The sequence below is a fragment of the Oncorhynchus mykiss genome, chromosome 22, assembly GCF_057628025.1.
Source record: "Oncorhynchus mykiss isolate SJ-2025 chromosome 22, ASM5762802v1, whole genome shotgun sequence".
In the NCBI taxonomy this organism is placed as follows: Eukaryota; Metazoa; Chordata; class Actinopteri; order Salmoniformes; family Salmonidae; genus Oncorhynchus; species Oncorhynchus mykiss.
The window spans coordinates 52,135,153-52,207,241 of record NC_143043.1 but is presented as its reverse complement, the minus strand read 5'-3'; the positions used below and the strand labels follow the sequence as shown (position 1 = coordinate 52,207,241).

General features: G+C 45.0%; 3 protein-coding genes across 7 annotated transcripts in view; 1 reads left to right on the top strand and 2 right to left on the bottom strand.

Annotated features, from left to right (window-relative positions):
• Positions 1-12,339: 12,339 nt before the first annotated feature.
• LOC110501947 (nucleoporin NUP35) lies at positions 12,340-24,547 on the bottom strand. Of its 5 annotated transcripts, none has more exons than XM_090216450.1 (9): positions 24,438-24,547; positions 20,506-20,661; positions 20,092-20,219; positions 19,378-19,435; positions 19,124-19,265; positions 18,768-18,837; positions 18,491-18,619; positions 18,177-18,332; positions 12,340-13,290 (listed from the first exon to the last, which is right to left on the bottom strand). In XM_090216450.1, the coding sequence occupies exons 2-9, from the start codon at positions 20,648-20,650 to the stop codon at positions 13,213-13,215; spliced, it is 906 nt and encodes a 301-aa protein (XP_090072576.1). In that variant the 5' UTR covers positions 20,651-20,661; positions 24,438-24,547; the 3' UTR covers positions 12,340-13,212. The 5 variants fall into 5 exon arrangements, with proteins under 5 accessions (XP_090072576.1, XP_036815327.1, XP_036815326.1 ...); XM_036959432.2 differs by having other exon boundaries at positions 24,423-24,531; XM_036959431.2 differs by having other exon boundaries at positions 23,334-24,514.
• Positions 24,548-24,635: 88 nt separating this feature from the next.
• ints6 (integrator complex subunit 6) lies at positions 24,636-63,719 on the top strand. Its single transcript, XM_036959427.2, has 18 exons — positions 24,636-25,139; positions 25,284-25,361; positions 26,161-26,310; positions 31,056-31,145; positions 40,161-40,344; positions 44,275-44,400; positions 45,550-45,692; positions 45,795-45,947; positions 46,887-47,019; positions 49,238-49,332; positions 53,989-54,099; positions 54,218-54,433; positions 57,739-57,862; positions 57,999-58,141; positions 58,390-58,591; positions 58,751-59,116; positions 62,167-62,260; positions 63,465-63,719. The coding sequence occupies exons 1-18, from the start codon at positions 25,029-25,031 to the stop codon at positions 63,556-63,558; spliced, it is 2,613 nt and encodes an 870-aa protein (XP_036815322.2). The 5' UTR covers positions 24,636-25,028; the 3' UTR covers positions 63,559-63,719.
• A 4,939-nt stretch (positions 63,720-68,658) lies between these two features.
• serpine3 (serpin peptidase inhibitor, clade E (nexin, plasminogen activator inhibitor type 1), member 3) overlaps positions 68,659-72,089 on the bottom strand; it is a 12,620-nt gene continuing 9,189 nt past the window's right edge. The window contains exons 3-7 of the mRNA XM_036959426.2: positions 71,927-72,089; positions 71,392-71,590; positions 70,197-70,297; positions 69,772-69,942; positions 68,659-69,220 (exon numbers count right to left, since the gene is read on the bottom strand). The exon at positions 71,927-72,089 is cut by the window's right edge and continues 305 nt beyond it. Coding sequence (XP_036815321.2) covers positions 69,168-69,220; positions 69,772-69,942; positions 70,197-70,297; positions 71,392-71,590; positions 71,927-72,089 — 687 coding nt within the window. The 3' untranslated portion in view covers positions 68,659-69,167. The remainder of the gene's footprint in view (positions 69,221-69,771; positions 69,943-70,196; positions 70,298-71,391; positions 71,591-71,926) is intronic.

The following is a 72,089-nucleotide window of genomic DNA, read 5'->3' as shown; positions in this document are numbered from 1 at the left end:
CTCTACCTCTTAACCTTCAGCTAGTATACTAGCTCTACCTCCTAATCTTCATCTAGTATACTAGCTCTACTGCTCTACCTCCTCACCTTCAGCTAGTATATTAACTCTACCTCCTAACCTTCAGCTAGTATACTAGCTATACCTCCTAATCTTCAGCTAGTATACTAGCTCTACCGCCTAACCTTCAGCTAGTATACTAATACTATCTCCTAACCTTCAGCTAGTACACTAATACTATCTCCTAACCTTCAGCTAGTACACTAGCTCTACCTCCTAACCTTCAGCTAGTATACAAGCTCTACCTCTTAACCTTCAGCTAGTATACTAGCTCTACCTCCTAATCTTCATCTAGTATACTAGCTCTACTGCTCTACCTCCTCACCTTCAGCTAGTATATTAACTCTACCTCCTAACCTTCAGCTAGTATACTAGCTATACCTCCTAATCTTCAGCTAGTATACTAGCTCTACCGCCTAACCTTCAGCTAGTATACTAATACTATCTCCTAACCTTCAGCTAGTACACTAATACTATCTCCTAACCTTCAGCTAGTACACTAGCTCTACCTCCTAACCTTCAGCTAGTATACTAGCTCTACCTCTTAACCTTCAGCTAGTATACTAGCTCTACCTCCTAATCTTCATCTAGTATACTAGCTCTACTGCTCTACCTCCTCACCTTCAGCTAGTATATTAACTCTACCTCCTAACCTTCAGCTAGTATACTAACTCTACCTCCTAACCTTCAGCTAGTATACTAACTCTACATCCTAACCTTCAGCTAGTATACTAACTCTACCTCCTAACCTTCAGCTAGTATACTAACTCTACATCCTAACCTTCAGCTAGTATACTAACTCTACCACAAACACTTCAGCTAGTGTACTAACTCTACTGCTCTACCTCCTAATCTTCAGCTAGTATACTAGCTATACCTCCTAATCTTCAGCTAGTATACTAGCTCTACCTCCTAACCTTCAGCTAGTATACTAGCTCTAGCTCTTAACCTTCAGCTAGTATACTAGCTCTACCTCCTAACCTTCAGCTAGTATACTAACTCTACCTCCTAACCTTCAGCTAGTACACTAGCTCTACCTCCTAACCTTCAGCTAGTATACTAGCTCTAGCTCTTAACCTTCAGCTAGTATACTAGCTCTACCTCCTAACCTTCAGCTAGTATACTAGCTCTACTGCTCTACCTCCTCACCTTCAGCTAGTATACTAGCTCTACCTCCTAACCTTCATCTAGTATACTAACTCTACCTCCTAACTTTCAGCTAGTATACTAGCTCTACCTCCTAACCTTCAGCTAGTATACTAGCTCTACTGCTCTACCTCCTCACCTTCAGCTAGTATACTAGCTCTACCTCCTAACCTTCATCTAGTATACTAACTCTACCTCCTAACTTTCAGCTATTATACTAGCTCTACCTCCTAACCTTCAGCTAGTATACTAGCTCTACCTCCTAACCTTCAGCTAGTAAACTAACTCTACCTCCTAACCTTCAGCTAGTATACTAGCTCTACCTCCTAACCTTCAGCTAGTATACTAGCTCTACTGCTCTACCTCCTCACCTTCAGCTAGTATACTAGCTCTACTGCTCTACCTCCTAACCTTCAGCTAGTATACTAGCTCTACTGCTCTACCTCCTCACCTTCAGCTAGTATACTAACTCTACCTCCTAACCTTCAGCTAGAATACTAACTCTGCCCTTACTACTGCTCTACTCCGTTAATTTATTCATGAGAAATGACGGTTCTCTCCAATAGTATACGATCCTCACGACACGGCAGGCCAACACACAATATGAGTGCAGAATGAATTAAGCTAGGAAACCACAGCCCCATAGTTGTATTGATCTTTCACACAGGCCTGTGGTCTTTTTAGGGAATTGATGAGAATCATTTCAAGAGAGAAGTTTGACGATTATGATCGGGAGGTATTAGTATTGATCGTCTCTCTCCGGAACCTTCCATTGTGTGCTAAATAAAGGATCATTTCATTTAATAGTAGGAACGGTACAGTGGCCCTCTCTCTCTGTCTCTCTCTCTCTCTCTCTCTCTCTGAGACAGAGAGAGACTGTCGTTCTCTATCTCTCTCTCCCTATCTCTCATTCTCTATTACAATGTCGTTCTCTATCTCTCTCCCTCTCTCACGTTCTCTATCTCTCTCTCACATGTTCTCTCTAACACTGTCGTTCTCTATCTCTCTCTCTTTCTCTCTCTTGTTCACTGCAACACTCTGTTGTTCTCTATCTCTCTCTCCCTCCCTCGTGTTCTCTCTAACACTATGGTTCTCTATCTCTCTCTCTCTCTCTCTCTCTCTCTCTCTCTCTCTCATTCTCCCTAACAATCTGTAATTCGTTCTTTGTCTCTCTCCCTCTCTCGTTCTCTCTCTTTCTCTCTCGCAGACTTTAATTCACTTTTACTCATTACAGGGTTCATGCTGCTAAGGCATTTCCTCAGAGAGCTATGTTGTTGACGACAGTGTGTGTCTGTGTATGCGTCCTTGTGTGCGTCTGCGTGTGTGATTCTGTATGTCTGTGTGTGTGTGTCTGTTTGTGTGTGTGTGTGTGTGTGTGTGTGTGTGTGTATGTGTGTATGTGTGTATGTGTGTATGTGTGTGTGTGTGTATGTGTGTATGTGTGTATGTGTGTGTGTGTGTGTGTGTGTGTGTGTGTGTGTGTGTGTATGTGTGTATGTCTGTGTGTGTGTCTGTTTGTGTGTGTGTGTGTGTATGTGTGTGTATATGTGTGTGTGTGTGTGTGTGTGTGTGTGTGTGTGTGTGTATATGTGTGTGTGTGTGTGTGTATATGTGTGTGTGTGTGTGTGTATATGTGTGTGTGTGTGTGTGTGTGCATTTGTATTTATATTTATTATGGGTTCCAGGTAAATGAAGGCAGTTTATACCATTTTAAGAACATTACAATTCATTCATAATAGATTTCACAACACACTGTGTGCCCTCAGACCCCTACTCCACCTCTACCACATATCTACAGTACTAAATCCATGTGTACGTGTGTGTATAGTGCGTATGTTATCGTGTGTGTGTGTGTGATGGCGCCAGAGGGTAGGGCCGTCTTAGCGGGTGTTAACCAACCATGATATCTTGTTTGTCTTTTCGAGTTGCTCGTACCTTGTTTTGTACATAATGTTGCTGCTACCGTCTCTTATGCCCGAAAAGAGCTTCAGACGTCAGAACTGCGATTACTCACCTCAGATTAGACGGACGGGAGGGATATACTACTACTGACACCTGACCAGGCCCAGATCCCCATCATTCGCTGGAGAAGGAAACTGAGATTTCGCGGAGAAAGATCAGGGTGTCTTGTGAGGATCAGGCGACAAATGGTTAATCTGCCTTTGTCTTCCCTCCTGCTTGCTAACATTCAATCGCTGGAAAGTAAATGGGACGAACTGAAAGCACGTATATCCTACCAACGGGACATTAAGGACTGTAATATCTTATGTTTCACAGAGTCGTGGCTGAACGACGACATTAAGAACATACAGCTGGCAGGTTATACACTCCATCGGCAGCACAGAACAGCAGACTCTGGTAAGACACGGGGCGGGGGCCTATGCATTTATGTAAACAACAGCTGGTGCACGATATCTAAGGAAGTCTCGAGGTTTTGCTCGCCTGAGGTAAAGTATCTCATGATAATCTATAGACCACAATATCTACCTAGAGAGTTTTTATCTGTATTTTTCGTAGCTGTCTACATACCACTACAGACCGATGCTGGCACTAAAACCACACTCAATAAGCTGTCTACCGCAAACAGGAAAACACTCATCCAGAGGAGGCGCCCCTAGTGGCCGGGAACTTTAATGCAGGGAAACTTAAATCAGTTTTACCTCATTTCTACCAGCATGTTAAATGTGCAACCAGAGGGAGAAAAAAAAATTCTAGACCACCTTTACTACACACACAAAGATCAAATCAAATCAAATGTATTTATGTAGCCCTTCTTACATCAGCTGATATCTCAAAGTGCTGTACAGAAACCCAGCCTAAAACCCCAAACAGCAAGCAATGCAGGTGTAGAAGCACGGTGGCTAGGAAAAACTCCCTAGAAACGCCAGAACCTAAGAAGAAACCTAGAGAGGAACCAGTCTATGTGGGGTGGCCAGTCCTCTTCTGGCTGTGCCGGGTGGAGACTATAACAGAACATAGCCAAGATGTTCAAATGTTCATAGATGACCAGCATGGTCAAATAATAATAATCACAGTAGCTGTCGAGGGTGTAAGATGCGTACAACGCTCTCCCTAGCCCTCCATTTGGCAAACCTGACCAAAATTCTATCCTCCTGATTCCTGCTAACAGCCAAAAATTAAAGCAGGAAGCACCAGTGACTCAGTCAATAAAAAAAAAAAGTGGTCAGATGAAGCAGATGCTAAACTACAGGACTGTTGTGCTATCACAGACTGGAATATGTTCCGGGCTAAAGGCTGCCGCTTTCAAGGAGTGGGACTCTAACTGTGTGCCAGTCGTTTAGACGGACAGCTCTGTGCATTCAAAATCTCTCATAAATACAAGCAGTGATGAAGTCAATCTCTCCTTCACTTTGAGCCAGGAGAGATTGACATACATATGACTAATATTAGCTCTCTGTGTACATCCAAGGCCCTGTCGTGCTGCCCTGTTCTGAGACAATTGCAATTTTCCTCAGTCCCTCTTAGTGTCACCTGACTACACGACTGAACAGTAGTCCAGGTGGGACAAAACTAGGGCCTGTAGGACCTGCCTTGTTGATAGTGTTGTTAAGAAGATAGAAACTAGGGCCTGTTGGACCTGCCTTGTTGATAGTGCTGTTAAGAAGGTAGAAACTAGGACCTGTAGGACCTGCCTTGTTGATAGTGCTGTTAAGAAGGTAGAAACTAGGGCCTGAAGGACCTGCCTTGTTGATAGTGCTGTTAAGAAGGTAGAAACTAGGGCCTGTAAGACCTGCCTTGTTGATAGTGTTGTTAAGAAGGTAGAAACTAGGGCCTGTTGGACCTGCCTTGTTGATAGTGCTGTTAAGAAGGTAGAAACTAGGGCCTGTTGGACGTGCCTTGTTGATAGTGCTGTTAAGAAGGTAGAAATTAGGACATGTAGGACCTGCCTTGTTGATAGTGCTGTTAAGAAGGTAGAAACTAGGGCCTGTTGGACCTGCCTTGTTGATAGTGCTGTTAAGAAGGTAGAAACTAGGGCCTGTAGGACCTGTCTTGTTGATAGTGTTGTTAAGGTAGAAACTAGGGCCTGTAGGACCTGCCTTGTTGATAGTGCTGTTAAGAAGGTAGAAACTAGGGCCTGTTGGACCTGCCTTGTTGATAGTGCTGTTAAGAAGGTAGAAACTAGGGCCTGTTGGACCTGCCTTGTTGTTAGTGCTGTTAAGAAGGTAGAAACTAGGGCCTGAAGGACCTGCCTTGTTGATAGTGCTGTTAAGAAGGTAGAAACTAGGGCCTGTAAGACCTGCCTTGTTGATAGTGTTGTTAAGAAGGTAGAAACTAGGGCCTGTAGGACCTGCCTTGTTGATAGTGCTGTTAAGAAGATAGAAACTAGGGCCTGTAGGACCTGCCTTGTTGATAGTGCTGTTAAGAAGGTAGAAACTAGGGCCTGTAGGACCTGCCTTGTTGATAGTGTTGTTAAGATGGTAGAAACTAGGGCCTGTAGGACCTGCCTTGTTGATAGTGCTGTTAAGAAGGTAGAATCTAGGGCCTGTAAGACCTGCCTTGTTGATAGTGTTGTTAAGAAGGTAGAAACTAGGGCCTGTTGGACCTGCCTTGTTGATAGTGCTGTTAAGAAGGTAGAAACTAGGGCCTGTTGGACCTGCCTTGTTGTTAGTGCTGTTAAGAAGGTAGAAACTAGGGCCTGAAGGACCTGCCTTGTTGATAGTGCTGTTAAGAAGGTAGAAACTAGGGCCTGTAAGACCTGCCTTGTTGATAGTGTTGTTAAGAAGGTAGAAACTAGGACCTGTAGGACCTGCCTTGTTGATAGTGTTGTTAAGAAGATAGAAACTAGGGCCTGTAGGACCTGCCTTGTTGATAGTGCTGTTAAGAAGGTAGAAACTAGGGCCTGTAGGACCTGCCTTGTTGATACTGTTGTTAAGAAGATAGAAACTAGGACCTGTAGGACCTGCCTTGTTGATAGTGTTGTTAAGAAGGTAGAAACTAGGACCTGTAGGACCTGCCTTGTTGATAGTGTTGTTAAGAAGGTAGAAACTAGGGCCTGTAGGACCTGCCTTGTTGATAGTGTTGTTAAGATGACAGAGCAGTGCTTTATTATGGACAGACTTCTCCCCATCTTAGCAACTGTTGTATCAATATGTTTTGACCATGACATTTTACAATCCAGGGTTACTCCAAGCAGTTTGGTCACCTCAATTTGCTCAATTTCCACATGATTTATTATACGATTTAGTTGAGATTTAGGGTTTAGTGAATTATTTGTGCCAAATACAATGCTTTTAGTTTTAGAAATATTTAGGGCTAACTTATTCCTTGCCACCCATTCTGAAGCTAACTGCAGCTCTTTGTTAAGTTTTGCAGTCATTTCAGTCACTGTAGTAGCTGGTATGTATAGTGTTGAGTCATTCGCATACATAGACACTCTGGCTTTACTCAAAGCCAGTGGCATGTCGTTAGTAAAATTGAAAAAAAAGTGAGGCACATAGACAGCTGCCCTGGGGAATTCCTGATTCTACCTTGATGGTGTTGGAGAGGCTTCCACTAAAGAACACCCTCTGTGTTCTGTTAGACAGATAACGCTTTAACCACAATGTAGCAGGGGGTGTAAAGCCGTAACACATGCGTTTTGCCAGCAGCAGACTATGATCGATAATGTCAAAAGCCACTCTGAAGTCTAACAAAACAGCCCCCACAACCGTTTTATCATGAATGTCCTACCCTATAAGCGTGCTGAATGTCTGTTGTAAATTTGTTTACTCTAAAATAGTATTGTTCCTGGTCAAACACATTTTTTTTCTAAAAGTTTACTAAGGGTTGGTAACGGGATGATTGGTCGGCTATTTGAGTCAGTAAAGGGGCCTTTACTATTCTTAGGTAGAGGAATGACTTTTTCTTCCCTCCAGGCCTGGGGACACACACTTTCTATTAGGCTTACATTGAAAATCTGGCAAATAGGAGTGGTAATATCGTCCGCTATTATCCTCAGTAATTTTCCATCCACGTTGTCAGACCCCGCTGGCTTGTCATTGTTGATAGACAACAACAATTTGTTCACCTCTTCCACACTCACTTTACGGAATTAAAAATTACAACGCTTGTCTTTCATAATTTGGTCAGATATACTTGGATGTGTAGTGCCAACGTTTGTTGCTGGCATGTCATGCCTAAGTTTGCCAATGAAAAAAATATTTTTAAGTATTTGGCAATATCAATTAGTTTTGTGATGAATGAACCATCCGATTCAATGAATGTTGGAGCTGAGTTTGCCTTTTTTTCCCCAAAATGTCATTTAAGGTGCTCCTAAGCTTTATACTATCATTATTTATGTCATTTATCTTTGTTTCATTGTGTAGTTTCTTCTTCTTTTAATTCAGTTTAGTCACATGATTTCTCAACTTGCAGTACGTTTTGCCAATCTGTTGTGTAGCCAGACTTATTTGCCATTCCTTTTGCCTAATCCCTCTCAACCACACAATTTTTCAATTCCTCATCAATCCTCAGGGGATTTAACAGTTTTTACAGTCATTTTGTTAATAGGTGCATGCTTATTAGTAACTGGGATAAGCAATTTCAAAAATGTGTCAAGGGCAGCGTCTGGTTGCTCCTCATTACACACCACGGACTAACAAATATTATTTACGTCAACAACATAGGAATCACAACAAAACTTCTGCAATGACCTCTTCTACACTATATTAGGCCCAGCCTTTGCAACTTTGGATTTCCTAGATATGGCTACTATATTGTGATCACTACATCCAATGGATCTGGATACTGCTTTCAAGCAAATTTCTGCAGCAACAGTAAAGATGTGATCAATACATGTTGATGATTTTCATTCCTGTGCTGTTTCTATCTACCCAGGTGGGTTGACTGATAACCTGAACCAGGTTGCAGCTACTGGTTACAGTTTGAAGCTATTTCTTTAGTGGGCAGCTTGATGAAAGCCAGTCAATATTTAAATCACCCAGAAAATATACCTCTCTGTAGGCATCATATACATTATCAAGCATTTCACATGTATTATCCAGATACTGACTGTTAGCACCTGGTGGTCTAAAGCAGCTTCCCACCAGAATGGGTCTTAGGAGAGGCAGATGAACCTGTAGCCATATTACTTCAACAGTATTTAACATTAGATCGTCTCTAATCTTTACAGAAATGTGGTTCTGAATATAAACAGCAACACCTCCACCTTTGGCATTTCTGTATTTTCTGTAACATTTATAACCCTACATTGCTACCACTGTATCATCAAATGTATTGTCTAAGTGAGTTTCAGAGATAGTCAGAATATGAATGTAATTTATATTGCTTCCACTGTATCCTCAAATCTATTGTCTAAGTGAGTTTCAGAGATAGTCAGAATATCAATGTCATCTGTTACTAGTAAATTATTGATTTCATGAACCTTGTTTCTTAAGCGTCGTATGTTAACGTGGGCTATTTTGAGCACTTTTCTTCTGGGATGCTTACATGTTCTCATTGCTTTACTGGGAAGCTTAGCAGCAGCAGATATGCTCATGTTATTTATGTTAGTGCAGGGTGAGCTGCACACAGTGGTCTTCCTCCTAGGGCGCAACGCCTCAGTGCTAACAGTGTAAATCTAATTCATGATTAGAGCGTATAATAGCTGTAGGATCAGCAGAGCCATTCAGGGCAGTTAGAGGGGACATACATTAGGTTTCTTACATTGTGTCTTCCAACTCCCCTGGTGTGATGTACATTTGCTGAAGCATTATGACAACTCTGCGTCACAGCGGTAAGGATTAGCTTAGCTGTGTTTGGGTCATTGATACGATATTGTCTCAACGTAGCCTTATAGTGCTGTGAAAGGATCCAGGATCCCACATGATTTGGGTGGATCCCATCCTCCTTTTTAAACCTGTTTTTGTTTCCAAAAGGTATCGAAATTGTCAATAAATGTTACACTCACAGAGCTAGAATAACAAAAGTTACAACCATTGAGCTGCAATAATCACGTAGCCAGTTGTGAAGAGAAGGAATCCTGCTAAAGCAAAGAGATTCAGAGAGGTCACAGGGTCAGATATGATGGGTCTTTAGTTAGTGTCCGGCAGAGTCAATCAGCTCTTTAAAAATCCAGTTTCAACTGTTCAGAGTTGCCCTTCATAATGTCATTTAAAAACCTCACATGGACTACGATGGAAATCGATTCTATGTCCTGACGTAGTCCATTCGGGAGCAGCTTAGTAATGTCATTTACTCAAGCTACGGGATAGGACATCGTTTTTTGCTCCAAGAACGGTCACTTTTCTTACCACGAAAAGCTGGCCAAAATCACAGCTGGCGAGAATGATGAGGAAATCTGCTACCACGCTTCACAGGATTTGGTTTGATTTCCCTTTATGGATGGGCGAGAGAGCAGGTTAACTTGAGCCCGTTGCGTCTGTGTGTGTGTGACTTCATCCTCTTCTGATTTCTACCATCCTGAGATAATCAAATCTATATTTCTTATCATCCTTTCTGAATTGATGCATTTCCAGATGCCATTATGTCCGTAAAGTAATACCCAGCGTAATAACCTCCTGCCCCAATACTAGAATAAACTTCCTTTAATTTCATTGCGATCACTCTCATATAAGATTAGTCCAGGCCTAACATTGTCTTGCATCCCGACTGTTTTGTATTAGTTCTCATATATTTCCTCTACAGTGGCCCCAAAGCACACTTACTGTCAATTAGGTCCCGTAGGAAGGAGATGGATGGCAGACACTGTTGTCTTGGTGTCCCTGCCGGGTCACAACACTAAAATGACATCCTCGTTTGCCATCTTTTGGTACATGGTCATGTGTTTTCAACCACCATTCTGAGATGTTGTCAGATTTTAATTTTTCTTGTTTGTTTGTTGTTGTTGTAAAGGAACACTTTTGGTGACACACGGTAGGTTACGTCAGTGTAGAAAACAAATATCTTGCCTGCCTCGTCTTTGTATAAAGTCGTACATTTTCTCTCTTGGTTCCCTGGTGCTCGTCTGATTTGTTTGGTTTTCCCCCCTTTTCTTGTTTGTGTAAAAGAAATGTGTTTTCAAGAACATCTCGCAAACAAAGCCAGTAGTCTGGTACCGTAGTCTTGTTGATGGGGCTAAGTAATACATTTTCCCTTGGAAATGTGTTAAGACATCGGGGAGTTTAAAATAACTCACATTGGGCAGTGGGTTGCCTATTCCGTAAGATATATTATTAATAATTTAAGACTGAGTTGTGTGAAAGTTAAACATTCTAGACTTGAGCACTTAAAAAAATAAAAACACATCGGGAAAACCTTATCTGTGGTCACCCATAGGACAGCATGTCCAAGCAAACCAAGACTGAAAATAAATCTGGTATGCAATATGGATGGAGATGAACGTATTAATTCTAAAATCACAGAAGGCTTGGAGCCTAGCTTCTACTTCTTCAATCCAATATATCCTTACATTGAGGGTGAACTGAAATGTAAATGAGTAGGCTAATGACAGTGTAGGCTAAATTTAAATGAGTAGGCTAATGACAGTGTAGGCTAAATTTAAAGAGTAGGCTAAATAGTGTAGGCTGAATTTAAATGAGTAGGCGAATGACAGTGTAGGCTAAATTTAAAGAGTAGGCTAAATATAGGCCATATCCACATCAGGTAGAAATTGGCCTGTTGATATTAAAGCTGTAGGTGCAGAGGTAATTGTTTCGCTCCAGCCACAGACCCCATGCTCCGTAATGGAAATATCTCCATCTAGTGAGCACTTGTAGATGACATCACAGTAATCTACGGTCCGACAGCACCATCTAGTCGCGGCCTAGAAGCATTTTACTCGGGGTTTTGTTGGTTGACCTTGACATTTGCATACAGGAAGAATGTCAGAGATCCTGTGTGTCAGCCAGTAGAATACATTCAGTCCCAGTTGAAGTCAAGCAGAGACGACCAGATCACAGCGACAGTAACCATGACATCTTACACACTTATTATATTCTTTGTAGATCCTGCGACATAACTTGAATTCTTTGAACTTTCACCTATTTTACACTGTGCTTTTTATTCTATTGTACCTCGAGTCATCACGCGTGATGAAAAACACACAAAAAGGTCACCCAATACAATACATGCTTGTTACAAAGTCTGCACGCTTCATGGAAAATATTAGTGGCTAGTTTCCCTTGAATCATGAGTCAGGTGGTATGACATCTAGCCTACCATTAGCCCCAGGAGCGAAGGGTAGAATACAAGGCAGCTGATCAGGATGAATTCTCTCTACGACATCCATCCCTTTGAGGTACTGTACCTTGCACGCCTAAAACAACTCACCAGGACAGGGACCTGACACTCTGAATCAGTCTCCAGAGAGGGGGGGGTGAAGGGAGGGAGGAGAGGAGAGAGAGTGGAGAGGAGAGAGAGAGGTGGAGGGCAAAAAAAAAAAGAAAGTAGGATGAATCAGTCTCAGAGGTAGAAATGCAGGGATGTAGGGTGAGCCAGTGCCTCCAGAGAGCAACAGATCAGTGTCACCTTCAACACCCGTGTCAGTTCCAACACATCTCAGATTGAAAACAGAAAAACACAACACGCCTCCGGACTCACCTGCATGACCTTCCAACACAGACTTTAGAACCAAAACAAGTGGAAGCTTTACACGCATATCATGGCTTCACCCCCAAATGGTACCCTACTCCCAACGAAGTGCACTACTTTTGACCAGAGCCCTATAGATCCTGGTCAAAATTAGTGCGCACTAAAACAGGGAATACTGTGCCATTTGGGAGTCAGGAACTACGTTGTAAAGAAGGTGGTGGGTGTTGTAATAACTTCAGTTGCTGTGAATTTGTGGTTCAGATGAAGTCTAAGGAACCTAGTGGGTTGGAAGGAAATGAGCAATAGCCACCAGCTGGTGTCTACAATATGAAGCAATCTTTTCTTTAAAATGGTCCGACTGGAACATGAACTAGAACATGACATGAGCGTTTACAGACCGACACGCAAACCTGGGAGAAAAGTCAGAAGCAAAGTAAACAAAGTCAGAAGTAAAAAAACAGTCATCATTCAGGACTATGAAAACTCCGGCTGGATGGGGAAGGGAGGAGGGAGAGAGAGAGGAGGGAGGAAGGAGGGACAATAGGAAGAGAAGAGGGGAAGGAGGAAGAGAGGGAAGGAAGATGGAGGAATAGAAGGAAGAGATGATCAAATGGATGCACCATTTATTTAAAAACAGTAAGTGTCAGCTGAGATACAGTAGAAAAAGTCAACAGCTCATTGTAAATAGCTAGACAAAATAAAACAAGACTTAAAAAATAATAAGTTTGAAAGCATACAAAAAAAAAAAAAAAAAAATCGTAATAAAAATTCTGAAAAGTATGAGCCTTTCATAATTCACATTCTCTAGCGAACCACTCAGCAGAACCACACAAAAAGAGAACCAGACAATCTCGCACCATTTCAACATCATGGTGTAAGCCGCTGACGTACAACCTTGATCTCTAATAGGCAAAGCATCTCTTTACTTCAGACACTGTACAGTAAAATATCCCCCAAATGGAACCCTATAAACATAAAAATAAAATAAAAAGTACACTAATTTTGACCAGACCACACTATGGGCCCTTTTTCAAAAGTAGTGCACTGCATAGGGAATAGGGTGCCATTTGGTACAAACGTCAGTATTCATTATGCGTGATTAATTTCATATCAAATCAGACCAATAAAAAAATAAAACATATTTACTTTGTTTAGGTCTGTGTTGGTCAATTTAGCAACGTGACTTTGGCACAAAAATAAAAACACTTCAACGCCAACATAAAATATCCGGTTGATTTAAAATCCCGTCCACCACATAAAGTGCATAGAAGTCACAGGGTTAAGTATATCAGTTACACACTGGCTGTATCCCAAATAGCACCTTAATCCCTAGGGCCCTGGTAAAACATAATGCAGCACGTAGCGAATGGAGTGCTATTAGGGATACAACCAACTGACTCCGTAATGACAGAAGGCTGCGGTTGGTCATTCCGTCTTGAGTTCTAAATAGGAAGTGTTCAGCCATTGGAGGAGACCATCTCACCAGCCAAACATGTACTCCATCGCTTTGGAAACCAAACTGTCATCTTTCCTTGGAGTCTGTCTGTCAGCTACCACCTGAAATCAAAACACGTAACATGGTCGGTGAATTCCAAAAACAGTCCCGATCCCTAGAAACACAAAGCGTCACTTCATACCACATTATTAAGACCGAAATGTATTGTTAAATTTTAATTATTAACACCGAAATGTATTGTTACATTTTAAAAAAGGTAAAATCGATCCATGCAGTCACATACTTACTTCACCACGTTACAAACTACACGATTGAAAACAATGTATGACTATTGTACTGATTCAAGTTTCTATACATTTGTATCCTGAGCTGCACTCTAGTGGACATAGTGCTGGCTGTAGTCCTCTACAGTGCATCTACTGTAGTCCTCTACGGTCTATACTACATGACCAAAAGTATGTGGACACCTGCTCGACGAACATCACATTCCCAAATCATGGGCATTAATATGGAGTTGGTGCTATAACAGCCTCCACTCTTCTGGGAAGGCTTTCCACTACATGTTGGAACATTGCTGCTATAACAGCCTCCACTCTTCTGGGAAGGCTTTCCACTAGATGTTGGTACATTGCTGCTATAACAGCCTCCACTCTTCTGGGAAGGCTTTCCACTAGATGTTGGAACATTGCTGCTATAACAGCCTCCACTCTTCTGGGAAGGCTTTCTACTAGATGTTGGTACATTGCTGCTATAACAGCCTCCACTCTTCTGGGAAGGCTTTCCACTAGATGTTGGAACATTGCTGCTATAACAGCCTCTGCGAGTGACCAATTGAAGCTCAACATAGCTCAACATTAACACGTGTCCTCTTTCCCAGGGGCAAGTAAAAATAAGTTGGACAAGAACAGATTTAAGTTGTCAGAATGGACAAATAAAAAATATAAAAAAATTGGCAATCAAACAATTGGCTCCGATCAAAGCCTCTGGAAACGATTGAAAGACTAAACTGCTAGAAGTAAAGATTGTAAACGGTCATGGTCAAAACATATTGATGCAGTAGTTGCTAAGATGGGGAGAAGTCTGTCTATAATAAAGCACTGCTCTGTCTTCTTAACAACACTATCGACAAGGCAGGTCCTACAGGCCCTAGTTTTGTCACACCTGGACTACTGTTCAGTCGTGTAGTCAGGTGACACTAAGAGGGACTGAGGAAAATTGCAATTGTCTCAGAACAGGGCAGCACGACTGGGCCTTGGATGTACACAGAGAGCTAACATTAATAATATGCATGTCAATCTCTCCTGGCTCCAAGTGGAGGTGAGATTGACTTCATCACTACTTGTATTTATGAGAGATGTTGAATGCACAGAGCTGTCCGTCTAAACGACTGGCACACAGTTCAAACACCCATGCATACCCCATAAGACATAACACCAGAGGTCTCTTCACAGTCCCCAAGTCCAGAACAGACTGTTGGAGGCACACAGTCCTACATAGAGCCACGACTACACGGAACTCTATCCCACATCAGGTAACTGATGCAAGCAGTAAAATTAGATTTAAAATACAGATAACAATACACCTTATGGAACAGCGGGGACTGTAACATATACGCAACACTTGGATTTTGTGTTATAGATGTGTGGTAGTAGAGTAGAGGCCCGAGGGCACACAGTGTGTTGTGAAATCTGTTATGAATGTATTTGTACATGTTTTTGACAGAACCCAGGAAGAGTCTGCTGCTGCCAGGGATCCATAACAAAAAACAAAATGTGCACATTTGTTGACATTCATTGCTAGTTAGTGAGTTATTTGCCCAGTTATAGCTCACTTTTGGACAGCAATGAAAATCCTGGAAAAAGTAATGGTGTGCATCACCCGTGTGTGTGTGTGTCAGTGGGCCGACAGACATTACGCAGCAGGTAAAATAATGATCTACAGAGGAAACAGATAACCAATTCAAAACAGTGTAGTTTGGCTGGTTATCACGCTAGTTAACTAGCAGCATGTATTAAAAGAGATGTTTTATTTATTTAACTAGTTCAACTATTAGCACATATTAAATGGCACTCATGTCCTAATATACTTTATTCATTTAACCTTTATTTAACAAGGCAAGTCAGTTAAGGGGAACAGTGGGTTAACTGCCTTGTTCGGTGGCAAAACAACATGTAGTTTTTTTGTACCTTGTCAGTCAAGGGACACAATCCAGCAACCTTTTGGTTACTGGCCCAACACTCTAACCCCTAGGCTACCCTGCCGCCCCTACACTCTAACCCCTAGGCTACCCTGCCGCCCCTACACTCTAACCCCTAGGCTACCCTGCCGCCCCTACACTCTAACCCCTAGGCTACCCTGCCGCCCCTACACTCTAACCCCTAGGCTACCCTGCCGCCCCTACACTCTAACCCCTAGGCTACCCTGCCGCCCCTACACTCTAACCCCTAGGCTACCCTGCCGCCCCTACACTCTAACCCCTAGGCTACCCTGCCGCCCCTACACTCTAACCCCTAGGCTACCCTGCCGCCCCTACACTCTAACCCCTAGGCTACCCTGCCGCCCCTACACTCTAACCCCTAGGCTACCCTGCCGCCCCTACACTCTAACCCCTAGGCTACCCTGCCGCCCCTACACTCTAACCCCTAGGCTACCCTGCCGCCCCTACACTCTAACCCCTAGGCTACCCTGCCGCCCCTACACTCTAACCCCTAGGCTACCCTGCCGCCCCTACACTCTAACCACTAGGCTACCTGCCGCCCCACTTTCCACCGGCACTTGTGTATAACAGCAAATGGCGGGCACGCAGTTGATAAGCGAGCACAGTTGAAACCCAATGCCGCATACTCCGGTTGTAAAATAGTCTGAAGAACTCGAATCTGGCTAGGAATCTTCTCTATTCAATACTGACAATGTAATTCTGACAGTTCAAATAGATTATTAGAATAGCCTAATTGACAAGTAACTCCTATGCTGTCAAGAACTCCCCTGAAAACTGAATATTTTAACCTTACAAATAGATAAACATCTTAGGTCACTACCTCACCCACCGTAGCAATTTGATTAAAAAGGTTCAATTGAACGAGGGACTTATTTTTATAAAAATGACAGAAGCATTTGGTTGTAATTGTAGTGTTGCAGGGTGGATAACCATCTTCCAGGAGAGATACTGGGTGAGCGGGATACTGGGTGAGCGGGGAGGCCAACCATCCTCCAGGAGAGGCACTGGGTGAGCAGGGAGGCCAACCATCCTCCAGGAGAGATACTGGGTGAGAGGGGAGGCCAGCCATCCTCCAGGAGAGATACTGGGTGAGTGGGGAGGCCAACCATCCTCCAGGAGAGATACTGGGTGAGCGGGGAGGCCAACCATCCTCCAGGAGAAATACTGGGTGAGCGGGGAGGCCAACCATCCTCCAGGAGAGCTACTGGGTGAGCGGGGAGGCCAACCATCCTCCAGGAGAGATACTGGGTGAGCGGGGAGGCCAACCATCCTCCAGGAGAAATACTGGGTGAGCGGGGAGGCCAACCATCCTCCAGGAGAAATACTGGGTGAGCGGGGAGGCCAACCATCCTCCAGGAGAAATACTGGGTGAGCGGGGAGGCCAACCATCCTCCAGGAGAAATACTGGGTGAGCGGGGAGGCCAACCATCCTCCAGGAGAGATACTGGGTGAGCAGGCTTTTATTCCAGGCCTGCTCTCACAACCCACATTGTAAAAAAAAGCAACTTCTCAACAGGACCTTGATAAGCGGACTCCGGTGTGTTTAAGCAGGGTTGGACCAAAAGCCTGCACACCCAGTAACTCTCCAGGTGGAGGGTTGACGGGCCACAAGTGTTTTGCACAGCAGCCTATCAGTGCAGTGTTTTACTTTTTTAAGTGCCTTGCTCAAGGCTACAACGGCAGGAGATGGTGTCTAATACATGGGATCAGAGACCAGCAGCCTTCCTGTGTCAATACCAGTGATATATAAAAAATAAAATAGAAATTGAGCCTTTATTTAACTAGGCAAGTCAATTAAGAATGTGTTCTTATTTACAATGACGGCCTACCCCGGACGACGCTGGGCCAATTGTGAGCCGCCCTACGGGACTCTCAATCACGGCCAGATGTGATACAGCCTGGATTAATTAAGGTAATTTTGGTTAAATTGTTCCTTGCAACATTGAAAAATCGAGTCGATTGTTGTTCTGACAAGTAAGAAATAAGGTATAGCGCTGGCTTCCAACCCCTACTGGATTGGCTGACAATAGCTGCTTGATATGTAGAACTACCTAGCTTGCGAGGCTAGAACCACATGAGGGAAAGGCTAGCACTACCTACCATTCCAGTGTTTAATTGCTATATTGTAATTACTTTGCCACCATGGCCTATTTATTGCCTTACCTCTCTGATCCTACCTCATTTGCACACACTGTATATAGATTTTCCTACTGTATTATTGATTGTTTATTCCATGTGTAACTCTGTTGTTGTTGTTGTTGTAGAATTGCTTAGCTTTAGCTTGGCCAGGTCGCAGTTGCAAATGAGAACTTGTTCTCAACTAGCCTACCTGGTTAAATAAAGGTGATATAAATAAAAATACATGCACCACACGAGGGTGAGGCTGGCACCACACGAGGGTGAGGCTGGCACCACACGAGGGTGAGGCTGGCACCACACGAGGGTGAGGCTGGCACCACACGAGGGTGGGGCTGGCACCACACGAGGGTGAGGCTGACACCACACGAGGGTGAGGCTGGCACCACACAAGGGTGAGGCTGGCACCACACGAGGGTGAGGCTGGCGTGGTTAGGTCAGTGACGCTTGTATAGTGTATATTACCAGTAAAGCAATGCTGCCAAAACGGTTCCTTTGAACATACCTTGACAATAAAAAAAAACATTAAATTATATGAAGAGTGCCATGGTCCTCGTCTTTTTTTAAATGTGCCAAACAAACTTCTATTGGTTTGGCAATTAAGTATTGAATGGTTAAACTCCCTGATCCTACCTGGTAGTCACTGCTGCAGGCCTTATAGGCTGCACTGAGGGGCCTCATAGAGGAGCGAGGTGTAGTGACATGGTGGCTGGGGGTTCCATTTCTGACTGGAGGAGTAAACACTGAGCCAGAGGAGGTAGAGCCTCGGTCTGAGCTCTCCATCACATTCTGAGAGAGAGAGACCCGAGACAAAAAAAGATTTAAAAATGTTTTTTTTTAACATTTTTAAATGTTGACTTTTCAGTTGAATTATTCTTACAGGGTAAATTCCAATTATCACTAAATGAAAGTTTTCCTAATTTAAAAATGTACCCAGAGTGATTTACCTTATCGATGCATGGTTTAACACCAATCATTATCGCCTCGCCAAAAATCTTCCCGTCTTTACTAAGAGCTTTTCTTGCTTGTAGTTTTGACTGATATTGAAAGTGCATCCAGTTACCAGCGTTGGACATCTAGTAGAACAAGAGAACAGAACGGTGTGACAGGACAGAACACATGCTCGCGCACAGACACAAATATAAGCGCACACCAAAAAAAAAAAACACACACGCACTCACACACTTTGAACATTATTTTAAAAAGGATGCAAAATATTGTTACCACGTGTTTCGTTATGTTTCCATACTGGGCGAACTGCAGCAGAATATAAGACGCGGAGGCCGGAGGGAACCTGTTTTAACGAAATGCTTTAGTCATTCAGGAAGCTGTTTATTTTTCACCTCCATAATCCCATTCTATCTATGGGTGCTGCATTGTGGGCCACAGATCAAAACACATTCGGTGCATCTGTTTAAGGTCTCGCTTAAAAGTGAACGGAGATGATTCGATTGGTCCTACAGTGAAAACTCTGTCCACCTGGTAGGTAAACCAGGTGATCTATAAAAGAACGTATCCGATCATTTCAACGGTTAAAAGTTAGATATTAGGGGGGGGGGGGTGCAATACCAGGAACATACCCAAATACAGTGATCCAAGTATCATCTAGATGGTCTTCAGAAGACAGTGCGTCTCCCTGAGTGAAGAAAGGGTCTACTTGGGCTGGAGACATCGTTGACTTGGCCTGCTGACCGGTACTATCAGGACTAAATAGACTGGACGCTGTTAGAGAAAATTAGGACATACCTGAGAAATCCCTCTCCTAGCAAAACAAAAAAAAAAAATTGGTACAAATAAGTTAGAATGTTTTTGTTTTTTATTAATTCTCGCTCACCTGTTCCCGGTGTGACAGCCATATAACCAGACAGTGGGGTTTGCATCATTGAGAAGGGCTAAGAGAAGATAACATCTAAAATTATTACATGTCGTCTCAACGTAGATACACAACTCAAAATCAAAAGTTGCTAATATAGCAGGTGTAGAATCACTAGCGTTTGGTTAGAACACGTGCCTGGCTAAAGCAACAGACCCCAGAGTGACTAAAGAGTCTGGGGGCTCTGATGTGATCTGCATGATGCATCCATAACGAAAGGAGCTGTGCTTTTACATTGTTGTTTGTGCTGTCGCTCAAAACACCAACAAACACAACACCTGCGCACCAAACCCTTGCTTTTCAAATCCAAACAGCGAGAGATCTTAATCGCTTCAAAGCCTAAAGCAGCGTTACCCGGCCAGTGGGTCCACAGCATTCCTGCTCACTGGCCAAACCTGTGGCCAGCCAGGCTATTAGAACACTGTCTGTGAGTGTAAAGTGTCCAGGCTATTAGAACACTGCTCTGTGAGTGTAAAGTGTCCAGGCCAGTGACCAGGCTATTAGAACACTGCTCTGTGAGTGTGAAGTGTCCAGGCCAGTGACCAGGCTATTAGAACACTGCTCTGTGAGTGTAAAGTGTCCAGACCAGTGACCAGGCTATTAGAACACTGTCTGTGAATGTAAAGTGTTGTTACACATAAGGAGAGGGATGGAACCTACTCTGTTAAAACGTACCTGTTTATGTGCACCCATAGGGGACATCCCGATGGCAGGACTGGAGAGATCATCATAGATACTCCTGACTGGAGGGGCCCCACTCTTGTCTTTAGGTGTAGGAACTACAGGTTGTGGGGGAGAGCCACCTAACAGAGCGAGGGTTAGAGAAACAGTCAGGGATCAATCGGATATAGCGCAGGGAGGACCGACTGCCTTTGTCAGAAGACAGCACAAAGTGAAAGTAACAGATCTGATAGTAACAAATAAGGTGTTTTAAAGCAAGTTAGGCCGATCAAGCTGGAGGAGTTAGCTAGCCTAATTTGTCTATGAATGGGATGTTAGATAATGACATACGACAGATTGCAAAGTCAGCTAGCTAGCTATTTGTTTTTAACTAGTAAATGACAAAAATGAAAGCAAACTCTCCCTCACCTGCTTGAAATGGTGACCTCATTTCCATGACCCCAAATGACCGAGGCTGGGGTGTGACAGGTGCTGGCAGATCCCCCATCAAAAACCCGGGAAGGAACTGGGCACCCAGGCCGGGTTTATGCGATGTTGGGGAACCCAGAGTCATTGGTTCTGTGCCTAGGGGGGGGGGGGACACATGGCAGGTAACATTAGTTAGCAAAGCTATTACGTTAACTACACTCAATTAAAATATAAAATGCAACAATTGAGTTAGAGTTCATATAAGGAAAACAGTCCATTTTAAATTCATTAGGCCCTAAATATATGGATTCCATATGACTGGGAATACAGATATGCATCTGTTGGTCAGATACCTAAAAAAAAAAAAAAAGTAGGGGCGTGAATCAGAAAACCAGTCAGTATCTGGTGAGACCATCATTTTCCTCATGCATCTTTGTGTGGCCGATGTGAAATGGCTAGCTAGTTAGCGGTGGTGCGCGCTACTAGTGTTTCAGTCGGTGACGTCACTCGCTCCGAGACCTAAAAGTAGTTGTTCCCCTTTGCTCTGCAAGGGCCGCGGCTTCTGTGGAGCGATGGGTAACGATGCTTCGTGAGTGACTGGTTGATGTGTACAGAGGGTGCCTGGTTTGAGCCCAGGTTAGGGTGAGGACAGGGACGGAGTTGATCAGGCTGTTGATTGTAGCCTGTGGAATGTTGTCCCCGCTCCTCTTCAATGGCGGTGCGAAGTTATCAGTGGGAACTGGAACAGGCGGTCATACACGTCTATCCAGAGAAGACCAAATGTGGACAATGGGTGAAATGTCTGGCACATTATGGTGCCCCCCCCGAAAAGCAATGCAACAAAGTGCATAAATTAAAGGTGAAACAGTGTTTTTCATTCATGTACTCTGATTTTCAAGCCTCTGTTTTGGATTAATGACGGTGTGCGGCTCTCTATCGGTCAGTATTCTGATTTTGACTCCTACGCATCTGGAACAGGTGCAGCAATTCTTCAGTTGCGCAAACCCAATTTCATCAGTTGTCTGGTCTCAGACGATCCCGCAGGTGAAGAGGTGGCTTATGGTAGAAAAATTCATATTAAATTATCTGGCAATAGCTCTGGTGGACATTCCTGCAGTCATTATGCCAATTGCACACTCCCTCAAAACTTGAGACATCTGTGGCATTGTGTTGTAAAAAAAAAAAAAAAAAAAAAAAAAAAAACACATTTTAGAGTGGTTTTATTGTCCCCAGCACAAGATGTGTGTGTAATACACGTGCTGTTTAAATCAGCTTCTTGATATGCCACAATTTTTGGGATCAATTATTTCAGCTCATGAAACATGTTGCATTTAGATTTTTGTTCAGTATAGTTGTTAGCACAATGGTACCTAGCTTTGGATCTTTGTTATTAGCTAACTAAAGTTAGTCTATTGCCTCTTCCACATTGTTAGCCAATTAACTTACCTAAGTTAGTTGGCTAGTAACTAGGTAACTAACATTAGCTATAATATTTATTTAATCAGGCAAGTTGTTTAAGAACAAATTATTATTTACAATAACGGCCTACAAGGGCCAAACTCAGACGACGTTGGGCCAATTATGCGCCGCCTGGAATCGAACCAGGGTCTGTAGTTACGCCTCTAGCACTGAGATGCAGTGCCTTAGACCGCTGCACAGCCCCTATACACATTCCAACGTATTGCCATAACTAGCTAATGCTACTTACCAGTCACCATGCATAGTTTGATAACTACAGTAACTAGCTACTATAGTTTGTTGGTTGGCAAGCCAACTGTGCAAACCAGGGATTTATTTTGTTGACGTTCTCTGAATGTTACTTTAGTAGCTTGTAAGAACCTCAAAACGCAGTTAAAAAAATAAACACGGGTTAATTTAGTTTTATAGTCTAGTTTCCTAGCAAGCCACTAACATTACATAAAACTGTCTAAAGAAGCCAACTCATGTGACAATGTGTTGGCTTAGCTAGCTAACGTTAGCTAGTTTATTTGCTAGCTAGCACTAGCAGTATTGTCTCTTGTTTAGTTACCTAGCTAGACAAGAGAAAAAAAAGGGTTAAGCTACCCACCTTGGAAATCCATCCTAAGGGACCACCGATTGTACCAAACCTTGGAACCAAATTATATAATAACAATAATATATATTTAAAATATATATTATATATATAGAATAACAAATTCACGCGAATGAAGCAACAAAACGGATATGTATCTTTAAACACACCACCGGACAAGCACCTTAAATTTTCAAATTCTGTCGGAAATCTCGCGTTATTTCGGCACCGGTATTCACGCAGCTAGCACGCTGGCCTTGAGTAATGGTTCTGTGTTCAGGCAAATGTGATGATGGAATGTTTCATTGAAGCCAGTGAAAACAACATTTATGTATTAGCTAGAACTTAGACATTATTGGGAAAATAACTGTTAAGTTATATCTCACTGCAAAGAGGAAAAACGTAGCGCGCATCTAAATCAACACGGAGAAGAAAATAAAAAAATAATGGCGAGGCTGTCGGAAGTTGCAAAATTATTGCGGAAGTTATCATAAATAAGCAAGTTTGTTGTGATTTACCACACACGTTCACGACATTGAATTATATATACTGTAAATGCAAAATGTATAGAAATGAGCACACACTGAGGAAATTACCAGTTATGTGATATTCAGCATTCTTACGTATGTACAAGCAGTTCTGCAGAACATGCTGAATTTATTGGCTTGAATACAACATTTCTGCATCAATTAGGCTACATCCGCTGCAGTTCATTGCATAACACCCAACACACAATACAGCGGTAGCAAATTATGATAATCAAACAAATGTATACCTTTATGTGAAGGAGGGGATCACCTATACTGTAGGACTATACCGTTTTCATCGAACGCAGGCTTTTGTCTCTCTGTTACGCTATTGAGCATTGCCATAGTATGGTTTGGCATGTAAATTATTACAATCAGGAAGTTTGATAGTAACTCCATACAGTTTAAATAGGCCAGTCTTCTCTGGCTCTCTCCCCTGACTCGAGTGACTGCCGTCAGCTGACTACTTGACTGGCATGCCGGTATACTCTTAATCCAAGTTGGGACATCTTTAAAAGGAGTCTGATACTGTAATATTTATAGGCAGGTCTACATGAATAGCAGTACATATGCCATAAACAGCATAAATGTGCACTGTGCTGTGCCTTGGATCCATCAGTCCCTCTGGCAAAAAAAAATATTATCTTTGGTCTGCTTTGTATGTTGAAGTAGTCATAATTCTGACAATTACAAGTAAGGTAAATCATGTGATTCATGTCTAGTGAACGAGAATAACTGCAAGCCTTATTGTGACTCAAACAAACCATAAAGTAGGGCTACGGCTTTAATCGAGGAATTCGTTGCTTGATGCGCTTCAGGCCTACATTATAGGCGTATATTTGTTTATATCTGTGTTTTGTCGGTTGCTGTGTAGCCTTCCTTATAATCGGGAGAGAATAACCGTGACTATAGCTAATACTATTGAGAACAACACGCAGATTACTTGTATTGATTCGTTCTGAATCAGACAGTTATCAATGCTGCCTGATGCCATCATGAACATGCCTTTTCTTTTGTGTGTACTGTAGGCCTAGTGTAGTGTGGGCCTATACACTGCAGTGCATAATACTCCAAATAAAGCCTATGTTCAGTGTTCTCTAGTCGAAATGTTTTTTGAAAAGTATACAAATTGAGAACTAACGCAAATGCACATGGTAGAAATAAAATGATTCGATAATGCGAGGATATTTTTCTTCGTCTCTCGGCCGTCGGGCGTAGAACTCGACATTGTGCTCCTTGAATAAATACATCCTCCACCCCCTTTTGCTTCAAAAAACCAACGCTACAACCTAAGTTAAAATCTTAGAATAAAAAAGACGGTGCCAAACCTCAATTACATTTATTTTGAGTACCGTAATATATATATGTTGTAATATGCTTCTCAGTGAGATCCGCATGCGCTTCCCGACTTGCTTTTTCTTTGCATTCCTTTCTTGTCACGCATGCGCAGACGGCTCTTATTGCCATTACCTTATTTGGATATGGTAATTTTCAACTTCAAACAGCCTATCAGTGACCGAATCCGTTATCACGTGACGCTCAAAGATCGCTTGGGAGGCGGTGTCAAGTGTGGAGCTGACTTTAAAAGCAGTGGGCAAGACACAGAGCTCTCAGTGTAGGGAGAAACAGGGATGAGATGTAATAGGAAACTTGGTTTCTATGAAATTTTGTAATATTTACAAGAAAATAATAATAATAACATAAAAGAATCATCAAAAATCCCTCTTTAAGTTAATAGCCTGCCCATAGGATTTTTAGATTTAGTTCAGGTTATTGAAGGGCATTTACACTCACTATTCTGACACTTTTGTAAAGATGTGTGAGGCAGTTAGTTAGCTAGCTAGCTAGCTAAGGCGGCAGGAGGAGAACAAAAGATTTTTTTTTTCAGTTTTGACCGGTTGCACTGACACCAAGTCCATGCAGAACGTGTCATCACCAACACAATGCCCGTGTTACTTTTTCTGATAGACACGTCCGCGTCAATGAACCAGCGCACCCATCTGGGCACTACCTATCTGGACATTGCAAAAGGCGCTGTTGAGACTTTCATGAAGGTACTGTAACAACGAGACAACAGCCCTGGAAGACCCCCACGCGGGATCGCCGTTTTGACCATCTTTGTGTTAAAGTTACTAACTAACCCTGACAACAAATAATAATCGCTCGATAACCGTTTTTTTCGTTTATTCTTTCCACAGCTTAGAGGCAGAGATCCGGCGAGCCGAGGGGACCGGTATATGTTGATAAATTTTGAGGACGTTCCCCTCGGAATCAAGGTAGAGTTTTTATTTTCGGTCATGTCCTACTTTACATTACGCAAGCTAGACAGATTTTTTTTTTTTTTGTCTTCTCACATTTCGATCACCATATCAGTTGTGTGAGAAAAAAATCTTCAGACGGAGCGTTCATAACCCCCTCTTTTTAAAACATGGCCGACATTTTGTTTCAATGTGAGCACGGAGCAGCGTCAGAGAGGGTAAGAGGCGAAGCGAGAGGTTTCACTCTCACCGAAATCTGTCCAAAATAAACCCAATGCGTTTCTATGGGGTTTATTTTGGACTTAAACTTGTCACCTACCTTTTCCCGCATTTTTGGGACAACAACTTTGATTTGTGAGGGGACAGACACGACCATCTCGTCGTTTATATAGATCTCTGACAGCATGGAACTCTGGGTGATTTTTTTTTTTTTTAGGCTATAGGACTAGATAGTAGGGAGGGTGGTGTCAGGGTTGTTAACTTATACCACTTTTGAACAACTGTCACAACTTTACAACGTTATTTAGTTTACACACTTTATTTTTTTTCTCTATGGATTTTTTTTTTTGTGGTTCAGTTGATACAGTAGCATAGAATAAGCAGTCTATTTGTTAACAATATTTCCTAAGGCAAGTAAAGAGAAAAAAAGTAAATTTACATACATTGTTTATCAACTTATTTACACTGTAAAAAGTTTAATTAATTCACCTGATCTTAGAAATCATCAATGTTGTCAGACAAAATATATATATATAAGACCCACTTTGTTCTGTGTATGTTGTTGACGACTTGTATACCTCTTACCCTATTTCAAAAGGCTGGATGGAAAGAGAGCCATGCCACATTCATGACAGAGCTGAGGAACCTTCAAGCAGCAGGACTCACAACTATTGGCCAGTCTTTGAGGACCGCTTTTGATTTGCTCAATCTCAATAGATTAGTGTCTGGGATAGACAACTATGGACAGGTATGTTGTACTCCGAGATAGAGGAGAGAATTGGTCAACTTTTTTTTCCCGCCCCCCCCTCTAGGGTCCCCCATCTTTTGTCCCCTACCCTGCCAATCTCACAGTCTTACAAGCATCATACTCCTGCACATTGTCCCCACACACTCCTTGAGGATCAAGTGATGACATGAACCAACAGTGTGGTAGGAGTTCCAACAACGTATTTTTGCAAAGTTTTTTTTTTTTTTTAAGCTAGTATTAATGTACTGGTTTTGACTTTTTATTTAATTTAATTTTTTAAGACATTTTTGACGTGACTGCTGGTTTTCTCCTGTAAGGCATTTCATCCAGAGCAACCCTTCACAATGAACTTCCTTTATCTCTCCTATTTGTATAGAAGAGAAATGGATAGGCAATAGTTTAATGTTAGTATGTCACTTAGAACTGGGTTCTCTCTAAACTGAAACATGAAGGGGGAGGAGAGAGAGAATCTAGAGCGCTCAAATTTTACCCTATGAGGTCCGGACTAATGCTGGTTTTCTGCTCTACCTGATGATTAATTACACCCACATGGTATCCCAGGTTTAAATCAGTCCCTGATTTAGAATGGGAGAGAGAAAAAGCAGTGGGACTTGCTTTGAAGTCCAGATTTTAATTTGAGGGATCTTACAGTCCATCAATACATCAGGTGCCGTATACAGACAAAGGAGACGGCTTAAGATGTAGCTATATCCTGGCCTTAGACTAGTATCAGTGATGAACAGTGCTCAGGAGATAGGCCTCTCCTGATCTAGCCTCTAAGGATTGGTTTCTGCTATGTTAGCCACTCGTCTTTTTTTTTTCCCTCTGATGGGAATATCCACCCACTGGATGGTACTCTATTGGTTTCCTCCTCTGGTTTCCTCTGGCTGTCTACCTGCTATATGCATAGTAAACAGTGGTCAAGTCTCTGCTTTCACGTTCATTCCAATGTAGGGCTATGTTGACTATTGCATCATACTGTATCTATGGGAACAAGTGGGTACATTTAAAAATAATAATAATCTCCCTATTATTACAATACTATAGTGTACACAGGGTCAGTATCATTATTTGCTAGTTAAGAGATAATGGTATTGAGGTAAGTTGTCAGGAGGCTGATTGAATGTATAAATGTTTAATCAGCGTCTGCTGAGACAGGAAAGATGTCCGCCCATACCTTCAAGGGTAATGCATACTTACTACATACATAATGCATGTAGATATGTCTGTCTGTCTGTCTCTGTCTGTGTCTCTCTCTGTGTGTGTTCAAAGGCCTCTGTCACCCCAGCAGAAAGGCACATGTAGGTACAGCATGCACACAATCATCCACACACATCGTGCACATACAAACACACGAGTACAATCTTATTTTGGTGATCCAGTCTTTCCTCTTGGTCAGTTGAGGTAGGATTCCATTTGAGAATATGTCACAGCCACACCTTAGGTCTCGTCCGGCCACGCCCTGCTTCGTCTCCGTCCTCTCACCATGCCTTTTGTTAGTATCCTCAGACGTTGGGTCTCATTCGCATCTCCTTTCCCTCATAGTAGAGCTGGACTGGTGAAAGCACTTTCCACCGGCTGGGATCCACCCCCCCATTGCGTTCACCTATCCTGTCAATTCAAATGAGTGTAAATGAGGTAGAGGAGATGATGTCCGTTCTAGACTATCGAGATGCATCCCCTTGTATCTGGTCTGAGCACATGGGCTGCTATAACAAAGACCTCAATGTTGTTATTTTTTATTTTTTTGCCTGGAGGAAGAACACTATGACAGGACCCCCTTTTTCCTGGAGAGCTACCCAGTAGTTTTTTGTTGTTGCTCCAATCCCAGTTGTAACTTATGCTGTGTTCATAACCATTTGGGAAGGTGTTATTTAACACATACAACTGGGGGAATTAAAATAAACATTGTAATTACTAGTGGATAACTCCTCTTATCATCCCTGAGCTCCTACTTCTCCCACACGCCGACCTCCTAAGAACAAATTCTTATTTACAATGACGTCCTACCACGGCCAATGTCACCTAAGGAAATGACCTGCGTAACAGTATTTTCCGCAGTTGAATGTAACAACAATGTTATTCCTCAAAAAAAAAAAAAAAACTCATGATAGTTGTACTTTTAGTTTCTGGTTGATGCAACTTGTTGGCCAATAGTCGACTGTTATTTCTCAACCAGTTCAACGCATCCAACTGGTAGTCACGCCTTCACAACTAGTAATTGCTACCTTCCCACAAACAGAATTATCTGACACAGCTTATCTACCAGCAAAGTTTTGGAATCGGGTGTGCTATTTTTTGTAAATATTTTTTTAATTTAACTAGGTAAATCAGTTAAGAACAAATTCTTATTTACAATGGCGGCTTAGGAACAGTGGGTTAACTGGTCTAGGAACAGTGGGTTAACTGGTCTAGGAACAGTGGGTTAACTGGTCTAGGAACAGTGGGTTAACTGGTCTAGGAACAGTGGGTTAACTGGTCTAGGAACAGTGGGTTAACTGGTCTAGGAACAGTGGGTTAACTGCCTGTTCAGGGGCAGAACGACAGATGTTTACCTTGTCAGCTCGGGGATTCGATCCAGCAACCTTTCAGCAACTGGCCCAACGCTCTAACCACTAGGCTCTACCTGCTATCTGTAGGTTTGGAGCAAAAACCTACAGGACAGTAGCTCTCCAGGAACAGGGTTGGAGCAAAAACCTACAGGACAGTAGCTCTCCGGGAGCAGGGTTGGAGCAAAAACCTACAGGACAGTAGCTCTCCAGGAACAGGGTTGGAGCAAAAACCTACAGGACAGTAGCTCTCCAGGAACAGGGTTGGAGCAAAAACCTACAGGACAGTAGCTCTCCAGGAACAGGGTTGGAGCAAAAACCTACAGGACAGTAGCTGGGTTGGAGAGCCCTGCTGCAGGGAGAATAACATATCTGCTAGTTTACCTACACGTCTACAGCTTGAAGTGTTTTATTTAAATTTTTTAAAGCTCTTTAGCCAGTGAGGTTTTTAATGTAATGTGTCATAGTGCCCTATAATAGAGCCGGGTGAAATGCCAGTTAGTCACTAGTAGTTAACCATGTATCCTAAATGGTGCCCTATGCACTATATAGGGCCCTACCTTTTGACCAGAGCCCATAGGGCTGATTTGACTGACTGGTTTGATGGACCGCACAACATGGCAACCCGGCTAATAGAGATCTAATTACCCGTCCGTCTGAATTTGAACAGACCTGGCAACGTGCCACAGACTCACTCCCGGCCTACTGATCCTAGACCAACAGATCCACGGGATACACTATACCACCCACACCTGACTCTTGTCAGGCCAGTGGATCAGATCAGTCACACTGATGTGGCACGCCGATAACCGTTTCTATGTTGTGTGAAGCAATAATGAAACTTAGCGACTCTCAAATGAGGATCTGAGTAAATATGTAGCTTCGTTCTGTTTTCTAATGTTTACAATCGATATAAGCCGACGACGTCGTCCTCCTCCCCCCCCCCCTCCGCGCGGGGGTTTTCTCTGGCTAGGAGTTCATTTTGAGAAACATTAGCATGCTAAGTGGGTGTTGACATTCTGAAAGGGAACTCCGGGTTGTCATGGATACCATAGCCGGTCTGTAAATGGTGGTACGTTTCCTTTGACTCCCGTTTTTATGGAACTCGCAATTTATTACTCGGCACAAAACAACAACAAAAAACACACTCTGGTGTCACGATGGGCATTTGGAAGGGAAAAAGATCTGTGTCCATTTTGATTAGGAACAGTCACCGGTGGGGAAATTACTGTAAACCTCAAGAGGAGAGGTAAATTCCTGGACATATGTAGCTCCTTTTGAGAGAGCGAGAGCGAGTGTATCAGGATAGCGGTGAGTAGTTGTTGTTATGGCTTGGTAGAGACCATCTTGACCATAGTGCATCATAGCCATGCCCTCGTGAAGTCTGCTATGTTGGCCACGTTGTCCTCAGGCTAGTGTTTACCTTAGTGTACACTAAGAGGAGGATAGAACTACTGTGATGTCATATCTACCCCCCCCCCCACCCCCCACTGGTCTCTGGAGCCAGAAGGATTATACAGGACCTATGCTGAAGGCCTATGCAGTTTGCTATGAGGAAGAAGAGGGTTTTTCTAAGTGCATCAACTTAATGTGCAAACTCAGTGTTATGAGTGTGCAAGGTAGAGTGGTTTACATATAATGTGTAGGTTTGACTGGAGAGTATAGACACACACACACACAGATGAGTCTTTGTTTTTGTCAAGTGTTGGTGCTGTCTCCACTGCACTGTCCCTACAGACTGTCTATTCATACTGTTAATGTTTCTCCTCTCCTCCCCTGACGCTCATTAACCCCCACCCACCCCTATCAAACCATCCACTGTTAGATGTTGTTGTCGCTCTCTGTTTTCTTCGTTCTCTCCCTTGACCCTCCTAACGCACATCTCCTGTAGGTTTCACTATAATGATGGACTGTCTGTGTCTTGACCCTCCTAACACACATCTCCTGTAGGGTGCAGCCATGCTCTATGTACTCCTGTTGTTACTGCTCCAGACCTCAAGTACCCTTCCTCGCCGCTCCGGAAGCTCATTACAACTTTACATTTTGGCTCAGCTCCTCTTTCTTTCACATGTCCTTTTGAGTTGGATGTATTTATTTATTTGTGCACCTTTTTAACCTCTTTCTTTTTCTTCTCCTCTCCTCTCTTCTCCTCTCTTCTCCTCTCTTCTTCTCTCCTCCTCCTCTCTCTCTTCACAGGGCAGGAATCCCTTTTTCCTGGAGCCGTCCATCATAGTGGCCATCACCGACGGCAACAAGCTGACCAGCAGTGGCGGAGTCCAGGATGAGGTCAGTCATCATGGTTTCCGTGGATACCGGGGTCACAGCCAATCAGGAGTACTTCCTGTGGGTCAGCTGAACAGACGACTCTCTGTCTCTGTTTGTATGTGAAGAGCCACCGCAAGGCGTTATAATTTTTACAGCGGATGCTGCAGAAGTGAACTCTTTTATAAACGACTCGATTGTCCGCCCGCTCACACACACACACGCTGGCTGGTGCACACACACACACACACACACACACACACACACACACACACGGCTGGCTGGTTAAACCTGTCTGAGAACAGCTTATACTATATCTTTGTCTATATATTTTTTTTTTATCTGAGCTGCAGGACATTGAACAAGTCACAGGAGGCTTCTGTTGCCTTCCTAGTTGACAGAATTAAAAACGGGGCGACATGTCCTAGCCTGATCCATAAGCCTACTATGCATTTAGTAATGCATCTAGAAAAAAACATTTATTTAAATTCCTTTTTTAGTTTAACCAGTTAATAATTTAATTATCCAGAATACAACTAAGCCTCGTGTGTTTACTTTTAAATTAGACCCGAACAGCATTTGTTGAATAGGAATAGCCTTTATTAGAGATTCTTCACAGCCCCTTATTCTGGCCAATCATCTCCAACTTGTAAGCAGCACATCAAATTTCTCCATCGATTGGAGGAGCATTGGGCTACTAAAGATTGGCACCAATATGTGATGCCTGACTGTAGCCTATTAATAGGTAACCAGTAGCATTTTGTCCATTATGAAAAGAACACAGAATGTGACTGACCTGCACAGAAAGGAGAGTGTTGATTGGCCAGTAGGCTAGGTGGGAATATTCAGAATCGTTATAACCAATCAATCTGAATACTGAGAGCCTCCATCGACGCCTGATAGGCCATGCAGCAGGACAATTTGTCTTGCTGACTACACTGGCAACGTGAGTGTTGATTTTTGTCCATCCACACCAGACGATCATGACACACAGGTTGAAATATCCCAACCAACTATATTGATTTTGGGGCAGGTTGAAACACACATTTAGCCAGCTAGCTGTTGCTAGCTAGTTTGTCCTGGGAGTTGAACGTTGGGTTGTTAGTGTACCTGACATGCATATACGGGAGTCCTCTTTTCAGCTGGTTCCTTAAATCTTTTCTCCAACTATTAATCCACAGATAAAACAGGAAACCTAGTTAGTTTTTATGTTCGTTATCTTCAATTAATCTCTCCTCATTTGACTTTTTAAGCATCCATGTGGGTTTGTATCTTCCTCGTATCCAATAAGGACGGGACATGCGGAGCATCTCAAATAGATGCAAGTTATATTTTAGTGCTGGGATACACAGATGCTCGTTCATTTATTTTGCGGTGGCCCGGTGAGGTTTTTTTAATGGTTTCAATTAAGATTTTTTTTTTTGTCACTGGTCTACACACTACCCCATAATGTCAGTGCAATTAAGACAACAAAAATATATATTTCTTTAAGTCAAGTATTCAACTCCTTTTGTTATGGCTTAAATAAGTTCAGGTGTAAACATGTGCTTAACAACTCACATAATAAGTTGCATGGACTCGCTCTGTGTGCAATAATACTGTTTTAACTTGATTTTTGAAGGACTACCTCATCTCTGTGCCCCACATATACAATTATCAATTAAGGTCCCTCGGCCGAGCAGTGAATTTCAAACACAGCTCCAACCACAAAGACCAGAGGTTTTCCTAAGGCTCGCAAAGACGGGCACCTATTGGTAGATTGAGGGGGGGGGGGGGCATTGAATATCCCTTTGAGCATGGTGAAGTTATTAATTTGGATGGTTTATCAATACACCCCGTCACTACAAAGATACAGGCGTCCTTCCTAACTCAGTTGCTGGAGAGGAAGGAAACTGCTGTTACAGATTTTAATGGGTGTGACAGGAGAAGACTGAGGATGGATCAGTTTCTCCACAAAACTAATCTAAATGACATATTGAAAAGAAGGAAGTCGGTAGAGAATACAAATATTCCAAAACATGCATCCTGTTTGCAACAAGTCCCTAAAGTAATACTGAAAAAAATGTGGCAAAGCAATTACCATGTTGTGTTTAGGACAAAAAGTTATGTTTGGGACAAATCCAATAAAACACATTACTAAGTACCGCTCTCCATATCTTCAAGCATAGTGGTGGCTGCATCATGTTATGGGTATGCTTGTGATCATTAAGGACTGGGGAGTTTTTCAGGATTAAAAAAATAAATACGTAATGGAGCTAAGAACATGCAAAATCCTAGCGGGAAACCTGGTTCAATTTGCTTTCCACCAGATGCTGGGAGATGAATTCACCTTTCTGCCGGACAATAACCTAAAACACAATGCGAAATCTACATGAATTCCTTACCAAGAATACTGAATGTTCCTGACTGTCTGAGTTACATTTTCAAGCAGATAAGACAAAAACTGTATCGCAAGACCTTAAATGGTTATCTAGCAATGATCAACAACCAAATTGATAGCTTGAATATTTTTTTAAACAATCACGCGCAAACATTGTACAATCCAGATACAGACTCATCACTTTAATCGCTGAGGGGTGTGAATACTTATGTAAATTCAACATTTCTTAAAACGTTTTCACTTTTCCATTATGGGATATTGTGTGTAGATGCTGAGAAAATAAATAAATGTTATCAATTTTGAATTCAGGCTATAACACAATGTGTAATAAGATGAGGGGTATGAATACTTTCTGAAGGCACTGTATCAATATGTCCTTATGAATGCATTTATTTTAGGCAACAACAAAAAAAACTGTCATACATGATTTAATGAAAAGCAGCAAATATACATTGTTTCACATTTCTTTAATAACAGACTCATTAACATGAACACGCAATAGAGCCCCACAGTGGACATAATACCCATAAAACCTAGCTGTCAAACACTGAAATGGTTCCAATAATTGTTTTCCTCCTACATTTTTCCCATAGTGGATTTTATAACCACTTCAAGGTGTCTTTCATGTTGTCTTTCCCTGCCGTGACGTTGTTGGTAACCATCTAAATCTTTCTCGGACAAGGTGACTTTTATCAATATATTTGGCTCTATTTACGCTGATTGTAAAATGCTAATTAGCATGCAAGAGTACGAATCCCTGCGAGGTCTTGTCTGGCTGACACGTTTGCAGTCAGCTAGCTACACTGCCTTGCGAAAGTATTCGGCCCCCTTGAACTTTGCAAGGCACTGTAGCTACTAGCGACCTTGATTCAAAGTGAAAGATCATATTAAACATTTTTCATTTACTGTTCTATATTTTTAACTAATATTTGTCTTGTGTATTTGGTCTTGTACGTAATTCTATCCTAGTAGCAGTCTGATATGTGAGTCTGAAACTGTGCCATGAATACTAGGGTAGTTTTTAGTAAAGAAGCTGTATACAATGGGGGGGGGGATTTGATCCCCTGCTGATATTGTACGTTTGCCCACTGACAAAGAAATGATCAGTCTATAATTTTAACGGTAGGTTTATTTGAACAGTGAGAGACAGAATAACAAAAATAACAATAAAAGAACAAAAAAAGAACCCGGAAAAAAAACGCATGTCAAAAAAATGTTAGAAATTGATTTGCATTTTAATGAGGGAAATAAGTATTTGACCCCTCTGCAAAACATGACTTAGTACTTGGTGGCAAAACCCTTGTCTGACCTCTGATTGCCAACGTTTCTTGTAGTTGGCCACCAGGTTTGCACACATCTCAGGAGGGATTTTGTCCCACTCTTTGCAGATCTTCTCCAAGTCATTAAGGTTTCGAGGCTGACGTTTGGCAACTCGAACCTTCAGCTCCCTCCACAGATTTTCTATGGGATTAAGGTCTGGAGACTGGCTAGGCCACTCCAGGACCTTAATGTGCTTCTTCTTGAGCCACTCCTTTGTTGCCTTGGCCGTGTGTTTTGGGTCATTGTCATGCTGGAATACCCATCCATGACCCATTTTCAATGCCCTGGCTGAGGGATGTTCTCACCCAAGATTTGACTGTACATGGCCCCGTCCATCGTCCCTTTGATGCGGTGAAGTTGTCCTGTCCCCTTAGCAGAAAAACACCCCCAAAGCATAATGTTTCCACCTCCATTTTTGACGGTGGGGATGGTGTTCTTGGGGTCATAGGCAGCATTCCTCCTCCTCCAAACACATTGAGTTGATGCCAAAGAGCTCCATTTTGGTCTCATCTTTCCACAACACTTTCACCCAGTTGTCATCTGAATCATTCAGATGTTCATTGGCAAACTTCAGATGGGCATGTGTATGTGCTTTCTTGAGCAGGGGGATCTTGCGGGCGCTGCAGGATTTCAGTCCTTCACGGCGTAGTGTGTTACCAATTGTTTTCTTGGTGACTATGGTCCCAGCTGCCTTGAGAACATTGACAAGATCCTCCTGTGTAGTTCTGGGCTCATTCCTCACCGTTCTCGTGATCATTGCAACTCCACGAGGTGAGATCTTGCATGGAGCCCCAGGCCGAGGGAGATTGACAGTTCTTTTGTGTTTCTTCCATTTGCGAATAATCGCACCAACTGTTGTCACCTTCTCACCAAGCTGCTTGTCGATGGTCTTGTAGCCCATTCCAGCCGTGTGTATGTCTACAATCTTGTCCCTGACATCCTTGGAGAGCTCTTTGGTCTTGGCCATGGTGGAGAGTTTGGAATCTGATTGATTGCTTCTGTGGACAGGTGTCTTTTTTATATGTAGCAAGCTGAAATTAGGAGCCCTCCCTTTAAGAGTGTGCTTCTAATCTCAGCTTGTTACCTGTATAAAAGACACTTGGGAGCCAGAAATCTTTCTGATTTGATCGGGGGTCAAATACTTATTTCCCTCAAAATGCAAAACAATTTCTAACATTTTTGACCAGTGTTTTAATGGATTTTTTTTGTTATTCTGTCTCTCACTGTTCAAATAAACCTACCATTAAAATTATAGACTGAACATTTCTTTATCAGTGGGCAAACGTACAAAATCAGCAGGGGATCAAATACTTTTTCCCCTCACTGTAGCTAGCTAGATGATATTAGTACCAGACCTGTATTATACCAGCTCTCCTTCTCCTTCAGCTGGTGGATGTCTTTATTTAATCTCTTATTTCTGCCCACTTCATGAGCGAGGTGAAATCTCATTTCAGAAAGCACTGCTGTGTTAGTTCTGAATTGCTTTAACTAACTTGACATGTTCTGTTGCAGATTGTGCCAGACTAACTCGTTGCAGAATGTATCCATAAGCATGAGTGAATAAGCATATTAATTTGACGAATGCACCTAGTAACCCATCAAACGCCTGAACCCCCAACAATGACATTTGTTTTAAAGAAATGTAAATAGTAAACAATGCACACATAATGTACAAACATCTGACTTGAAGTAAAGATTCAGAAAAAATTATTTAATCAATGCCATAAGCCTGGGATATCAAAGAACTATCCGAGAGTGCACAGATTCTTCTGTAGCAATTAGACCAGCACAAATAACACAATGTAAAAACCAAGTTCACGTCGGCACTAAGAAACTGAAATACCCGATTTTTCTAATTGGTTGAACGGGACACCTGTATAACGACAACCAGTTAGCGAGTCGGACATTTCAGAGTTCCGACTAGCATGTGAACTTGGCATGATTTACAAATTGGATTTATAAGTTACATTTTAAAATACTAGGTCAACTCCCGGAGAATGAGACACTTAACAGACTTAAAACAAGGATACCATGTCTATACACAGCTATGTCAACACCCTATATCGACACGGGTCCGTGTAGTCGTGTCTAACCCCAGCCATGTCGACACGGGTCCATGTTGTGAGAAGCACATGTACCAGCACATGTACCACTACATCTGAACCCCAGAATAAGCAGGAGGAGGACAGACACCCTTACACAGGTGGAAATAGGTTTAAAATGAAGGATCGGTACACCACAACCCTTTTAAACGTATTACTGAGCCTAGATGTTATCACGTCAGGAGAAGAACAAGTGAAGGAAGCAGCCTAGGGAAAATGGAGGTAGGCTGGGTTTATAGAGATAAGATGGAGAGTTATGAAGTTGAGACCACGGGGGCAATAAAAAGCAGTGTGGAATAAGGGGGCGCTAGACTCTGCTACAGGGATGGTTGGCCGTGGAATAAACGCACAATGGGTTGCTGGTGTGCTTCTGCACCCGTTTTAGGTTGTTGTCGGGGTGTGTCCCTTGACGTCATTCCATCTGTTGCAGTTTTCAAATCGTGGTCATCGTGTGTCTGTGAATCGCAACCATTAAAGACGATGAGCGATCACAGTGTTGAGCCATACTCAATACAATGTCAGCATTTTGTTGCCAGGGTGGTGGTTTCCACTCTCTACTGTTTGTGAAAGGCTGAAGAAATCTCACCCCAGCCTGTTGGTCCATTTTGAGTGTGTGTGGTCACTTAGGCCAGCATATCAACCAGTATGGGGACCATTTTAGACTGTGTGGTCACTTAGGCCTGCACATCCATCAACCAGTACTGGGACCATTTTAGACTGTGTGGTCACTTAGGCCAGCACATCCATCAACCAGTACTGGGACCATTTTAGACTGTGTGGTCACTTAGGCCAGCACATCCATCAACTAGTACTGGGACCATTTTAGACTGTGTGGTCACTTAGGCCAGCACATCCATCAACCAGTACTGGGACCATTTTAGACTGTGTGGTCACTTAGGCCAGCACAGCCATCAACCAGTACTGGGACCATTTTAGACTGTGTGGTCACTTAGGTCTGCACATCAATCAGTACTGGGGCCATTGGAGACTGTGGGCACTTAGGTCTGCACATCAACCAGTACTGGGACCATTGGAGACTGTGTGATCACTTAGGCCAGCACATCCATCAACCCGTACTGGGACCATTTTAGACTGTGTGGTCACTTAGGCCAGCACATCAACCAGTACTGGGGCCATTGGAGACTGTGTGGTCACTTAGGCCAGCACATCCATCAACCAGTACTGGGACCATTTTAGACTGTGTGGTCACTTAGGCCAGCACATCCATCAACCAGTACTGGGACCATTTTAGACTGTGTGGTCACTTAGGCCAGCACATCCATCAACCAGTACTGGGACCATTTTAGACTGTGTGGTCACTTAGGCCAGCACATCAACCAGTACTGGGACCATTTTAGACTGTGTGGTCACTTAGGTCTGCACATCAACCAGTACTGGGACCATTTTAGACTGTGTGGTCACTTAGGTCTGCACATCAACCAGTACTGGGACCATTTTAGACTGTGTGGTCACTTAGGCCAGCACATCAACCAGTACTGGGACCATTTTAGACTGTGTGGTCACTTAGGCCAGCACATCAACCAGTACTGGGACCATTTTAGACTGTGTGGTCACTTAGGCCAGCACATCAACCAGTACTGGGACCATTTTAGACTGTGTGGTCACTTAGGCCAGCACATCAACCAGTACTGGGACCATTTTAGACTGTGTGGTCACTTAGGCCAGCACATCCATCAACCAGTACTGGGACCATTTTAGACTGTGTGGTCACTTAGGCCAGCACATCCATCAACCAGTACTGGGACCATTTTAGACTGTGTGGTCACTTAGGCCAGCACATCCATCAACCAGTACTGGGACCATTTTAGACTGTGTGGTCACTTAGGCCAGCACATCCATCAACCAGTACTGGGACCATTTTAGACTGTGTGGTCACTTAGGTCAGCACATCCATCAACCAGTACTGGGACCATTTTAGACTGTGTGGTCACTTAGGCCAGCACATCCATCAACCAGTACTGGGACCATTTTAGACAAAAACACAGCCCTTTATGCAGCGTTGCACCCTCGGTGACGCCGGCAGCGTTGCACCCTCGGTGACGCCGGCAGCGTTGCACCCTCGGTGACGCCGGCAGCGTTGCACCCTCGGTGACGCCGGCAGCGTTGCACCCTCGGTGACGCCGGCAGCGTTGCACCCTCGGTGACACGCGTTGTTGCGCGACATAAAGTAGCGCGACATGCTGACAACACTTGCCACGCACATGTTGATTTTAATTTTTTTTTTATAAAACATTTCTTCCATACACACGCGATCATGACATTACAGGATAAGATATTAAAAGTAACTATTAACTTGCGGGGCATGTTAAACACACAAACATTCATGGCCATTTCTCTAGCTTGCTATTGCTAGCTAATTTGACCTGGGAAAGAACATTGGGTTATTTATTTTACCTCAACTTTTTTTTGCCGAATTTTCATAGAATTTGGACCCAGATTCATACTTGGATTGTTGTTTTTTTTCTACTCTGACTATAAACACCTGCAAAAGCTGGATATCTAGCGATCCGTTCTGATGCATTCTAACAGTCTAATAAATACAGTTCCGTTCCATGCAGTCTCATCACAAAGCAGTTGATAATATTGTCACCCGTCTGACTATTGTCAATTGAATCTTGTCTTTAGGATACATCTGTTTTTATTATAGGCCTGGGTGTGAAATTAGTTTTTATATACTGTCGTTTAGGTGTAGTTTCTATGGCAGCTAACTGGTGAAGGAAGGGGGTGATGGTGACACGTCCTCCTAGAACTGCTTATAACACAAACTCAGTTTGCGATATCGAAATTCTAACAACGACAGCGTGTTGTATAGACTTATTTAGGAAAAGTCAAGGATGGGTGAACATGACTTTGAAAATGGTAATTAAAATGTTAAATTCTTATGACTTCAAATTATGTTCTCTGAGTTAGTTAGTTATATATATATATATGAATAATCTCCCCTCGTTCATCTGTCAAATACCCACGTGGGGTTGTATGCTCCTGAAAACTGAGTAGATGGGGAAAGGTGTGTCAAGTAGAACCAAGTTCTATTTTAGAGCTTGGCTTTGCTGACGTGAGTCAGCGCTGTGAGTAAAATCATTTTAATAACATGTACAGGTATGTGTAAAATGTATTTGTCATTCCAAGTGTCCGGTGAGGTTTGCATGCTATAAACGTCTCTCGCTCTCGATGCTCTTCTTGTTTAATTCAAATGGTTTCTCCCTCCTCCTCCAGCTCCACCTTCCCCTGACCACTCCTCTGCCGGGCAGTGAGCTGACCAAGGAGCCGTTCCGCTGGGACCAGCGTTTGTTCTCCCTGGTGCTGAGGATCCCTGGACACGCCACTGTAGAGCCTGAACCACTGGGAGGGGTCCCCCCCGACGACTCGGCCATCACCCCCATGTGCGAGGTCACCGGAGGTGAGGCGCTGTTCCTGTGTGCGCGTGTGTGTAGTATGTAACTGCCGGCAGTGTCTATGTAAGGCCATATGACAGTAGTGTATGTCAAATCAAAGTTTATTTGTCACATGCACACGATACAGCGGGTGTAAACGGCACATTGAAATGCCTTATCAATATACAACAATAAGTAGCTAAGGAGCTGAGCACGTCAGGCGTAGCTGCCTAGAGAACGCCGGGGCGTAGCTGCCTAGAGAACGCTGGGGCGTAGCTGCCTAGAGAACGCCGGGGCGTAGCTGCCTAGAGAATGCCGGGGCGTAGCTGCCTAGAGAACGTTAGCATGTGTCCAACACAACACACAAGTACAGTATGAGCATAAGCCTCAACCTAAAAGCATAATACTAGAATTAAACCAGCTGCCTTCATTGTCTAGAATGAGCCAGCACCGCCTAACCTGAGCCTACTGTGACCTACAGTGGAGCGGTGATGGGCCAATAGCCAGGGGTGGTGTGGGCATGTGAGTTCTAATCATAGTGCAGCTTGGTGAAAAGTGCTGATGGGAGGTCAAGATTATGAAGTCAGGCTTTCTGCTCGATGCCACATGGGTCAGATGGGCAATGGCTTCAACTGCTGCTACTGGGACTCTACATACTGCTACCACTGGGACTCTACATACTGCTACCACTGGGACTCTACATACTGCTACCACTGGGACTCTACATACTGCTACCACTGGGACTCTACATACTGCTACCACTGGGACTCTACATACTGCTACTGGGACTCTACATACTGCTATTGGGACTCTACATACTGCTACCACTGGGACTCTACATACTGCTACCACTGGGACTCTACATACTGCTACCACTGGGACTCTACATACTGCTACCACTGGGACTCTACATACTGCTACCACTGGGACTCTACATACTGCTACCACTGGGACTCTACATACTGCTACCACTGGGACTCTACATACTGCTACCACTGGGACTTTACATACTGCTACCACTGGGACTCTACATACTGCTACCACTGGGACTCTACATACTGCTACCACTGGGACTCTACATACTGCTACCACTGGGACTCTACATACTGCTACCACTGGGACTCTACATACTGCTACCACTGGGACTCTACATACTGCTACCACTGGGACTCTACATACTGCTACCACTGGGACTTTACATACTGCTACCACTGGGACTCTACATACTGCTACCACTGGGACTTTACATACTGCTACCACTGGGACTTTACATACTGCTACCACTGGGACTCTACATACTGCTACCACTGGGACTCTACATACTGCTACCACTGGGACTCTACATACTGCTACCACTGGGACTCTACATACTGCTACTACTGGGACTCTACATACTGCTACCACTGGGGCTCTACATACTGCTACCACTGGGACTCTACATACTGCTACCACTGGGACTCTACATACTGCTACCACTGGGACTCTACATACTGCTACCACTGGGACTCTACATACTGCTTATACTGCTGCTACTGGGACTCTACATATTGCTACTACTGCTGCTACTGGGACTCTACATACTGCTGCTACTGGGACTCTACATACTGCTACTACTGCTGCTACTGGGACTCTACATACTGCTACTACTGCTACCACTGGGACTCTACATACTACTACTACTAATGGGACTCTAGATGCTACTACCACTGGGACTCTACATACTGCTACCACTGGGACTCTACATACTGCTACCACTGGGACTCTACATACTGCTACCACTGGGACTCTACATACTGCTACCACTGGGACTCTACATACTGCTTATACTGCTGCTACTGGGACTCTACATATTGCTACTACTGCTGCTACTGGGACTCTACATACTGCTACTACTGCTGCTACTGGGACTCTACATACTGCTACTACTGCTACCACTGGGACTCTACATACTACTACTACTAATGGGACTCTAGATGCTACTACCACTGGGACTCTACATACTGCTACCACTGGGACTCTACATACTGCTACCACTGGGACTCTACATACTGCTACCACTGGGACTCTACATACTGCTACCACTGGGACTCTACATACCACTACTACTAATGGGACTCTACATGCTACTACCACTGGGACTCTACATGCTACTACCACTGGGACTGTACATACTGCTACCACTGGGACTCTACATACCACTACTACTAATGGGACTCTACATGCTACTACCACTGGGACTCTACATGCTACTACCACTGGGACTATACATACTACTACTACTAATGGGACTCTACATGCTACTACCACTGGGACTGTACATACTGCTACCACTGGGACTATACATACTACTACTACTAATGGGACTCTACATGCTACTACCATCGGGACTCTACATGCTACTACCACTGGGACTCTACATGCTACTACCACTGGGACTCTACATACTGCTACCACTGGGACTCTACATACTACTACTACTAATGGGACTCTACATGCTACTACCATCGGGACTCTACATGCTACTACCACTGGGACTCTACATGCTACTACCACTGGGACTCTACATGCTACTACCACTGGGACTCTACATACTGCTACCACTGGGACTCTACATACTGCTACCACTGGGACTCTACATACTACTACTACTAATGGAACTCTACATACTACTACTACTAATGGGACTCTACATACTGCTACCACTGGGACTCTATATACTGCTACTATTGGGACTTTACATACTGCTACCACTGGGACTCTACATACTGCTGCCACTGAGACTTTACATACTGCTGCTACCACTACTACTGGGACTCTACATACTGCTACCACTGGGATTTTACATACTGCTACCACTGGGACTCTATATACTGCTACTACTGGGACTTTACATACTGCTACCACTGGGACTTTACATACTGCTACCACTGGGACTCTATATACTGCTACTACTGGGACTCTATATACTGCTACTACTGGGACTCTATATACTGCTACTACTGGGACTCTATATACTGCTACTACTGGGACTCTATATGCTGCTACTACTGGGACTCTATATACTGCTACCCCTGGGACTTTACATACTGCTACCACTGGGACTTTACATACTGCTACCCCTGGGACTTTACATACTGCTACCACTGGGACTCTATATACTGCTGCAACTGGGACTTTACATACTGCTACCACTGGGACTTTACATACTGCTACTACTGGGACTTTACATACTGCTACTACTGGGACTTTACATACTGCTACCCCTGGGACTTTACATACTGCTACCCCTGGGACTTTACATACTGCTACCCCTGGGACTTTACATACTGCTACCACTGGGACTTTACATACTGCTACCACTGGGACTTTACATACTGCTACCCCTGGGACTTTACATACTGCTACCACTGGGACTTTACATACTGCTACCCCTGGGACTTTACATACTGCTACCACTGGGACTTTACATACTGCTACCACTGGGACTTTACATACTGCTACCACTGGGACTTTACATACTGCTACCCCTGGGACTTTACATACTGCTACCACTGGGACTTTACATACTGCTACCACTGGGACTTTACATACTGCTACTACTGGGACTTTACATACTGCTACCCCTGGGACTTTACATACTGCTACCACTGGGACTCTATATACTGCTACCACTGGGACTCTATATACTGCTACTACTGGGACTCTATATACTGCTGCCACTGGGACTTTACATACTGCTGCCACTGGGACTTTACATACTGCTGCCACTGGGACTTTACATACTGCTGCTACCACTACTACTGGGACTACATGCTACCCATTACTGGGACTACATGCTACCCATTACTGCTGATTAGAGACTACACAAAATGGCTCTGGCTATTGAGGGTGTGTGTTTGTGTGTCTTGGTGAACAGTGGGTGAGTGTGGTCTAATGTCAGAGTGTGTGTCTCCTAGGTCGCTCCTACAGTGTGTTCTCCCAGCGCATGTTGAATCAGTGTCTGGAGTCTCTACTGCAGAAGATCCAGAGTGGAGTGGTCATCAACTTTGAGAAGACGGGCCCGGACCCCCCTCCTGGAGAGGGTGAGAGGCTGTCCTTTAATGTTCCCCTAGCCTCTACTGCCTCCCTACACACGGTCCCCTGGCCTCTACTGCATGCCTACACACGGTCCCCTGGCCTCTACTGACTCCCTACACACGGCCCCCTGGCCTCTACTGCCTCCCTACACACGGTGCCCTGGCCTCTACTGCCTCCCTACACATGGCGCCCTGGACTCTACTGCCTCCCTACACACGGCCCCCTGGTCTCTACTGCCTCCCTACACATGGCGCCCTGGCCTCTACTGCCTCCCTACACATGGCGCCCTGGCCTCTACTGCCTCCCTACACATGGCGCCCTGGCCTCTACTGCCTCCCTACACATGGCGCCCTGGCCTCTACTGCCTCCCTACACACGGTCCCCTGGCCTCTACTGCCTCCCTAAACACGGTCCCATGGCCTCTACTGCTTCCCAACACACGGCCCCCTAGCCTCTACTGCCTCTCTACACACAGTCCCCTATCATCTACTGCCTCCCTACACACGGTCCCCTGGCATCTACTGCCTCCCTACACACGGTCCCCTAGCCTCTATACGCTCCCCTAGCCTCTATACGGCCCCCTAGCCTCTACTGCCTCCCTACACACAATCCCCTATCCTCTACTGCCTCTCTACACACGGTCCCCTGGCCTCTACTGCGTCCCTACACACGGTCCCCTGGCCTCTACTGCCTCCCAACACACGGTCCCCTATCCTCTACTGCCTCTCTACACACGGTCCCCTATCCTCTACTGCCTCCCTACACATGGACCCCTATCCTCTACTGCTTCCCTACACACGGACCCCTATTCTCTATACGGTCCCCTAGCCTCTACCGCCTCCCTGTGGCGGGCCTGGTGCAGTGCACGCTGACACGGTCACCAGGTGTGCTGTGTTTCCTCAGACACATGGGTGCGGCTGGCTTCCGGGTTAAGCGAGCAGTGTGTCAGGAAGCAGTCGGCGGTTCTCGACCGTCGCCTCTCCCGAGTCCGAGTGGGAGTTGCAGCGATCAGACCAGACTATAACTATATATATATTTTTTGTAAATGACTTGCGGGCTGGATTGAAGTGCCCGGTGGGTCGGATGTGCCCCCCCCCCCCCCCCCCCTTCCTCTAGCCCCTCCCTCTATTTCACACTTTATTTTGTCTGTCCAGATGAGACCCTGAAGCCCGGCCCCCAGTCGTGGCACTGCTGCCACAAGCTGATCTACGTACGACCCAACCCCAAGACCGGCGTGCCCATCGGACACTGGCCCATTCCTGAAGGCTTCTGGCCCGACACGAACTCCCCCACCCTGGTAAGAGAGTGTCTCTGTCTGACACGCGTGGCTCGTGTCTGTGCATGCTGGTGTGCTTTTCTCTGATGTTCCTGTTCCGTCCCCCCTCTCTCTCTCTCCCAGCCCCCTCGCTCGGCCCACCCCCACGTGCGTTTCTCCTGTCTGGACTCAGAGCCCATGGTGATTGACAAGGTTCCCTTTGACAAGTACGAGCTGGAGGCTTCACCTCTCACACAGTACATCCTGGAGAGGAAGTCCCCTCATACCTGCTGGCAGGTACGCAACATGATACACTACACACCCGGTACTACACCCGGTACTACACCCAGTACTACACTACACACCCCGTACTACACACAGTACATCCTGGAGAGGAAGTCCCCTCATACCTGCTGGCAGGTACGCAACATGATACACTACACACCCGGTACTACACACAGGACTACACACAGTACTACACTACACACCCAGGACTACACACAGTACTACACTACACACCCAGGACTACACACAGTACTACACACAGGACTACACTACACACCCAGTACTACACCCGGTACTACACCCAGTACTGCACACAATACTACACTACACACCCGGTACTACACACAGGACTACACACAGTACTACACTACACACCCGGTACTACACACAGTACTACACTACACACCCGGTACTACACCCAGGACTACACACAGTACTACACTACACACCCGGTACTACACACAGTACTACACTACACACCCGGTACTACACACAGGACTACACACAGGACTACACTACACACCCAGTACTACACCCAGGACTACACACAGTACTACACTACACACCCGGTACTACACCCAGGACTACACACAGTACTACACTACACACCCAGTACTACACACAGTACTACACTACACACCCAGTACTACACACCCAGTACTACACTACACACCCAGTACTACACTACACACCCATTACTATACACAGTACTACACACAGTACTACACTACACACACAGTACTACACACAGTACTACACTACACACACAGTACTACACACAGTACTACACTACACACACACAGTACTACACACAGTACTACACTACACACCCAGTACTACACAACACACAGTAATACACACGACACGCCATACACAACACCAATACAACACAAGATGGGCTTGTTTGTTTGTGCTCTCACTCAGTTCCCCTCTCCCTCCCTCATCCTCTAGGTGTTTGTAAGTAACAGTGCCAAGTACAGTGACCTGGGCCAGCCCTTTGGCTACCTGAAGGCCAGCACGGCTCTCAACTGTGTCAACCTCTTCGTCATGCCCTACAACTACCCTGTTGTACTGCCTCTACTGGGTAAGCCCTGGGCCCTGTCCTAATACGCTAACTACCCTGTTGTACTGCCTCTACTGGGTAAGCCCTGGGCCCTGTCCTAATACGCTAACTACCCTGTTGTACTGCCTCTACAGGGTAAGCCCTGGGCCCTGTCCTAATACGCTAACTACCCTGTTGTACTGCCTCTACTGGGTAAGCCCTGGGCTGGGCCTCGTCCTAATGCTCTAACTACCCTGTTGTACTGCCTCTACTGGGTAAGCCCTGGGCTGGGCCTCGTCCTAATGCTCTAACTACCCTGTTGTACTGCCTCTACTGGGTAAGCCCTGGGTCCTGTCCTAATACGCTAACTACCCTGTTGTACTGCCTCTACTGGGTAAGCCCTGGGTCCTGTCCTAATACGCTAACTACCCTGTTGTACTGCCTCTACTGGGTAAGCCCTGGGCCCTGTCCTAATACGCTAACTACCCTGTTGTACTGCCTCTACTGGGTAAGCCCTGGGCCTCGTCCTAATGCTCTAACTACCCTGTTGTACTGCCTCTACTGGGTAAGCCCTGGGCCCTGTCCTAATGCTCTAACTACCCTGTTGTACTGCCTCTACTGGGTAAGCCCTGGGCCTCGTCCTAATGCTCTAACTACCCTGTTGTACTGCCTCTACTGGGTAAGCCCTGGGCCCTGTCCTAATGCTCTAACTACCCTGTTGTACTGCCTCTACTGGGTAAGCCCTGGGCCTCGTCCTAATGCTCTAACTATGCGGTTCTGCTGCCTCTGATCTACTTGGTATGACCCATCCAAATTCTTTAGAGAACAGTTCTCCCAATGCTCTTCCCGGAGAGATGCTGTCCTGTAGGTTTTTCACTCCAACCCTAATCTACAGCGCCTGATTCTAATACATATCTGGTTGATAAAGACGGATCAGGTTAATTACAACTGTGGGTTGGAGTGAAAACCTACAGGGGGGGGTGTATCTCCAAGAACAGGGTTGGAGTGAAAACCTACAGGGGGGGGTGTATCTCCAAGAACAGGGTTGGAGTGAAAACCTACAGGAAGGTGTATCTCCAAGAACAGGGTTGGAGAGCCCAGGCCCCAGTTTCCCATTAGCGATGGATCTTAGGCTTACGACGGTTTTAAACGATGCATCGTTCCTTCAACAGCCGAAGATGGTAACGTGCATTTTCCCAAAACGTAACGCACAGAGTGCGGTCGCTAAGTGCATCGTCGAGGCGTGTGTCGATACTGAAAAGGATTGAAATGAAGTCAGCGTTGCTCGTTGGATCCACTTCCTCTGTTCAAATCTGACCTTAATTAACATCAGTCCACAATACAGACGACGGATCAGCTCCTAGAGAGAGATTGTCACCTATGGCTGAAAATCTTGAGGCTGCTTGTTCTAACGCTCTATAATAATGCATTGACCCATGATTTGGCACATCATTACGCATGTTTTTACACATTAAATATATTGAGGCAAACATTTCTGACAGTAGCCTAACAATTGGCAAAATAAAACTACATTTAAATGAACATGAAATTGATTTCATTGCGATTTTAAATATATAGTTCTATGTAGGCTATACTTGTTTGTAACAATATGCCAAAAAACGTTAACTTTTGTATTTTTATTGAACTTCGTTCTGAAGTTATCGATGGTCACAGAGAGACCGATAAACATCTTTAGTCCGTTTTAGAGAAGATCTCATTCATATAAAGTGACGCGGAAGGGCAAAAAAACAAACATCTAACAACACTGTTCTCTGAGGTGATCAGTAAATAACGAGTGTTTTTCAAGTGCAACTTTATTAACAATAGTTTGGGTAACAGCTCAGAGATTTAACAACACTACTTCGAAGGTTCTCACAATGAACTGCCCTTGTGTCTAGAAAAGGCATCCCTGTCCTCATGAGCCCTAATGTAGTGCACCACGTTGCCCCACCAAGCCAGCAGAGGGCAGTAGTGGTTATGATACAATATACTTTATTGTCCATTTTTACATGGAAATTCATTTTGTGAAGACAGCATACACACACTTTTATAAAAATTTATTTATTTCACCTTTTATTTAACCAGGTAGGCCAGTTGAGAACACGTTCTCATTTACAACTGCAACCTGGCCAAGATAAAGCAAAGCAAATACTCTGTAATACATTCTATATGGAAAACATCTGGTAATATGATAATTAATGTCTCTGGCCATAGTGGTCACACTCTACCTCTCCTAAAGGCTGCTCTGTATGTGTTGCAGATGACTTGATCCGGGTGCACAAGTTCAAGCCCACCATTAAATGGCGTCAGTCATTTGAGAACTACCTGAAGACCATGCCTCTTTATTACATTGGGGTAAGTCAACGGCTGAATGTCAAACCAGCCCCTCGGCACTCCCAGTTACGTGATCACGTTCAACCTACGCCATAGGCACAAGTCTCCCAAAGCTGAGGGAGTGAAAATGATAGATGGTGTAGGGGCTAATTCAGAGGTTCCCAAAAAAGGTCACGAGAGAATTTCGAAAATCCAGAGAAAAATAAATATTAACATTCATACACTACTGTTCAAACGTTTGGGGTCACTTAGAAATGTACTTGTTTTTGAAAGAAAAGCACAAAAAAAAATGTCTATTAAAAGAACATAAAATTGATCAGAAATGATCCAAGATGGCGTAGCAGTGAAGACGTGTTTTGTTCGTCCTCTCGTGTACTTTTGTATTTTCCGTATTTCAATCTCTTTTCAATTTTTTAATTTGATTATACTTTCTGGTAACCTGCCTCACCCAATGTGATCCGGTATCGCTATTATTTTTCACTTTAGAACACATTCAAGAACCTCTAGAAGCTAACCAGCTAACTAGCTACAAGCTATTTAGTCATTGTTAGCCACTGCTAGCGGCTTTTACCTTCTACACAGATACCAGCCCTATTCTTAGCCTGGATATTACTCGCCAATCTACCAGTATCGGACTGTCTCTCCACAACAACGTTGGATTCCTGCCGTAATCCCTGGGGCCACTACTTCTAATCTTCACAGCTAGCTAGCTAGCTCACAGCTTACAGCTAGCTAGATCACAGCTAGCTTTCACTCACCGTGGCACCCAGTACCGAAGCTAACCCTGAGGCCCTCCTCCCGGCCTACTCAGCTGTTCACCCGAACCCCACTCATACACGGCTAGAGACCAATACTCCACCGGATCCTTGCTGTAAACTCTGGACCTTGGCACCGGATCACCGCTGCTACCGATTGGCTATAGTGGCTAACACCACTGCCACGAAGCTAGCACCAGTTAGCCGTGAGCCAGGCACATCTCCCAGCTATTAAACAAAATTCTTCAATACCTCTTTCGCCATCTGGCTTGGATTCTCTGTCGACACGGCGCCCTGCCGCACCACCACGTCTGATCTGCCGACGAATACTCCATCCGCTGTGCCTTCAACCGGCCTCTGCCTGAGCAGACCCCCCCTACCACCCCCGGGCTACTAACTTTAAACGACTTGTCGCCTGCTAACGTAGTGGCGGCTTCCCTGTTCCATCTACTGCTGCCCCCTGGACACTATGATCACTTGGCTACATAGCTGATGCCTGCTGGACTGTCCATTAATCACGGTACTCCATTCTGTTTATGTTTTATCTGTCGGCCCCAGCCGCGAACTCAGGCTCTGTGTGTAGTTAATCCGACCCTCTCTGCCTAGTCAATGCCATTTTACCTGCTGTTGTTGTGTTAGCTGACTAGCTACTGTTGTCTCACCTGTTGTTTTAGCTAGCTCTCCCAATCAACACCTGCGATTAACTTATGCCTTGCTGTATGTCTCTCTCAAATATCAATATGCCTTGCATACTGTTGTTCAGGTTAGTTATCATTGTTTTAGTTTACAATGGAGCCCCTAGTTCCACTCTTCATACCCCTGATACCTCCTTTGTCCCACCTCCCACACATGCAGTGACCTCACCCATTATAACCAGCATGTCCAGAGATACAACCTCTCTTATCACCCAGTGCCTGGCCTTACCTCCGCTGTACCCGCACCCCACCAAACTGCGCATCTGCGCATTATGCCCTGAATATATTCTACCACGCCCATAAATCTGCTCCTTTTATTCCTCGTCCCCAACGCTCTAGGCGACCAGTTTTGATAGCCTTTAGCCGCACCCTCATCCTACTCCTCCTCTGTTCCTCGGGTGATGTGGAGGTAAACCCAGGCCCTGCATGTACCCAGGCACCCTCATTTGTTGACTGCTGGGATCGAAAAAGCCTTGGTTTCATGCATGTTAACATCAGAAGCCTCCTCCCTAAGTTTGTTTTACTCACTGCTTTAGCACACTCTGCCAACCCTGATGTCCTTGCCATGTCTGAATCCTGGCTTAGGAAGGTCACCAAAAATTCTGAGATTTCCATACCCAACTATAACACTTTCCATCAAGATAGAACTGCCAAAGGGGGAGAAGTTGCAATCTACTGCAGAGAGAGCCTGCAAAGTGCTGTCATACATTCCAGGTCTATGCCCAAACAGTTCGAACTTCTAATTTTAAAAATGAATCTCGCCAGAAATAAGTCTCTCACTGTTGCCGCCTGCTACCGACCCCCCTCAGCTTCCAGCTGTGCCCTGGACACCATTTGTGATTTGATCGCCCCGCCATCTAGCTTCAGAGTTTGTTCTGTTAGGTGACCTAAACTGGGATATGCTTAACACCTCGGCAGTCCTACAATCTAAGCTAGATGCCCCCAATCTCACACAAATCATCAAGGAACCCACCAGGTACAACCCTAAATCCGTAAACATGGGCACCCTAATAGACATTAGCCTGACCAACTTGCCTTCCAAATACACCTCTGCTGTCTTCAATCAGGATCTGAGCGATCACTGCCTGTATCCGCTACGGGTCCGCGGTCAAACGACCACCCCTCATCACTGTCAAACGCTCCCTAAAATAGTTCTGCGAGCAGGCCTTTCTAATCGACCTGGCCCGGGTATCCTGGAAGGACATTGACCTCATCCCGTCAGTTGAGGATGCCTGGTCATTCTTTAAAAGTAACTTCCTCACCATCTTAGACACGCATGCTCCGTTCCAAAAATGCAGAACTAAGAACAGATATAGCCCTTGGTTCACTCCAGACCTGACTGCCCTCGACCAGCACAAAAACATCCTGTGGCGGACTGCAATAGCATCGTATAGTCCCCGCGATATGCAACTGTTCAGGGAAGTCAGGAACCAATACACGCAGTCAGTTAGGAAAGCAAAGGCTAGCTTTTTCAAGCAGAAATTTGCATCCTGTAGCTCTAACTCCAAAAAGTTCTGGGACTGTAAAGTCCATGGAGAACAAGAGCACCTCCTCCCAGCTGCCCACTGCACTGAGGCTAGGTAACACAGTCACCACCGATAATTCCGTGATAATCGAAAACTTCAACAAGCATTTTTCAACGGCTGGCCATGCCTTCCTCCTGGCTACTCCAACCTCGGCCAGCAGCTGACTAAAACTGACTATCCTACCTCTTTTGGCCGCCTTTCCTTCCAGTTCTCTGCTGCCTGTGACTGGAACGAATTGCAAAAATCTCTGAAGTTGGAGACTTTTATCTCCCTCACCAACTTCAAACATCTGCTATCTGAGCAGCTAACCGATCGCTGCAGCTGTACATAGTCCATCGGTAAATAGCCCACCCAATTCACCTACCTCATCCCCATACTGTTTTTATTTATTTACTTTTCTGCTCTTTTGTGCAGGTAGAGATACTGGTGTGCATGTTCATCTGATCATTTATCACTCCAGTGTTAATCTGCTAAATTGTAATTATTCACTCCTATGGCCTATTTATTGCCTACCTCTGCCTGTATATAGATTTTTTTTCTTCTGCTATGTTATTGACTTGTTTATTGTTTACTCCATGTGTAACTCTGTTGTTGTCTGCTATGCTTTATCTTGGTCAGGTCGCAGTTGCAAATGAGAACTTGTTCTCAACTAGCCTACCTGGTTAAATAAAGGTTAAATTAAAAAAATACAGTATAGTTGTTGTAAATTACTAATGTAGCTGGAATTGGCAGATTTTTTTTTTTGTAATAAAAAAAAAATGGAGTCTATCTACATAGGCGTAAAGAAGCAGATTATCAGCAACCATCACTCCTGTGTTCCAATGGCACGTTGTGTTAGCTAATCCAAGTTTAGCATTTTAAAAGGCTAGTTGACCATTAGAAAACCCTTTTGCAATTATGTTAGCACAGCTGAAAACTGTGGTTCTGGTTAAAGAAGCAATCAAACTGGCCTTCTTTAGACTAGTTGAGTAACTGGAGCTTTAGCATTTGTGAGTTCGATTACTGGCTCAAAATGGCCAGAAACAAAGACCAATGCTGATGCTCCAGATACTCAACTAGTCTAAGGCCAGTTTTATTGCTTCTTTAATCAGAACTTCAGTTTTCAGCTGTGCTAACATAATTGCAAACATTAATAATTACAACATTAAAAATGTCTACACTGTGTTTTCTGATCAATTTGATGTTTTAATGGATATAAATATGCTTTTTCAAAAACAAGGACATTTCTAAGTGACCCCAAACTTAAACGGTAGCGTTATCCACCGCTAGGGGCTAACGTGGCTGCCGCGGAGGAGTTATAACCACCGCTAGGGGCTAACGTGGCTGCCGCGGTGGAGTTATATCCACCGCTAGGGGCTAACGTGGCTGCCGCGGAGGAGTTATAACCACCGCTAGGCGCTAACTTGGCTGCCGCGGTGGAGTTATATCCACCGCTAGGCGCTAACGTGGCTGCCGCGGTGGAGTTATATCCACCGCTAGGGGCTAACGTGGCTGCCGCGGTGGAGTTATATCCACCGCTAGGGGCTAACGTGGCTGCCGCGATGGAGTTATATCCACCGCTAGGGGCTAACGTGGCTGCCGCGGAGGAGTTATATCCACCGCTAGGGGCTAACGTGGCTGCCGCGGTGGAATTAGGTGACATCGTTGTCTATTTTGGTTGTAATGTGTGGTCTTGATGATGCCTTCTCTACTCTTCTGCAGTCCCTCCGGAAGGCGCTAAGGATCATGGGAGCTCCTAACCTCCTGGCCGACAACATGGAGTATGGTCTGAGTTACAGTGTGGTGTCCTACCTCAAGAAGCTCAGCCAGCAGGTAATGTGTCTGTGCGTCTCTCTCCCGTCTGTCTGTCCGTATGTGTGTTGGTGAGTGCAAACTGTCTTGGTTTCCATTCACTCTTCCTTCCATAACCATCCATGCATCTTCTCCCCAGACCAAGATAGAGTACGAGCGGCTGATAGCATCTGTAGCTAAGAAGGTGGTAGCGGAGGGTGGCATCAAGGTGCGTGACCGCGGTGGGGACATCTCTCTGGCCCAGCGCAGAGACTTCACTCAGCTTCTGGCCAGCATCACAGGAGAGACGGCCGCCCTGCCCCTGGAGCTAAACTCTAAAGAGTTCTCTGGCTTTCAGCTGGCTCCTCTCAACAAGGTCAGCAGCACCGAACGGCCCTTAGCTGTGATGCTTGAGGATGAAGACGTCATGTTATCTATAGAGATGCTCACGTAGAGATACTGTGTAGATCAGCCATGATTCTCTGTATGGTATAAAGTATACATTTCTATAACATATTTGTACGTGTGTAATCATGTTGCGCTGTACACCGGTACCACGGTAGTACGACAGCACCAAATCATTATGATACCAACATTTTAGAAAACCGTAGTACCCTTTCATATGATACTACCCCCCCCTGACTTACTGTAGTACCATTTCATATGATACTACCCCCCCTGACTTACTGTAGTACCGTTTCATATGATACTACCCCCCCCTGACTTACTGTAGTACCATTTCATATGATACTACCCCCCCTGACTTACTGTAGTACCATTTCATATGATACCACCCCCCCTGACTTACTGTAGTACCGTTTCATATGATACTACCCCCCCTGACTTACTGTAGTACCGTTTCATATGATACTACCCCCCCTGACTTACTGTAGTACCGTTTCATATGATACTACCCCCCCTGACTTACTGTAGTACCGTTTCATATGATACTACCCCCCCTGACTTACTGTAGTACCGTTTCATATGATAACCCCCCTCTGACTTACTGTAGTACCGTTTCATATGATACTACCCCCTCTGACTTACTGTAGTACCATTTCATATGATACTACCCCCCCTGACTTACTGTAGTACCGTTTCATATGATACTACCCCCCCCTGACTTACTGTAGTACCATTTCATATGATACTACCCCCCCTGACTTACTGTAGTACCGTTTCATATGATACTACCCCCCCTGACTTACTGTAGTACCGTTTCATATGATACCACCCCCCCTGACTTACTGTAGTACCGTTTCATATGATACTACCCCCCCCTGACTTACTGTAGTACCATTTCATATGATACTACCCCCCCTGACTTACTGTAGTACCGTTTCATATGATACTACCCCCCCTGACTTACTGTAGTACCGTTTCATATGATACCACCCCCCCTGACTTACTGTAGTACCGTTTCATATGATACTACCCCCCCTGACTTACTGTAGTACCGTTTCATATGATACTACCCCCCCTGACTTACTGTAGTACCGTTTCATATGATACCACCCCCCCTGACTTACTGTAGTACCGTTTCATATGATACTACCCCCCCCTGACTTACTGTAGTACCGTTTCATATGATACTACCCCCCCTGACTTACTGTAGTACCGTTTCATATGATACCACCCCCCCTGACTTACTGTAGTACCGTTTCATATGATACTACCCCCCCCTGACTTACTGTAGTACCCTTTCATATGATACTACCCCCCCTGACTTACTGTAGTACCGTTTCATATGATACTACCCCCCCTGACTTACTGTAGTACCGTTTCATATGATACCACCCCCCCTGACTTACTGTAGTACCGTTTCATATGATACTACCCCCCCTGACTTACTGTAGTACCGTTTCATATGATACTACCCCCCCCTGACTTACTGTAGTACCATTTCATATGATACTACCCCCCCTGACTTACTGTAGTACCGTTTCATATGATACTACCCCCCCTGACTTACTGTAGTACCGTTTCATATGATACTACCCCCTGACTTACTGTAGTACCGTTTCATATGATACCACCCCCCCCCCCCGACTTACTGTAGTACCCTTTCATATGATACTACCCCCCCTGACTTACTGTAGTACCGTTTCATATGATACCACCCCCCCCCCCCGACTTACTGTAGTACCGTTTCATATGATACCCCCCCCCCTGACTTACTGTAGTACCGTTTCATATGATACTACCCCCCCTGACTTACTGTAGTACCGTTTCATATGATACTACCCCCCCTGACTTACTGTAGTACCGTTTCATATGATACTACCCCCTGACTTACTGTAGTACCGTTTCATGTGATACTAACCCCCCCCCCCCCCCGACTTACTGTAGTACCGTTTCATATGATACTACCCCCCCTGACTTACTGTAGTACCGTTTCATATGATACTAACCCCCCCCTGACTTACTGTAGTACCGTTTCATATGATACTACCCCCTGACTTACTGTAGTACCGTTTCATATGATACTACCCCCTCTGACTTACTGTAGTACCGTTTCATATGATACTACCCCCCCCTGACTTACTGTAGTACCATTTCATATGATACTACCCCCCCTGACTTACTGTAGTACCGTTTCATATGATACTACCCCCCCTGACTTACTGTAGTACCGTTTCATATGATAACCCCCCCCTGACTTACTGTAGTACCGTTTCATATGATACTACCCCCCCTGACTTACTGTAGTACCGTTTCATATGATACCACCCCCCCCCCCGACTTACTGTAGTACCGTTTCATATGATACTACCCCCCCTGACTTACTGTAGTACCGTTTCATATGATACTACCCCCCCCCTGACTTACTGTAGTACCGTTTCATATGATACTACCCCCCCTGACTTACTGTAGTACCGTTTCATATGATACTAACCCCCCCTGACTTACTGTAGTACCGTTTCATATGATACTACCCCCTGACTTACTGTAGTACCGTTTCATATGATACTACCCCCCCCCCCCCTGACTTACTGTAGTACCTTTTCATATGATACTACACCCCCTGACTTACTGTAGTACCGTTTCATATGATACTACCCCCCCTGACTTACTGTAGTACCATTTCATATGATACTACCCCCCCCTGACTTACTGTAGTACCTTTTCATATGATACTAACCCCCCCCCCCCCCTCTGACTTACTGTAGTACCGTTTCATATGATACTACCCCCTCTGACTTACTGTAGTACCGTTTCATATGATACCACCCCCCCCCCCCCCCGACTTACTGTAGTACCGTTTCATATGATACTACCCCCCCTGACTTACTGTAGTACCGTTTCATATGATACTACCCCCCCCCCCCCCTGACTTACTGTAGTACCTTTTCATATGATACTAACCCCCCCCCCCCCCCCCCCCTGACTTACTGTAGTACCGTTTCATATGATACTACCCCCCCTGACTTACTGTAGTACCGTTTCATATGATACCACCCCCCCCCCCCCCGACTTACTGTAGTACCTTTTCATATGATACTACACCCCCTGACTTACTGTAGTACCGTTTCATATGATACTACCCCCCCTGACTTACTGTAGTACCATTTCATATGATACTACCCCCCCCTGACTTACTGTAGTACCGTTTCATATGATACTCCCCCATCGTGTTGCTTTTCTGACACTTCTAGCTCTTCCTCGCTGTTCCCTGTGTAGAGTCTGAAACCTCAGGGTTTCCGGAACGCCTACGACATTCCCAGAATGCACCTCCTGGATCAGCTGAGCCGCATGAGGAGGAACCTGCTCAGCACCACCTGTCTGCTCCGAGGACAGGACACAGGTGTGTGTGTGTTTGTGACTCAGTTCCAGAATTAACTGTAATTTGCGTTGAATTATTCTCGCTACCAGTTTTGTTAAGGACGAGACGAAGACTGAAATTTGAGCCCAAGTCTTCCTGTGTCCTCTTGTCTGTCCAGACCAGCTGCACAGTGTGCTCATCGCCCAGATGGGGAACTACCAGGACTTCCTCAAAGCCCTTCCCCAACCCCTCAGAGACGCAGACCCTGAACAGCCCAAACGCCTGCACACCTTCGGAAATCCTTTCAAACTGGACAAGAAGGTAGGACTATGGCTGTCTACAGAAATCACTCTCACTACCATTCCCTTCCACTTAGGAGTATCTGAAATCAGCTGGTCAAAACCTCACAAACTCTTATTTGTTTTTTGAAAACCTCTCTAATTGATTGCTATTATGAGTCAAACACATTTTTCTGGACAAATGTCAGTTGTTTGCTTTAACATTTATAACAGTGAAGTTGCAATAGTACGTTTTGTTTATCCTGTCATTTTCTGTTGCTGTTTCTCTAGGGGATGATGATTGACGAGGCCGATGAGTTTGTGACGGGTCCCCAGAACAAGGGCAAGCGTCCGGGGAGTGACTCCAACATGCACGGGGTCGGGGGTGGGGGTCCTAAGAGACGACGGTGCATGTCCCCTCTACTGCGCCCCGGCAGAGCCTATTCGCCCCCCGTCAGCCCTGCAGCCAGCCCCTTCAGACCCCCCCTCGCCGGTGAGACACTCACTCACACAAGCTCTGTGCCATTGTTGTCAGTGCACCTGTGTGTTAAAACACACATATTTGAAGTGCTGAGTCTGTAAAAGAAAGTGACAGTATTTTAGTTCCGTACATGTTAGTTATGAACGATCCCCCCCCCCCCCCCTCTCACAGAGTGCGACCAGAATGAGTCAGACTCAGAGGCTGTTTTTGGAAACCTCTACAACCCAGAGACGTGTGAGACCGGGACAACGGTCCAACCAGGAGAGATCCTCTCTGGACCCCTTCTAGACGGCCCCGGCACAGGGAACCGCATGGAGGCTGATGGGGACACTGAGGAGGAGAACGGACTTCCCAGGGAGGTAGAGCTCTCAGAGGGCAGTGAGGATGGAGGAGAGACTGGGGGTGTGGTGGAGGAGCAGCGCCCGGCCCGGTACCCCTCCCCCGGGGAGCTGAAGAAGGTGATGAACAGCGAGAGTCTGGAGGTCAACACCGAACTACGAACCCTCATCACCAAGGAGATACGGAAACCCGGGAGACGTACGTAACCAGGGGCCGCCACGCCCACACTCTGCCACGGCAACCAGAGAAAGTTGCCTCACTTTTCCCCAACGACTTAATTTAGACGTAATTGTTATTTGATGGTGAAGCTGTTGGTCCAGATGTTTCCAAAGACTGGCTGTGTAAACTGGGGCCTGGATGTCTGGGGACTGGCTGTGTAATCTGGGGCCTGGATGTCTGGGGACTGGCTGTGTAATCTGGGGCCTGTATGTCTAGAGACTGGCTGTGTAATCTGGGGCCTGTATGTCTGGGGACTGGCTGTGTAATCTGGGTCCTGTATGTCTGGAGACTGGCTGTGTAATCTGTGGCCTGTATGTCTGGAGACTGGCTGTGTAGTCTGGGGCCTGTATGTCTGGAGACTGGCTGTGTAGTCTGGGGCCTGTATGTCTGGAGACTGGCTGTGTAATCTGGGGCCTGGATGTCTGGAGACTGGCTGTGTAATCTGGGGCCTGTATGTCTGGAGACTGGCTGTGTAATCTGGGGCCTGTATGTCTGGAGACTGGCTGTGTAATCTGGGGCCTGGATGTCTGGAGACTGGCTGTGTAATCTGGGGCTCTATGTCTGGAGACTGGCTGTGTAATCTGGGGCCTGTATGTCTAGAGACTGGCTGTGTAATCTGGGGCCTGGATGTCTGGGGACTGGCTGTGTAATCTGGGGCCTGGATGTCTGGGGACTGGCTGTGTAATCTGGGGCCTGGATGTCTGGGGACTGGCTGTGTAATCTGGGGCCTGTATGTCTAGAGACTGGCTGTGTAATCTGGGGCCTGTATGTCTGGGGACTGGCTGTGTAATCTGGGTCCTGTATGTCTGGAGACTGGCTGTGTAATCTGTGGCCTGTATGTCTGGAGACTGGCTGTGTAGTCTGGGGCCTGTATGTCTGGAGACTGGCTGTGTAATCTGGGTCCTGTATGTCTGGAGACTGGCTGTGTAATCTGTGGCCTGTATGTCTGGAGACTGGCTGTGTAATCTGGGGCCTTTATGTCTGGAGACTGGCTGTGTAGTCTGGGGCCTGGATGTCTGGAGACTGGCTGTGTAATCTGGGGCCTGTATGTCTGGAGACTGGCTGTGTAATCTGGGGCTCTATGTCTGGAGACTGGCTGTGTAGTCTGGGGACTGGCTGTGTAATCTGTGGCCTGTATGTCTGGAGACTGGCTGTGTTGTCTGTGGCCTGTATGTCTGGAGACTGGCTGTGTAATCTGGGGCCTGGATGTCTGGAGACTGGCTGTGTAATCTGGGTCCTGTATGTCTGGAGACTGGCTGTGTAATCTGTGGCCTGTATGTCTGGAGACTGGCTGTGTAATCTGGGGCCTGGATGTCTGGAGACTGGCTGTGTAATCTGGGGCTCTATGTCTGGAGACTGGCTGTGTAATCTGGGGCCTGTATGTCTAGAGACTGGCTGTGTAATCTGGGGCCTGTATGTCTGGAGACTGGCTGTGTAGTCTGGGGCCTGTATGTCTGGGGACTGGCTGTGTAATCTGGGGCCTGGATGTCTGGAGACTGGCTGTGTAATCTGGGGCCTGTATGTCTGGAGACTGGCTGTGTAGTCTGGGGCCTGTATGTCTGGAGACTGGCTGTGTAATCTGGGGCCTGTATGTCTGGAGACTGGCTGTGTAATCTGGGTCCTGTATGTCTGGAGACTGGCTGTGTAATCTGTGGCCTGTATGTCTGGAGACTGGCTGTGTAATCTGGGGCCTGTATGTCTGGAGACTGGCTGTGTAATCTGGGGCCTGTATGTCTGGAGACTGGCTGTGTAATCTGGGGCCTGTATGTCTGGGGACTGGCTGTGTATTCTGGGGCCTGGATGTCTGGAGACTGGCTGTGTAATCTGGGGCCTGTATGTCTGGAGACTGGCTGTGTAATCTGGGGCCTGTATGTCTGGAGACTGGCTGTGTAATCTGGGTCCTGTATGTCTGGAGACTGGCTGTGTAATCTGGGGCCTGTATGTCTGGGGACTGGCTGTGTAATCTGGGGCCTGGATGTCTGGAGACTGGCTGTGTAATCTGGGGCCTGGATGTCTGGAGACTGGCTGTGTAATCTGGGGCCTGTATGTCTGGAGACTGGCTGTGTAATCTGGGGCCTGTATGTCTGGAGACTGGCTGTGTAATCTGGGGCCTGTATGTCTGGAGACTGGCTGTGTAATCTGTGGCCTGGATGTCTGGAGACTGGCTGTGCAATCTGAGGCCTGTATGTCTGGGGCAGTACCCTGCTCCTCCAGTACCCCAACTGTACACATGTTTATTGTAACCCTGGACAAGCACATCTGATTCAATTTGTCAACTAATCATCAAGCCCTCAATGAGCTGAATGAGGTGTTTGTTCAGGGCTACAACGAAACATTGTACTGTTGAGGGGACTGGAGGAACTTGGTTGGTTTTGGGACTGGAGGATCAGGGTTGGTTTTGGGACTGGAGAACCAGGGTTGGTTTGGGGACTGGAGGACCAGGGTTGGTTTGGGGACTGGAGGACCAGGGTTGGTTTGGGGACTGGAGGACCAGGGTTGGTTTGGGGACTGGAGGACCAGGGTTGGTTTGGGGACTGGAGGACCAGGGTTGGTTTGGGGACTGGAGGTCCAGGGTTGGTTTGGGGACTGGAGGACCAGGGTTGGTGAGGGGACTGGAGGACCAGGGTTGGTGAGGGGACTGGAGGACCAGGGTTGGTGAGGGGACTGGAGGACCAGGGTTGGTGAGGGGACTGGAGTACCAGGGTTGGTGAGGGGACTGGAGGACCAGGGTTGGAAAACACTGGTCTTGAGGGCTGTGTCATAGTCATTAATCTGTGGTCTGTATGTCTGTAGACTTGCTGTGTGATGGTAGTCATTCACTTCACTGACTCCGTGTCCAATCATTACCCCTTAGACCTTGTCTCATAGCCTACTGTTGATGTCAGGTCTGAAATCCCTGAATGGAAAGTTCTCTAGTTTCATCAGCAGCTCTCACTGTGCTTGACTCTTCCCCTCTCTCTCTCTCTCTCTCTCTCTCTCTCTCTCTCTCTCTCTCTCTCTCTCTCTCTCTCTTTTTGTTGTTGTTATAGACTATGAAAAAATCTTCTACTTCCTGAAGCAGATCCAAGGAAGCTTTGACACACGGTTGATATTTCTCCAGAACATTATAAAAGAAGCTGCAAGGTGAGGAAATTGATAAATTTGATTTCCATTGATAATTTTTGTGATTTTGTTGTCAGCACATTCAACTATGTAAAGAAAAAAGTATTTAATAAGAATATTTCAATCATTCAGATCTAGGATGTGTTATTTTAGTGTTCCCTTTATTTTTTTGAGCAGTGTGTGTGTGTGTGTGTGTATATATAGCAAAAAAAATATTTAAAATCATTTTTGGCCTTACTACTATTAGCCCATACAAACACATTGAATAACAGATTCACTACATGGAACAACAGATGGTCCCAAAACAATCTAAAGGAAGTTTGTTCTGAACGGTCTGTCCTGTATCTGAGAGATCCATAAGAAAGATCAGGAATGATGTTCAACTAGACTCTCCGTCCTGTATATCTGTCTTCTATTTCTCTACCGGCGACCATGTTCTGTTCTACTTCTATACCGGCGACCATGTTCTATTCTGTTCTACTTCTCTACCGGCGACCATGTTCTATTTCACCGTGTTCTGTATCAGTGACCATGTTCTATTTTACCGTGTTCTGTATCAGTGACCATGTTCTATTCTGTTCTACTTCTCTACTGGCGACCATGTTCTGTTCTACTTCTCTACCGGCGACCATGTTCTGTTCTACTTCTCTACTGGCGACCATGTTCTATTCTGTTCTACTTCTATACCGGCGACCATGTTCTGTTCTACTTCTCTACCGGCGACCATGTTCTATTTCACCGTGTTCTGTATCAGTGACCATGTTCTATTTTACCGTGTTCTGTATCAGTGACCATGTTCTATTTTACCGTGTTCTGTATCAGTGACCATGTTCTATTTTACCGTGTTCTGTACCAGCGACCGTGTTCTATTTTACCGTATTCTGTTCTGTATCAGTGACCATGTTCTATTTTACCGTATTCTGTTCTGTATCAGTGACCATGTTCTATTTTACCGTATTCTGTACCAGCGACCATGTTCTATTTTACTGTATTCTGTTCTGTACCAGCGACCATGTTCTATTTTACTGTATTCTGTTCTGTATCAGTGACCATGTTCTATTTTACCGTATTCTGTACCAGCGACCATGTTCTATTTTACCGTATTCTGTTCTGTACCAGCGACCATGTTCTATTTTACCGTATTCTGTTCTGTACCAGCGACCATGTTCTATTTTACCGTATTCTGTTCTGTATCAGTGACCATGTTCTATTCTCTTCTATTCAGGTTCAAGAAGCGGGTGCTGATAGAACAGCTGGAGAACTTTCTAGAAGATATCCATAACAGAGCCAACAATATGAACCACCTAGACGGGTTCTAATGGACAACTCTTCACTCCCCGGACCCTCTGACCTAACCCCTCCTCCCCACCCTCAGCCCTCAACCTGCAGCCCTTACCCAGGCTGAAATATTCCTATAGAGAAGGGGCATATACAGTGTATGAACTAACCCAAGCAATGAAATGAGTGCTGTTGGCCTGTCTGTCTCTGTCAGTGTATACTGTGTGACGCGTGTCTCATCAGTGATGGTAGGGTGAACTGATATTGCTAAGGGAGGGGGTTCAAATTAGACTGTAATAAGTTTCCAACAACCTCAGGGCCAAAAGAGAAACACTGATGTTTTAGGTTTCAAATTAATCTTTAGGTGGCTTCATGTTTTTTTTTCTTCCATTTTCTTGTTCTAGTCATCTCCCTCTCTCGTTCTAGTCATCTCCCTCTCTCGTTCTAGTCATCTCCCTCTCTCGTTCTAGTCATCTCCCTCTCTCGTTCTAGTCATCTCCCTCTCTCGTTCTAGTCATCTCCCTCTCTCGTTCTAGTCATCTCCCTCTCTCGTTCTAGTCATCTCCCTCTCTCGTTCTAGTCATCTCCCTCTCTCGTTCTAGTCATCTCCCTCTCTCGTTCTAGTCATCGCCCTCTCTCTTTCTAGTCATCGCCCTCTCTTTCTAGTCATCGCCCTCTCTCTTTCTAGTCATCGCCCTCTCTCTTTCTAGTCATCGCCCTCTCTCTTTCTAGTCATCGCCCTCTCTCTTTCTAGTCATCGCCCTCTCTCTTTCTAGTCATCGCCCTCTCTCTTTCTAAGCATCGCCCTCTCTCTTTCTAGTCATCGCCCTCTCTCTTTCTAGTCATCGCCCTCTCTCTTTCTAGTCATCGCCCTCTCTCTTTCTAAGCATCGCCCTCTCTCTTTCTAGTCATCGCCCTCTCTCTTTCTAAGCATCGCCCTCTCTCTTTCTAGTCATCTCCCTCTCTCGTTCTAGTCATCTCCCTCTCTCGTTCTAGTCATCTCCCTCTCTCGTTCTAGTCATCTCCCTCTCTCGTTCTAGTCATCTCCCTCTCTCGTTCTAGTCATCGCCCTCTCTCTTTCTAGTCATCGCCCTCTCTTTCTAGTCATCGCCCTCTCTCTTTCTAGTCATCGCCCTCTCTCTTTCTAGTCATCGCCCTCTCTCTTTCTAGTCATCGCCCTCTCTCTTTCTAGTCATCGCCCTCTCTCTTTCTAGTCATCGCCCTCTCTCTTTCTAAGCATCGCCCTCTCTCTTTCTAGTCATCGCCCTCTCTCTTTCTAGTCATCGCCCTCTCTCTTTCTAGTCATCGCCCTCTCTCTTTCTAGTCCTCTCTCTTTCTAGTCCTCTCTCTTTCTAGTCCTCTCTTTCTAGTCCTCTCTCACTCTAGTCATCGCCCTCTCTCACTCTAGTCATCGCCCTCTCTCTTTCTGTGGTATTTTTGTTGTGGGTTTGTCCCCGTTTGGTTATTCACTTAATCCTGATAGGCACTCCACTCCACCAATAGAAACACTCCTTTTACTCTATTCACCAACAGAAAGGGTTGGCCACTCCCCTCCCTCATGACTTCCTAATCTTGCCATGAAAAGGTTCATCTAAAATAGGCTGCACCTACACAACCTAAACTGAAGCCCACATTTCACTCTCATGGAACTCCATATTTGTAGGCAAGAGGAACGTCACGAGTCGGTCATCTTAGCAGTTCTGGATTTTAGCTAGAAGGATAAACCAAACCAAACTCCAACAATAATAGCGTACCATCTGAATGCTGTTATCAAAGTGCCGCAGACAAGAACCCTCTGTGATGGGTAGTAGACGAGCCTCAGGAAATAGACAATAATTGAATGGTTAGCAATAGCATCCGCGCCACTAGCAATTACCCCGTACAACCACTTAGTTACCCTTTACTGCAATCCTAAACTAAATCTCTTTGTAGTGTAACAGTTCTGTGTCGTTGGACATTCAATTGTGTAGAATTGAGGCCCTTAGATGTCTGGCTGGCAGTTTACACCACAACATTTGCAATCCTCCCTGTCCTATTCCCCTTTTATCTCTCCCCATCTCCTTTCCAATACCCCCTCCCCCCCCCCCCCATCCTATACAGGGACCAAATAGTTGCCAAACTTGTCTTTGTTTATAAAGAGGACGCTACCAAAAGAAAGTATTTTGAATACACTGTATAGATGTAAATACCTTTAGAGAATTATTTAAAGAGAATGTTCAGAGGAAGGACCTTTTTTTTTTTGTTGTTTTTTTTTTTGTATTTCCATGAATAAAGTTTCTATTTTAACCTGTGACTTGGCCATGTAAATAAAGTCAAAACACACAATCAGCATAATTGTTTTTATGTCACTTCACTTTCAAGAAAAGTTTGAGACTTTTTTTTGCTATTAGTGTCATAATGTCATGGCTTTAGAAGCTTCTGTGATAGGCTAATTGACGTAATTTGAGTCAATTGGAGGCGCACCTGTGGATGTATTTCAAGGTCGACCTTCATTCTCAGTGCTTCCTTGCTTGACATCATGGGAAAATCAAAAGAAATCAACCAACACCTCAGGAAAAAAATTGTAGACCTCCACAAGTCTGGTTCATCCTTCATCCAAACACCTGAAGGTACCACGTTCATCTGTACAAACAATAGTACACAAGTATAAACACCATGGGACCACACAGCCGTCATACCGCTCAGGAAAAGGAGACGCATTCTGTCTCCTAGGAACAACAGCAATGGACCTTGTGAAGATGCCGGAGGAAACAGGTACAAAAGTATCTATATCCACAGTAAAACGAGTCCTATATCCACATAACCTGAAAGGCCGCTCAACAAGCAAGAAGCCACTGCTCCAAAACCACTGTAAAAAAGCCAGCCTACGGTTCACAACTGCACATGAGGACAAGTCCTGGACTTTCTGACGGGCCGTCCCCAGGTGGTGAGGATAGGAAGCATCTCCACCCCGCTGATCCTCAACACTGGGAATGCGTTCTCAGCCCTCTCCTGTACTCCCTGTTCACCCATGACTGCGTGGCCATGCACGCCTCCAACTCAATCAAGTTTGCAGACGACACTACAGTGGTAGGCTTGATTACCAACAACAATGAGACGTCCTACAATAGTAGTGGGCTTGATTCCCAAACACTGACGGCCTACAGGGAGGAGGTGAGGGCCCTCGGAGTGTGGTGTCAGGAAAATAACCTCACACTCAACGTCAACAAAACTAAGGAGATGATTGTGGACTTCAGGAAACAGCAGAGGGAACACCCCCCTATCCACATCGATGGAACAGCAGTGGAGAGGGTAGTAAGTTTTAAGTTCCTCGGCGTAAACATCACAGACAAACTGAATTGGTCCACCCACACAGACAGCATTGTGAAGAAGGCGCAACAGCGCCTCTTCAACCTCAGGAGGCTGAAGAAATTCGGCTTGTCACCAAAAGCACTCACAAACTTCTACAGATGCACAATCGAGAGCATCCTGTCGGGCTGTATCACCACCTGGTACGGCAACTGCTCCGCCCACAACCGTAAGGCTCTCCAGAGGGTAGTGAGGTCTGCACAACGCATCACGGGGGGCAAAACTACCTGCCCTCCAGGACACCTATACCACCCGATGTCACAGGAAGGCCAAAAAGATCAAGGACAACAACCACCCGAGCCACTGCCTGTTCACCCCGCTACCATCCAGAAGGCGAGGTCAGTACAGATGCATCAAAGCTGGGACCGAAAAACAGCTTCAATCTCAAGGCCATCAGACTGTTAAACAGCTAACATTGAGTGGGGCTGCTGCCAACATACTGACTCAAATCTCTAGCCACTTTAATAATAAAAAATTGGATGTAATAAATGTATCACTAGTCACTTTAAACAATGCCACTTCATATAATGTTTACATACCCTATATTACTCATCTCATATGTATATACTGTACTCTATACCATCTACTGCATCTTGCCGATGCCGTTCAGCCATCACACATTCATATATTTTTATGTACATATTCTTATTTATTCCTTTACACTTGTGTGAATAAGGTAGTTGCTGTGAAATTGTTAGATTACTTGTTAGATATTACTGCACGGTCGGAACTAGAAGCATTTCGCTACACTCGCATTAACATCTGTATGTGACCAATTTGATTCGATTTGAAGATCGTACTTTTTGGAGAAATGTCCTCTGGTCTGAGGAAACAAAAATAGAACTGTATGACCATCGTTATGTTTGGAGGAAAAAGGGGGAGGCTTGCAAGCCGAAGAACACCATCCCAACCGTGAAGCACGGAGGTGGCAAGCATCATGTTGTGGGGGTGCGTTGCTGCAGGAGGGACTGGTGCACTTCACAAAATAGATGGCATCATGAGGGGGGGGGGAATTATGTGGATATATTGAAGCAACATCTCAAGACATCAGTCAGGAAGTTAAAGCTTGGTCGCAAATGCGTCTTCCAAATGGACAATGACCCCAGGCATATTTCTAAAGTTGTGGCAAAATGGCTTAAGGAAAACAAAGTTAAGGTATTGGAGTGGCCATCACAAAGCCCTTACCTCAATCATATCGAACATTTGTGGGCAGAACTGAAAAAGCATGTGTGAGCAAGGAGGCCTACAAACCTGACTCAGTTACACCAGCTCTGTCAGGAGGATTGGGCCAAAATTCACCCAATTTATTGTGGGAAGCTTGTGGAAGGCTACTCGAAACGTTTGACCCAAGTTAAACAATTTAAAGCCAATGCTACCAAATGCTAATTGAGTGTTTGTAAACTTCTGACCCACTGGGAATGTGATGAAAGAAATACAAGCTTTAATACATAATTCTCTACTATTATTCTGACATTTCATTCTTAAGATAAAGTGGTGATCCTAACAGACCTAAGACAGGGAACTTATACAAGGATTAAATGTCAGGAATTGTGAAAACTGAGTTTAAATGTATTTGGCTAAGGTTTATGTAAACTTCCGACTTCAACTGCATGACGATCAACTGTATTAACAGAAATATTTTTCCACTAGTCAACTATGAGAAATTAGTGTTGACATGAGTTTTATTAATTTTGTGGATGTGAGAGTTTCTGAATCCTCTCCGTGACCATGGATCAACCAGGAAATAGCCAGTAGTCCTACGCTACAGAAGTAAATGACCAAGACACTTTGGGTGCAAAACACAGATTTATTTACATTTTATTTACAGATATGTACAACAAATATTGTCCCTCTTCCTGATGTCTGGAAACCTCTGGTCCCCAATAAATATGGGTAGTGTGTTGGGGTTGAATATGAGCGGGGGTAGGGTATGTTGGTGGGGGTCCTAGAGTGGAGGTAAGGGGGTTCTAGGGTGGAGGTAAGGGGGTCCTTGGGTAGAGGTAGGGGGTCCTTGGGTGGAGGTCCTAGGGTGGAGGTAAGGGGGTCCTAGGGTGGAGGTAAGGGGGTTCTAGAGTGGAGGTAAGGGGGTCCTTGGGTAGAGGTAAGGGGGATCTAGGGTGGAGGTCCTAGGGTGGAGATAAGGGGGTTCTAGGGTAGAGGTAAGGGGGTTCTAGGGTAGAGGTAAGGGGGTTCTAGGGTGGAGGTAAGGGGGTCCTTGGGTGGAGGTAAGGGGGTTCTAGAGTGGAGTTAAGGGGGTTCTAGAGTAGAGGTAAGGGGGTTCTAGAGTGGAGGTAAGGGGGTTCTAGGGTGCCTGATCAGCTGGATTCACCACACGCCCCATAAATAGAACAGATCCTGGAGAGAGGGAGAGAGGGTTGATAAATGGAGCGATTAATAGAAGGCCAAACTAACAAGGCGATGCTGTAACGGCAGTACAACACTCCGACTAAGGCTGCGTTTACACAGGCAACCCGAATCTGATCTGCTCCTGATCTGATTGATCAAAAATACTATCGGTGGCAAAAGATCAGAATTGGGCTGCCTGTGTAAACGCAGCTATAGCATGCTTCTTTTACTGTGTTGAATATTAGTGGATGGTTTGAGTCCTGAATGCTGATTGGCTGAAAGCCCGTGGTATATCAGACCGTATACCACAGGTATGACAAAAAAATACATTTTACTGCTCTAATTACGTTGGTAACCAGTTTATAATAGCAATAAGGCACCTCAGGGGGTTTGTGGTATATGGCCAATATACCACGCCTAATGGCTGAATCCACATACAGCCATCGTACATAAGAACAGCCCTTAGCCGTGGTATATTGGCCATATACCACACCCCCCCCCTCGGGCCTTATTGCATATGTAAGCCATCTGTTAATTATTTTGTATGGTAGGCCTCCTACCTGTGCTGACTTGTCGCAGGAGGAAGAAGAAAGGTCTGTCTGCTTTGAAGACGGGAGCTCGGGATCGTTTGAGTAGCACCATAGCGGTTACTGCCGCTGCTTTGGTCCCGTCCTCTGTTACCTCTATCCTGGCCTCATGAAAGGCATCTGACACATACAGGCCTTCCTCTGCTGTGGAGAGATAACAAACACAATGCTGTAAGTACTGGACAGTCATCTGCAGGGTACTGAGGATGACATGGAGTCTCATACAGGCTTTTATAGCTCAACTCAGAAAGTAAACCAAATTCCAAATTTTGACAATGTTCCTCGTTGAAAAGCAAATTTCTTTCTTTCTTTCTTGAATTGACACAAATTTAAATGGAATTTGACCCCAATCCTAATCTCACATTAAACCAGGAAAAGGCAGTTTAAGTGTTCTGTACCTGAGAGTCCAGTGAAGTCTGCTGCCATTGGATTGAAGGCGTCACTGACCCCCATTGACGGCAGAATCAACCTCAGGTTGAACCTGTTCTGCATTTTAAACCTGTTAAATGACAGTGCATTACACTACCGTTATCCTGTTTCGCCACGCTAGATCAGTCATCATGGAGGTTAGGACATGGTAAATGCTATGGTATACTTGGGATGACGATGACACCCATTCATACCCCACAAGACATGCCACCAGAGGTCTCTTCACAGTCCCCAAGTCCAGAACAGACTATGGGAGACACACAGTACTACATAGAGCCATGACTACATGGAACTCTATTCCACAGTACTACATAGAGCCATGACTACATGGAACTCTATTCCACAGTACTACATAGAGCCATGACTACATGGAACTCTATTCCACAGTACTACATAGAGACATTACTTCATGGAACTCTATTCCACAGTACTACATAGAGCCATGACTACATGGAACTCTATTCCACAGTACTACATAGAGACATTACTACATGGAACTCTATTCCACAGTACTACATAGAGACATTACTACATGGAACTCTATTCCACAGTACTACATAGAGCCATGACTACATGGAACTCTATTCCACAGTACTACATAGAGACATGACTACATGGAACTCTATTCTACATGAAGTAACTGATGCAAGCTGTAAAATTAGATTTTAAAAAACAGATTTAAAAAACACCTTATGGAACAGCGGGGACTGTGAAGCAACACAAACATTGGCACAGACACACAAACACGATAACATACTCACTATACATACACATGGATTTAATACTGTAGACATGTGGCAGTGGTGGAGTAGGGGTCTGAGGGCACACAGTGTGTTGTGATATCTGTGAATGTGTTGTAATGTTTTTAAAATGGTTAATTTTGTTTGAACCCAGGAAGAGTAACTGATGCTTAGGCAGCAGCTAATGGGTATCCATAATAAATACAAAATACCCTAAACTATAATCCTTACCTAACCCTAAACCGTTTTAAATGTCAACTTCAATGACGTGAAGTTGGGCTGTCCCAGGTATCCCTCTTAGCAAACGTCCGTTAGGATACAGGGAACGGAAGCCACTTTGGGCTAGGAAATGTTTTACATCAGTGATACTAACCTGGTATAAGAAATGTTTTCAAGTGAAAACATATTGATGTGTGTAGGCTACCTGGGGAGAAAGACATCCATCTTGGTTCTACGGAGGCCAGTGTCCCAGGTGGCCACAGCGCTGGGAGTTAGCTGGGATTCCAGAGAGGACAGTGGCGTCTTCCTGTCGCTGGGCAGAGCTACCAGCAGACTGAGGGAGCGGCCCAGGTACGGCAGCTCCAGAACTGTGTAGCGCTGATCAGACAAGGTGCGGAACTGACCTACACATAGAAGGGAAACAAAGAGAGGGACCCACTTAAATAAGGACACAGGATAATCAATCATATGGATTTTAGAAGCCCTTTTTAACATTAGCAGTTGTCAGGGTTTTACAGATACCCAGCCCAGAACACCCAAAGACCAAGCGATGCAGAAACACTAAACACTTATACTTTACAATTGTACAATGTCAAATGATCTAGATTACTGTAGTACGAACCAAAACTCCAACTCTACCATTAAGATAAATGCGGTGTGGTGCTTGATGGATTGACTGTAAGCGGCAGCCAAAGGGAGAGACAGAGAGAAAGATATTGCCGTTGTCTCTTCTCACTTACCAAAGTTGACCTCTGTGGCCTGGTGCATCATGGGCACCTCGATGGTGCTGCCGTCCGACAGGGTGAAGGGAAGGTTCTGGGTGTCAGTGAAGAGGAACTGTTTCTGCCACACGCCCCGGAAGTTTACAGTGTTGACCAGGGCCATCTGCAGCCGCTGGCCCCA

Bases quoted from the DNA above. Each gene is read 5' to 3' on its own strand.
- LOC110501947 (XM_036959428.2), bottom strand. The intron at 19,266-19,377 runs GTGAGCGAGAAT...TTTCTCTAACAG, and splicing joins GGCTGTCACACCGGGAACAG to CGTCCAGTCTATTTAGTCCT. The intron at 18,838-19,123 runs GTATGTTCCTGG...TCGTTAAAACAG, and splicing joins ACTTGGATCACTGTATTTGG to GTTCCCTCCGGCCTCCGCGT.
- ints6 (XM_036959427.2), top strand. From the start codon at position 25,029: ATGCCCGTGTTACTTTTTCTGATAGACACGTCCGCGTCAATGAACCAG. The intron at 45,948-46,886 runs GTACGCAACATG...CTCATCCTCTAG, and splicing joins CCCCTCATACCTGCTGGCAG to GTGTTTGTAAGTAACAGTGC. The intron at 54,100-54,217 runs GTAATGTGTCTG...TCTTCTCCCCAG, and splicing joins TCAAGAAGCTCAGCCAGCAG to ACCAAGATAGAGTACGAGCG.